This window comes from Pongo pygmaeus, chromosome 20 (assembly GCF_028885625.2).
Source record: "Pongo pygmaeus isolate AG05252 chromosome 20, NHGRI_mPonPyg2-v2.0_pri, whole genome shotgun sequence".
Taxonomy (NCBI): Eukaryota; Metazoa; Chordata; class Mammalia; order Primates; family Hominidae; genus Pongo; species Pongo pygmaeus.
This window is the reverse complement of record NC_072393.2, coordinates 50,163,463-50,235,551: the sequence shown is the minus strand read 5'-3', so window position 1 is coordinate 50,235,551 and position 72,089 is coordinate 50,163,463. Positions and strand designations below refer to the sequence as shown.

The 72,089-nt window shown below is 37.9% G+C and overlaps 1 protein-coding gene across 15 annotated transcripts; it reads right to left on the bottom strand.

Annotated features, from left to right (window-relative positions):
* Positions 1-21,575: 21,575 nt before the first annotated feature.
* Positions 21,576-45,888, bottom strand: ZNF227 (zinc finger protein 227). 15 transcript variants are annotated; one of them, XM_063658098.1, is made up of 7 exons: positions 45,559-45,887; positions 45,079-45,241; positions 43,789-43,886; positions 40,492-40,553; positions 30,803-30,929; positions 29,563-29,646; positions 21,576-24,146 (listed from the first exon to the last, which is right to left on the bottom strand). In XM_063658098.1, exons 4-7 carry the CDS (start codon positions 40,549-40,551, stop codon positions 22,018-22,020), a joined length of 2,400 nt encoding a protein of 799 aa, XP_063514168.1. In that variant the 5' UTR covers positions 40,552-40,553; positions 43,789-43,886; positions 45,079-45,241; positions 45,559-45,887; the 3' UTR covers positions 21,576-22,017. The 15 variants fall into 15 exon arrangements, with proteins under 15 accessions (XP_063514168.1, XP_063514170.1, XP_054319558.1 ...); XM_063658100.1 differs by lacking the exon at positions 43,789-43,886 and having other exon boundaries at positions 29,563-29,625; positions 45,555-45,888; XM_054463583.2 differs by lacking the exon at positions 43,789-43,886 and having other exon boundaries at positions 29,563-29,625; positions 45,559-45,888.
* Between the last annotated feature and the right edge of the window lie 26,201 nt (positions 45,889-72,089).

Genomic DNA, 72,089 nt, shown 5'->3' with positions numbered 1-72,089 from the left:
TTATGCATTCATGATATACCTAAATTTTTCTTAATTGTTTGATATTTCTAGGCTACATGGCTTATCTGTGATCTTTTTCAAATTGTTGCAAATTTCCAAAAAATTTGCAATATATTTGTTGAAAAAAATTTCACATAGAAGTGGACCCATGCAGTTTAAACCTGTGGTGTTCAAGAGCCAACTGTGTTGTAATTTGGAAAAAAAATCTAAATTATATCTTGAAAATGCTTCTTCCCTTATTTCAACTTAAATTTTTTTTTGTATCCACTCAGCTTGCTCTTGAGATGATAAATGCAATAGAATGATCATCAATCGATCAAGTCAATGTGGAATCCAAAACAAGGTAATATTTAGCAGCCTTGTAAAAGCACATATATCAGGACTTCTTGCAGAGGCTTTGTTTCCAATGTGATTTTCTCTAGAAAGGAGAAAGTTGTTTTGTTTAAGTTATAGGGGGTGGGTATTGTGTATAGGGTGGGTGGGGAACTGTCTTTGATATTTTCTACCACAAATTTTTTTAGCTCAGTCAGCAGAATTTTATTATTTTAGCACCAAAGGAATCCTGCATCATGTTTTGTTTTCATCTCAAAGTATTTTCGAATTTCCCTGTAACTTCTATCCCCATTGGTTTTTATGAGTGTGCTGTTTAATTTCCACACATTTGTGAATTTTCCAGTTTTCCTCTTGTTACTGGTTTGAGTTTCACTTTTTTGTGGCCCAAGAATACATTTCATGTGACTTTATCTTTCTGTTGATACGTGAGATTTTTTATTTTTATTGAGACCTGTTTTGTGGCCTAATGTATGATCTATCCCAGAAAATGTTTCATGACCACTTAAGAAAAATGTGTATTCTGCTGGTTTTAGGTGGGGTGCTTTGTATATATCTGGTAGAAGTTTGGTTTATGTTTCCAAGTCCTCTAATTCTTTATTGATCTTTTGTCTGGTTGTTGTATCCATTATTGAAAGTGAGATACTGAAGTCTGAAAACATTGTAGAAATATTTATTTCTCCCTTCAGTTCCATCAATTTTCACATCATATATTTGGGGACTAGCTGTGTAATGTCTGTATTGTTATATCTTCTTGATGGATTGACTCTTTTGTCAATATATTACGCCATTGTTTGTCTCTTGTCAAGTTTTTTACCTAAAGTCGATTTTGTCTAATATTAATACAGTTACCTCAGTTCTCTCTTTTTACATCCTGCATGGAATAATTTTCTTCCATTTTTTCACTCAACTTTTTTTTGTCTTTGGGTTGCAAATAAGTCTCTTATACACAGCATATAGTTAGATCATGCTGTTTTATCCATTCTGCCAATTTTTGCCTTTTAACTGGAGAGCTTAATCTATTTGCATTTAAATTAATTCCTGATTTTAAAACGGCCTTGCTTCTTTCACTTTGTGATCTGTTTTCTACATGGCTTATCTTTTTTGTTCCTAGGTCTCTTGACTAATGTCTTCTTTTCTGTTTGATGTTTTTGCAGCATACCTTTTTTTTTTTTTCCATTTTGAGACAGGGTCTCACTATGTCACCCAGGCTGGAGTGCAGTGGTGTGATCTCAGCTCACTGCAACCTCTGCCTCCTGGGTTCAAGTGATTCTCATGCCTCAGCCTCCCAAGTAGCTGGGACTACAGGCAGGCACCACAATGCCCAGCTAATTTTTGTATTTTTAGTAAAGACAGAGTTTCACCATGTTGGGCAGGCTGGTCTTGAACTCCTGACCTAAAATGATCCACCCACCTTGGCCTCCCAAAATGCTGGGATTACAAGCGTGAGTCACCATGCCCGACCTGTAGTGTACCATTTAATTTTTCTTATTATTCCCTTTTCTGTATATTTTATTTTCTTAGTGATTACCCTGTGGAATACAGTTAACATCTTTTTCTCTTTTTTGAAACAAGGTCTCACTCTGTCACCCTAGCTGGAGTGCAATGGTGTGATCTTGGCTCACTGCAGCCTCAAACTCCTGGGCTCAAGTGTTCCTCCAGCCTCAGACTCCTGCATAGTTAGGACTACAGAAATGTGCCATTACACCCAGCTAATTAAAAAAAAAAAAAATTGTAGAGACAGGGTCTCACTATGTTGCCCAGGCTGTTCTGAAACTCCTGGCCTCAAGCAATCCTCCTGCCTCACCCTCCCAAAGGGCTGGGATAACAGAGGTGAGCCACCACAGCTGGCCTATTTTTCCAAATTTTATTATGAAAAAATTTAAAGATGCAAAAGTATTGAATAGTATTAATTCAGACTATATTGTAATACATTAAAGAAGTTAATATAGTTTGAATTAATACTAACCTAGCTTCCACAATATAAAAAATCCTGCTCCCATATATCTGTCCTCCTCCCTTTAGGATTTGAAAAATTACATCTTTATACATTGTATGCCCCATTAACATAGATTTATAACTATTTTACTCATTTTTCTGTAAATCATATAGGAGTTATTAGCCAATAATACAATAATATTGGCTTTTGTGTTTACCTATGTAGTTACTTTACCAGTGTTCTTTATTAGTTTATATGGCTTCAAGATACTACTTAGTGTCTTTTTACTTCTGCCTGAAGTATTTTGTATTTCTTGTAGGGCAGGCCAACTAGCAATGAACTCCCTCAGTGTTTATCTAGGAATGTCTTAATTTCTCCTTCATTTTTGAAGGATAGTTTTGCCAGATATAGGATTCTTGGCTAATAAGTTATTTTTATTTCATTACCTTAAATATGTCATCATACTGGCTTCTGGAGATCATGGTTTCTGATGAGGAATGGGTTATTAATCTTATTATAGAGCCTTTGAACATGAGGAGTCACTTCCTCTTGTTGATTTTGAGTCTCTTTTTATGGTTTGATTATAATGTGTCTTGGTGTGGATCTCTATGCATTTATTCCTCTTGGAGTTAGTTCCTTGAGGTTCTCATATGTGTAGATTCATGTCTTTATAAGTTTGAGAAGTTTTTGAACATTATTTCTTCAAATATTCCTTATACTCCTTTCTCTCTCCTCTCTTATTGTGACTCCCATTGTGCATATGTTGATATGCTTGATGGCATCCCACAGGTAACTCAGTTCTACTTATTTTTCCTTCTGCTCCTCAGATGGAATAACTTCAATTTACTTACCTTTTAGTTCACTGATTTTTCTGCTTGCTTAAATATACTGTTGAAATCCTCCAGTGAATTTTCATTTCAGTTATTGTACTGTTCAGCTCCAAAATTCATGGTTTTTAAATAATTTCTACCTATTTGATATCTTTTTTCAGACATGATCCTCCTGGTTTGATTATTATTTTTGTTCATGGTTTCCTCTAGCTCTTTGAGAATATTTAAGACAGTTTATTTAAAGTCTTTGTCTGGTAAGTCCAATGTCTGTGTTTCCTTGGGGACAGTTTCTGTTCATTTATTCTGGGAATGGACCATAATTTTTTATTTGCATACTGTGTATTTTTTTTTTGTTTTATAATGTGATATCTCTTAAAGTCAGATTCTTCCTCCTGCTCAGTTTGTTTTTATCTTATTGTGGATTGTAATGGTTTGTTTAGTGGCTGTTACAGGTTTAATTTTGTCTCCCAAAAAGATATGTTGAAGTCCTAACCTGTGAACATGACCTTACTTTGAAATAGGGTTTTTGAAGATGCAATCAAGATGAGGGCATTAGGGTGTACCCTCATTCAATATGACAATGTCCTTATTAGAAAAGTAACATACCATATCAAGACAGAAACACATGGGGAGAATGCCATGTGACCACAGAGACACAGCTTGAAGTGATACAGCTAAAAGCCAAGGAATATCAAAGATCAATGGATACCAGCAGAAGCTACTAAGTGGTAATGAAAGAGAGCATGGCCCTTCTGACACTTTGATTTTGGAGGTCTAGCCTGCAGAAAACTGGGAGAGAATGAATTTTTATTGTTCAAGCCACCCAATTTTGTGCCATGTGGTAACAGCAGCTCTGGGAAATGAATAGTGAGTTTTCTAAACTACTCTTTTTGTAAAACTGGTATTCCCTGTATTGTGTGGTATCTAAGGCCTCTATTCTTTTCATTTATTTTTACCCAGTGTGTTAACAGGGATTTCCTTGAATGTCTGGATGAAAAACAAACAAAAAAGGAAAAATATTTGCCCACTCTTTGCGCAATGACTCTTTGTTGGAGCCCTCTTTCAATGCTTAGCCAGGTCATTTACAACTCTGCCAAAGCCTTCCCTTATTGCTTGCACTAAGTCAAAGATCAGTCAGAGGTGAAAGCTTGCAGTTTTTTCAGGTCATTTCTGAACATATGTTCTCCTCTGAGTACGTGCATGCCTTTCTAAATTTCCTGGTGTATGTGGGGAGCTTTTCAATACCCTACTTCCTCACAGAATCTCTCTCCCCAGATTTTCCTCCCAAGTTGTCATTCTGTATATTGTTCGCTTCAACAGTAATCTCTTACCTCAAGTGACAGTGGGTTGTTCATTTGCCTTTCAATGATTTAGAGGAATGTACTCTTCAATTAGCCACTTTTCCACCAAGATAGAATTCCAAGTTAGATAAGATAAAACCAAGTGACTTGCAACAGTCTTTCAAGTAGCCCTCAGACAGTTCAAAACAGACAAACACAATTGAGAACAAGTTCTGCTCCACTGCCTCTGGAGCAAGTGATCGGCGTCTTACACTGGGAATATAGGCTATCACCTTCAAGACCATCACCCAGCTGCAGAGAAAAGTAAATCAAGGGCAAATGAAAGCACCACAAAGCTCCCCTACTATTTTTAAGTTGCTGTTTTCTCTATTCTACATTCCCTGGGTTGTTGTAAACCTTGGACTACTTTTCAGAGTTCTGATGACATTGATTCTGACAGTTTTTGAAAAATCATTTTTGTTGTTTTCTTTCTGTGGAAGGATGGGTCCCTGAAGCTACCTACTCCATCATTTCTCTGACATTACTTTGCCATTCTTTTTTTTTTTTTAATACTTTTAAGTTCTGGGATACATGTGCAGAACGTGCAGGTTTGTTACATAGGTATACACATGCCATGGTGGTTTGCTGAACCCATCAACCCATCATCTACATTAGGTATTTCTTCTAATGCTATCCCTCCCCTAGCACCTCAACCCCTGAAAGGCCCCAGTGTGTGATGTTCCCCTCCCCGTGTCCATGTGTTCTCATTCTTCAACTCCCACTTATGAGTGTGAACATGTGGTGTTTGGTTTTCTGTTCCAGAGTTAGTTTGCTGAGAATGATGGTTTCCAGCTTCATCCATGTCCCTGCAAAGGACATGAATTAATCCTTTTTTATGGCTGCATAGTATTCCATGGTGTATATGTGCCATATGTTCTTTATTCAGTCTATCATTGATGGGCATTTGGGTTGGTTCCAAGTCTTCTCTATTGTGAATAGTACTGCAATAAACATACAGTGTGCATGTCTCTTTATAGTAGGATGATTTATAATCCTTTGGGTATATACCCAGTAATGGGATTGCTGGGTCAAATGGTATTTCTGGTTGGATCCTTGAGGAATCGCCACACGGTCTTCCACAATGGTGGAACTAATTTACACTCCCACCAACAGTGTAAAAGCATTCCTATTTCTCCACATTCTCTCCAGCATCTGTTGTTTCCTGACTTTTTAATGATCACCATTCTAACTGGCGTGAGATGGTATCTTATTGTGGTTTTGATTTGCATTTCTCTAATGACCAGTGATGATGAGCTTTTTCTCATATGTTTGTTGGCTGCATAAATGTCTTCTTTTGAGAAGTATCTGCTCATATCCTTCACCCACTTTTTGATGGGGTGTTTTTTTTTTTTTCCTAGTAAATTTGTTTAAGTTCCTTGTAGATTCTGGATATTAGCCCTTTGTCAGATGGATAGATTCCAAAAATTTTCTCCCATTCTGTAGGTTGCCTGTTGACTCTGATAATAGTTTCTTTTGCTGTGCAGAAGCACTTTAATTAGATCCCATTCATCAGTTTTTGTTTTTGTTGTCATTCCTTTTCGTGTTTTAGTCATGAGGTCTTTGTCCATGCCTATGTCCTGAATGGTATTGCCTAGGTTTTCTTCTAAGGTTTTTATGGTTTTAGGTCTTATGTTTAAGTGTTTAATCCATCTTGAGTTAATTTTTGTATAAGGTATAAGGAAGAGGTCCAGTTTCAGTTTTCTGCATATGGCTAGCCAGTTTTCCCAACACCATTTATTAAATAGGGAATCCCTTCCCTATTGCTTGTTTTTGTCAGGTTTGTCGAAGATCAGATGGTTGTAGATGTGTGGTGTTATTTCTGAAGCTTCTCTTCTGCTCGATTTGTCTGTATATCTGTTTTAGTACGAGTACCATGCTGTTTTGGCTACTGTAGCCTTGTAGTATAGTTTGAAGTCAGGTAGCGTGATGCCTCCAGCTTTGTTCTTTTTGCTTAGGATTGTCTTGGCTATAGGGCTCTTTTTTGGTTCCATATGAAATTTAAAGTAGTTTTTTCTAATTCTGTGAAGAAAGTCAATGGCAGTTTGATGGGAATAGCCTTGAATCTATACATTACTTTGGGAGGTATGGTGGCCATTTTCATGATATCGATTCTTCCTATCAATGAGCATGGAATGTTTTTCTATTTGTTTGTGTCCTCTCTTATTTCCTTGAGCAGTGGTTTGTAGTTCTCCTTGAAGAGGTCCTTCACATCCCTTTTAAGTTTTATTCCTAGGTATTCTCTTTATAGTAATTGTGAATGACAGTTCACTCATGATTTGGCTGTTTGTCTATTATTGGTCTATAGGAATGCTTGTGATTTTTTGCACACTGATTCTGTATCCTGAGACTTTGCTGAGGTTGCTTATCAGCTTAAGGAGACTTTAGGCTGAGATGATGGGGTTTTCTAAATACACAGTCATGTCATCTGCAAACAGAAACAATTTGACTTCCTCTCTTCCTTTTTGAATATGCTTTCTTTCTTTCTCTTGCCTGATTACCCTGGCTAGAAGTTCTAATACTATGTTGAATAGGAGTGGTAAGAGAGGTCTTCCTTGTCTTATGCCAGTTTTCAAAGGGAATGCTTCTAGCTTTTGCCCATGCAGTATAATATTGGCTATGGGCTTGTCATAAATAGCTCTTATTATTTTGAGATACATTCCATCAATACCTAGTTTATTGAGAGTTTTTAGCATGAAGGGGTATTGAATTTTATTGAAGGCCTTTTTCTGCATTTATTGAGGTAATCATGTGGTTTTTGTCATTGGTTCTGTTTATGTGATGGATTATGTTTATTGATTTGCATATGTTGAACCAGCCTTACATCCCAGGGATGAAGCCGACTTGATCATGGTGGACAAGTTTTTTGATGTGCTGCTGGATTCGGTTTGCCAGTATTTTATTGAGGATTTTTCACATCGATGTTGATCAAAGATATTGGCCTGAAATTTTCTTTTTTTGTTTTGTTTCTGCCAGGTTTTCATATCAGGATGATTCTGGCCTCATGAAATGAGTTATGGAGGAGTCCCTCTTTTTCTATTGTTTGCAATAGTTTCAGAAGGAATGGTACCAGCTCCTCTTTGTACCTCTGGTAGAATTTGGCTGTGACTCCATCTGGTCCTGGGCTTTTTTTTGGTTGGTAGGCTATTAATTACTGCCTCAATTTCAGAACTTGTTATTGGTCTATTCAGGGATACAACTTATCCTGGTTTAGTCTTGGGATGGTGTGTGTGTCCAGGAATGTATCCATTTCTTCTAAATTTTCTAGTTTATTTGCATAGAGGTGTTTATAGTACTCTCTGATGGTAGTCTGTATTTCTGTGGGATCAGTGGTGATATCCCCTTTATCATTTTTTATTGTGTCTATTTGATTCTTCTCTCTTCTCTTATTAGTCTGACTAGTGGTCTCTCTGTTTTGTTAGTCTTTCCAAAAAGCCAGCTCCTGGATTCACTGATTTTTTTTAAGGGTTTTTTGTGTCTCTGTCTCCTTCAGGTGTGCTCTGATCTTAGTTATTTCTTGTCTTCTGCTAGCTTTTGAATTTGTTTGCTCTTTCTTCTCTACTTCTTTTAATTGTGATGTTAGAATGTCAATTTTAGATCTTTCCCACTATCTCTTGTTGGCATTTAGTGCTATAAATTTCCCTCTAAACACTGCTTTCGCTGTGTCCCAGAGATTCTGGTACATTGTGTCTTTGTTCTCAATGATTTCAAATAACTTATTTATTTTTGCCCAAATTTCATTATTTACCCAGTAGTCATTCAGGAGCAGGTTGTTCAGTTTCCATGTAGTTGTGCAGTATTGAGTGCGTTTCTTAATCCTAAGTTCTAATTTGATTGCACTGTGGCCTGAGAGACTGTTATGATTTCTGTTCTTTTGCATTTGCTGGGGAGTGTTTTACTTCCAATTGTGTGGTCAATTCTAGACTACATGCAATGTGGCACTGAGAAGAATGTATATTCTGTTGATTTGGGATGGAGAGTTCTGCAGATGTCTGTTAGGTCCACTTGGTCCAGAGCTGAGTTTAAATCCTGAATGTCCTTGTTAATTTTCTGTCTCGTTGATCTGTCTAATACTGGCAGCTGGGTGTTAAAGTATCCCACTATTATTGTGTGGGAGTCTTGAGTCTCATTGTAGGTCTCTAAGAACTTGCCTTATGAATCTAGGTGCTCCTGTATTGGGTGCATATATATTTAGGATAGTTAGCTCTTCTTGTTGCATTGATCTCTTTACCATTATGTAATGCCCTTCTTTGTATTTTTTTATCTTTGTTAAAATCTGTTTTATCAGAGACTAGGATTGAAACCCCTGCTTTTTTTTTTTCTTTCCATTTGTTTGGTAAGTATTCCTCCATCCCTTTATTTTGAGCCTATACTTTGCCATTCTTAAAACAGTTTATCCTTAATGGATTTGAAATTGGAATATTGTCAGGTACAATTGGACTGGAATGGGGAGCAAAATGTAGCGATAACTCCTGTAGTTCAAACACCCGGTAATATGAGGTCTCTAACTCAAGGGGGTGGAGAGGAGGTGGAGACAACTGGGGGTAACAAAGGATTGGTTAAGTGAGCTAATGCTGGAGCTGGAGAGCAGAAAATGAACAAAAGTCCACAATATGAACTGCAAGGTAGTTCTAATTATGGGATTCAGGAAAAAGAAACTATATCTTCACTGTTCTCATTGTGAAGACTGGAGTTAATGATAGAAATAGGCTTTTAAGAACTTTTATTCTGGATGAAAGCAGGACTAGGGAAACAAGCTTTGCAGAAAAATAGTAAGATTGGAATGAGGCAAGAGAAAAACCATTGACAACAAAAAATAAAAAAGCATTGCAATCTCTCAGGGATGAAAATACCATCCTGAGCAGCAGCAAATAACATATATGGGGTCTGTGGACTGGGTCTGTTAGGTTTTAAAACTGCATTGTTAAACGTGTGTTTAATTTTTCTTTTCCAGTGGTGAGTCAAAACACAATGGCCAGTTAACAATACTTTTCCCATGGAGTGAGGCTGTAGGGAAATGTAATACTTTCTAAAATTGTGTAAATATGAAGACATGGATGTGTAACTGTCTATATGTATTATAAATGAGAGAATACTGAGACTCTAATCAAATAATTAAACTAGGCAAAGGAAAAAATAAGGCCCATTAATGCTTTTGGGGAAATTTGCTTTAAATTTTTTTCTATACTAGGTAATATATTTACATGGTACAAAATTAAAATAATATAAACAATATACCTTGAAAACTCATCCCATTCTGACCCAAGGTTGTTTGCCTATACCAAAAGCCCATGTACCGCATGTAATCTTTGTGTTAGTTTTTTTGTTGGTTTGTTTTTTTGAGATGGAGTCTTGCTCTTTCACCCAGGCTGGAGTGCAATGGCACAATCTTGGCTCATTGCAACCTCTGCCTCTTGGGTTCAAGCGATTCTCCTGCCTCAGCCTCCCGAGTAGCTGGGATTACATATGTGTACCGCCACGCCTGGCTGATTTTTGTATTTTTAGTAGAGACGGAGTTTCACCATGTTGCCCAGGCTGGTCTCGAACTCCTGACCTCAAGTGATCTGTCTGCCTCGTCCTCTCAAAGTGTTGGGATTACAGGCATAAGTCATCACACCCGACCAGTGTTAGTTTTTCGTGTATACTTTCATTGGGTCTTTGTGCACATGAAAAATTCAAGAAGTATATACAAATGAACTTTTACTAATGTATTAAAATATACACCCTTCCATCCTTTGGTTTATTACATGAAGAATGTAGTAAGAAACAAGAATTTCTAGGTGAATGAATATATTGCTGTGGATTTTCAATGGTAGTATCTATATTTTTAAAATAAAAACAATCACACCTTAGACGTAGACACATCATATTGAAACTGCAGTAAATTCAAAATAAAGAGAAAATTTTGAAGGCAGCCAAAGGCAGGAGATGGGTGGGGAGACACAATACATACAAAGAATCAAAGATGAGAATTACAGGACACTTTTCATTAAAAACTATGCAAACCAGAATACAAAGAGTATAGAAAGAAAAGAAACCAACACATAATTCCATACCCAGCAAATATATCCCTCAAAAATGAAGATATAATGAAAACTTTTTAAGACAAAAACTGAGAAAATTCAGTAGCAGCCAACCAGCAGTACAAGAAACATTAAAGAAAGTTCTTCAAACAGAAAGGATGCTATATAAAATTTGGTAAACATGCAAAGTAATGACGATTTCCAGAAGCAGTTAAGAATTTAACTTTTAATTGCTCTGAAGGACACTTGACTCCTAAAGCAAAAATAATAGCAATGTACTGTGGCTTTATAGCATATGCAAACGACAAATGCTTGACAACAATTGGACAAAAGTTTGAAGGAAGGAATTGGGAGTGTACAGTTGTATAAGTAAAGAGTATATATTCAAAATCTCAGTAAACAAACACCTGTTTCCCAAAAACCTAGTGAAATAAAATAAATAAAATAGTATATATTATTTAAAGAGAGGTTGTCATTAACTATAGATGAATATTGTCAATTTTACACTAACACTAAAACAATAATGAAAAGAGGTACAGGTTGAGTACCCCAATCTGAACATCCAAATGCTGTAAAATCTGAATTTTTTTGAGTGCTGACATGACAACTCAAAGGAAATGCTGATGGGAGTGTTCTGGATTTCAGATGTTCAGACTGCGAATACTCAACTGATAACTACAATACAAATATTCCACAATCTGAAAAAATCTGAAATCCGAACACTCCTAATCTCAAACATTTTGGGTAAGGGATATTCAACCTGTATAAATAAGCTAATTGTGGATACAATATGAAATCATTTTTTAAAATTAGCAAAAAATGTGTAACAAGAGGAAAAGAAACAAAGACAGAAGGTAACCAAAAATAGATTTATATCTGACCATATCAATTACTAAATGATATATAAATGACATAAACATACCAATTATAACAAATCATCAGATTGGAGAATAAAGCAACAATAATCAAATTAAATCTGGAGTGGCTATACTACTATTAGGCAAACACTAATAAAAGGCTATAGTGGGCCAGGTGCAGTGGCTCACGCCTGTAATCCCAGCACTTTGGGAGGCCGAGGTGGGCGGATCATGAGGTGAGGAGATTGAGACCATCCTAGCTAACATGGTGAAACCCCGTCTCTACTAAAAATAGAAAAAAATTAGCCAGGCGTGGTGGCAGGTGCCTGTAGTCCCAGATACTCAGGAGGCTGAGGCAGAAGAATGGCGTGAACCTGGGAGGCGGAGCTTGCAGTGAACAGAGATCGCTCCACTGCACTCCAGCCTGAGCAACAGAGCAAGACTCCTTCTCAAAAAAAAAAAAAAAAAAAAAAAAAAAAAGGCTATGGTGGTGATATTAAAAGCAAACAAAGTAGGCATCAAAACAAGGATTATTACCAGAAATAAGAGGGACATTAAATAATAATAAAGAGGTAATTTTGCCAAAAAGACATAAAATTAAATGTGTATGCACAAAACAACAGAGCTTCAAAATATACAAAGCCAAAACTGATAAAGACAAAGACTAAACAACCCACAATTACAGTTGGAGACTTCACTCTCATTAATCAATAAAACAAATAGAAAGAAAACCAGTAAGTCATGATGAAATCTTGCCACGATGGAAAAAAGAAAAGAAAACCAGTAAGGATATAGAAGACCTCAATAACATTATTAATCAACATCATTAAAACATACACCAAGATGGATCATACTCTGGACCATGTAATTCACTGCACCAATTTAAAGGAACTGAAACCACACAAAGTATATTCTCATATCACAACAAAATTAAATGAGAATCAATAACAAAACAATCTCAGGAAAATCCCCCACTACCCATAGAAATTAAATAACCCACGGGTCAAAAAAATAACCCATGAGTTAAAAGAGAAAAGGGAAAATAACTTAAATCAAATAAAAATAAAAAGATAACATATCAGAACTTGTAGAATGCCACTAAGGCAGCATTTAGAGAAAAATTTAGAGCATGAAATGCTTATATTGGAAGAGAAGGAACTTACGTCAATTATCTAAGCTTTTTTAAGCTTAATAAACTTTAAAAAAAAGCTGGGGGCAATGGCTCACACCTGTAATCCCAGGATTTGGGGGAGGCCAAGGCAGGAGAACTGCTTGAGCCCAGGAGTTTGAGACCCTGTCTATGAAAAAAGAAGAAAAAAAAAGAAAAACCCCTGAGCAAGAAAGAAGAAAACAACAAAAATGAAAGCAGAGATCAACCAAATGAAAAAGAGAATAGTGAAAAAAAAGCAATAAACTTTGAAAAGAACAAGAAAACAAAACAGAAATTACCAATTGTAGGACTGAAAGAAGGATATGATTACAGATCCTAATGACAGGCCATGTGCGGTGGCTCACGCCTGTAATCCCAGCACTTTGGGAGGCTGAGGCTGATGGATCACTTGAGGAGTCAGGAGTTCGAGACCAGCCTGGCCAACATGGCAAAACCCCCTCTCTATTAAAAATACAAAAATTAGCTGGGCATTGTGGCAGGCACCTGTAATCTCAGCTACCCAGGAGGCTGAGGCAGGAGAATTGCTTGAACCTGCCCGGGAGGCAAAGGTTGCTGTGAGTGCAAGATTGTGCCACTGCACGCCAGCCTGGGAGACACACACACACACACACAAGCCAGATCCTAATGACATTAAAATGATAATAAGGAAATATTATGAACAACTTTATGCCATACGTGACAACCTAGATGAAATAGACAATTTATTTAAAAAAGAAAAACTACCAAAATTCATTCAAGAAGAAATAGACATCCTGAATATTCCTATACCTATTAATGACATTGAATTCAAGTTAAAGCACCTCCAAAAACATCACCACCAGGCCTAGGCCTCTTATATGTACCAAACATTTAAGGAAAAAGAAACTACCAATTCTACACAAACATTTTGAGGAAAAAGAAAAAAATAAAGAGGACAAAAACACTTCCCAACTCATTTTATAAGGCTAGCATTATCTTGTTGCCAAAATTAGAAAAATGCATGAAGAAAGACAACAGATCAATATTCCTCATAAACATAGACACAAAATTCTTCAACAAATACCAGCAAGTAGAATATATGAAAAGAATACTACATCATGATTAAGTAGGTTTATCTCAGGAATGCGATGTTGTTCAAACATTTTAAAATGAATGTAATTCACTATATTAATAGACTAAAGAACAAAAACTCTTCAATCATCTTAGTAGATGCAGAAAAAGCTCTTAGGGAAACAAGCAAAGAAGCAAAAACCATATTGGAAAAGAAGAAATAACTATCTCCATTTGCATACAACATGATTATGTATAAAGAATGAAAAAGTTACCAGAACTAATAAATCAGTTTCAAAAGGTCCTGGGATGCAATGTTAATATACAATATTAATATAAATAACTTGCATTTCTATATACTATTATGAACAAATAGAAACTTACAACAGAACAAAATTTTCAGGAATTTTTTAAGTACAAGTCTAAGAAAACATAGGCAATATCTGTGTACTGAAAAATACAAATCACTGATGAAATAAAAGACCTTTATAAATAAGTGAAGAGACATGCCATTTTCACTGATTGGAAGACTAAAGAAGTCAGATCTTCCAACACACTTCCCATTAAAAGCCCTGCAAATATTCTTTAAAAGAATCAACAGGATGATTCTACAACTTACGTGAAAAAGCAAAAGAACTAGAATAGCTAAAGCAATTTTGAAAAAGCAAAGTTGGAAGACTCGTGCTACCAGATTTAGAGAGCGTTACTATAAAGCTATGTTAGTAATCAAGAACAACTGGCTGTGTATGGTGAAGAGACAAAAAGATCAACGAGCTGGAATGGAGAGTTCAGAAATAGGCCCACTCATATATGGTCAATTGATTTTTGACAAAGATACAAAGTCAATTCAATGGAGAAAAAATCATTTTTTCAACAAATGGTGTTGACATAACTGGACATCCATAGTTTTAAGATGAATAAACATGTTTTGTATTATATACAAGTATTAATTAAAAATGGATCATACATCTGTATGTAAAACCTAAACTTGGCCGGGCACAGTGGCTCACGCCTGTAATCCCAGCACTTTGGGAGGCCGAGGTGGGTGGATCACGAGGTCAGGAGATCAAGACCATCCTGGCTAAAACGGTGAAACCCCATCTCTACTAAAAATACAAAAAATTAGGTGGGCATGGTGGCGGGCACCTGTAGTCCCAGCTACTCGGGAGGCTGAGGCAGGAGAATGGCATGAACCCGGGAGGCAGAGCTTGCCATGAGCCGAGATCACGCCACTGCACTCCAGCCTGGGTGACAGAGCGAGACTCTGTCTCAAAAAAAAAAAAAAAACAAAACAAAAACCTATAAAATTAGAAAAAAACATAGGAGAAAGTCTTTGAGACCTTGGATTAGGCAAAGATTTCTTAGATATGACACCAAAAGCATGATACATCAATGAAAATTATGAAACTAGACTTCATAAAAATTTTAAACTTCTGCTTAACCACAGACTGAGTGAAAAAATTTTTGAAATCACATACCTGATAAAGCACTTGCATCAATAATATACAAAGAACCCACAAAACTCAATAAGAAAACAAGTTAACCCAATAAAAAAATGGGCAAAGTATTTAAGTAGACTTTACCAAAGATATGATAATGGAAAATCAGCACATGAAAAACATGTTTAGAAAAATGCAAATTAAAAACACAATGAGATACTACTAGGGTAGAATGGCTAAAATTAAGAGACTGACCGTTATACATTTTGATGAAAATGTGAAGAAAATATGCACACTGCTAGTGAAAACGTAAAACAGCACACGCACTTTGGAAAAGAGTGGAAATTCCTTAAAAAGTTAAATACGGGCAGGCACAGTGGCTCATGCCTGTAATCCCAGAACTTTGGGAGGCCGAGGCAGTGGATCACAAGATCTGGAGTTCGTGACCAACCTGGCCAGCACAGTGAAACCCCATCTCTACTAAAAATATAAAAAAATTAGCCAGGCATGGTGCCACATGCCTGTAGTCCCAGCTACTCAGGAGGTTGAGGCAGGAGAATTGGTTGAACCCAGCAGGCAGAGGTTGCAGTGAGCCAAGATCACACCACTGCACTCCAGCCTGGGTGACAGAGCAAGACTCCGTCTCAAAACAAAAAAAAAAAGTTAAACACAATGTTTGGGGTGATGGGCATCCCAACTACACTGATTTGATCATTACACATTGTACACATGTATTGAAATACCACACATACTCCTCCAAATTTCTATAACTATGAGAAATAAAAATACCAAATTAAAAATACAATAAAAGTTATACATATACTTACCATATGATCCAGTTATTCAATTCCTAGCTATTTATCCAGGATAAAATATATAGTCTAGAGTTATATATGGTGTATATATACATATTTCTAGACTATACATATTTCCATGCAAACACTTGTACACAAACAAGTGTTCATAGCATGTCATAGCATTTATAATAGCCAAAAGTTTTAAAACAACTCAAATCCCCATCAACAGATGGATTTTTTTAAAAAAGTATGGTATATCTACACAATTACAGTAATGCTCAGTAATAAAGAATTAATTCTATACAAACAACAAGGATGAATCTCTTTCTACAAGAAGTTAGGGAAAAAAAGAGTATATACTGTACAGTTTTCATTTGTTAGAATTGTAGAAAACGCAAACTATGCAGTGTCAGAAAGCAGATCAGTGGTTGCTTGGGGATTGGGGAGGGGCAGAATGGAGATTAAAAGGGAGATATGAGGTGACTTTGAAGAATGATGGATATTTTTGCTATCTTGATTGTGGTGATGGTTTCAAAGTACACATATTAAAACTTTAAAAATCGAACTCTTTAAATATATACAGCTTATTGTATGTTAATTATACCTCACAACTTCAAAGGGGGAGGGAAAAAGAGAAGAGAAATATGGGTATAAATTGTCAAAAGGCTCTCCAACTTAGAATTTTCAAGTGAATGGCTATCCTAAAACCTGCATTTTTAAGATTATTATTTCTGAGTCAGGGCCCCAGGCTGGAGTGCAGCGCAACATCACAACTGCAGCCTCAACCTCCTGGGCTCTAGCAATCCTCCCACTTCAGCCACTGAGCCTGTAGCTGGGACTATAGGCACGTGACACAATGCCCAGCTAATTTTTTGATTTTTTTGTAGAGATGGGGTCTCACTATGTTGCCCATGCTGGTCTTGAACTCCAGGGTTCAAGCCATTCTCCTGCCTCAGCCTCTGAAAGTGCTGAGATTACAGGCATAAGCCACCATGCCTGGCAAAAGCTGCATATTTTTAAATAAACCTGATTTTGTGGAGGCACTACCAAGTAAATAGTTTCAGGTAAGTCCTAAAAAGGATTCCTTCCTCAAGTGGACTGCAAAATTACAGTTGGAAGAGGTACATTCAGTTAGGTTACAACTGCTAGGTTAAAGCTTCAAACATGGCTGTTCTTTTTCAACATTTGAGTTAATTTTTCAGTATTGGATTTTTAATCATCAAACAAGAAGAAATATTTAAAAATTAATGGCATCAACGAGGTCAGAAATGTAATCAAGGAAATAGGAAATACAAAACATATCTCTTAGATCGAGGCGTCCAATCTTTTGGCTTCCCTGGGCCACACTAGAAGAATTGTCTTGGGTCACACATAAAATAGCTGATGAGCTTTAAAAATTTGCAAAAACAATCTCATGTTTTAGAAAGCTTATGAATTTGTGTTAGGCCACTTTCAAAGCTGTCCTGGGCTGCAAGTTGGACAAGCTTGCCTAGATTATTGACTTAGTATAGGAAAAACCTGAGTCGAAATGGAGCAAAAGATTTCCTAGGCAAATTTTGTTCTTTTTGAAGGATATTCCATTCTTATATTTGCACTTTATTCGTGTGAAATGGGATGCATGCTCTACAGAATGCAAACTTAGGGGTTCTGGCCTTGCAATGTAATTTATGCACATAGCATTTAAGAGTAGCTTTGAAGTCAGCAAGATAGACCTGAGTTCAAACTGTGGTTGTGACATTTACTACTGACTGACTTAGGGAAGGTACTTAAACCTATAAAACCTAAGTTTACTTACAAAAAAAAAAAAAAAACAGAATAACATTTATTCATAGAATTGCAGATTAACTACACATTGGACACACAGCACATGGCTTCATATATGGTCCCAATTTTCTGTAAAAAATGTGCTTGTGTTTTCTTATGTCAATTCAAGCATTTTTTTTAAACCTAAAAGATTTGAGAAGTACTGAATTGAGATAATACATATCTGTAGTATGTATGTATCTCAGAAGCAAATGCTTCTGAGAAACTAAAATTTGCTTAGATCAGGGAATGGCAAACTTCCTAAAAAGGGCCAGACAGTAATGTTTTAAGTCTTGCGGGCCACAGATGGTCTCTGTAGCATTTTTTTTTTTCTTATAACTCTTTAAACATTTAAAATCTCAGCTCTCGTGTTGTACAAAAAGAGGACACAGGCTAGATTTGGCCAGCAGGTTATAGTTTACTGATCCCTTGCTTAGAAATTTCAAATATAAATTAGCAGAAATCTAGTAATAGTGACATCTATGTTGAAAATAATAGTTAACACTATACAGGTCTTACTATATGCCAGGCATATAGTTTTAACCCTTACCACAGAACTAAAAGATATTATCCTCAAACATTGAAGACACAAGCAAACTGAAGAATAGAGAGGTTAACCATTTTGCCTGCAGTTACGCAACTAGCAAATGGTTACACTGAAAAAGAAAGTCTAATTCCAGGGTTCCAGGGTTGGCTTTTTCTGTTATTCTTTTTCTTTTTCTTTTTTTTTTTTTTTTCACTCTTGTCGCCCAGGCTGGAGTGCAATGACCACGATCTCAGCTCACTACAACATCCACCTCCTAGGTTCAAGTGATTCTCCTGCCTCAGCCGAATAGCTAGGATTACAGGGGCCAACAACCACGCCTGGCTAACTTTTTGTATTTTTGGTAAAGACAGGGTTTCACCATGTTGACTAGACTGGTCTGGAACTCCTAACCTCAAGTGATCCACCCACTTCAGCCAGCCAAAGTGCTGGGATTAAAGGCGGGAGCCACTGCACCCAGTTGGCTTTTTCAAGATGGGGTCTCACTGTCACCCAGGCTGGAATGCAGTGGTGCAATCACAGCTCACTGCAGCTTCAAACTCCTGGGCTCAAGTGATCCTCCCACCTCAGCCTCCTGAGTAGTTGAGACTATAGGTGTGAGCCACTGTGCCTGGCTGAGAGTCTGCTTTCTATTATACTATACTACTTTGTTACCAATATTCTGACTTGGTCTCTTCCTTTAACACTAGTTTCTCCTAAAATGCCTTGGTCCTCTCAAGAAGCAGTAGAGGGATGTGGTTTGAGAACTTTGTCAAAATACCTCTGAGAAGGTTAAGAGAATGAGAGGTAAATAAAGTGAAGCAATGCTAATCAATGGCATCAGTGACACTCACAGGCTAGGAGAGCTCCACAACACTTCACAAGAAACCATTCCTTAACATTATCTGCAAGGAAACATTGACTGGAAGGCTCTCATCTGAATATATCTATCTTTGGATATTTCTATCAGATACTTTTCTTCATGGCACTACGGGAACATTTTATTTGGTTTAAAAGGTCAATACCCTGAGAATAGGAAAAATTATAATGTTTGGGAGACTATGCCATTCAAAAATAATCTCTGGCATCAGTCATCCAATACTCCCATTCTCTCCGAAAGATAGAACCCCCAAGTTCTAGTTGGATGCATGTCCACATTCCCCAGTAAATATATGAATGATACTGGGAGACAAATTTCTGATTCTTGAAGAATGAAGATGCAACATAGAATGGGGATAAGGCTAGAAAAAAAACACCATGATATTAATTTAAGAACTAGAGATAAAAGCAGGAACTCATCATTAATTCTTTCTACCTTTCTACTTCTCTTCCTATCTATATAACTCTTTCCCCTCCTTCATCCCCTAGAGGAAAAAAAAAGGCACATCTATTACAGCTATTACCTTGATGTTTAACTACCATCCCCCAATCAGAAGAATCTGAGTTCTCAAAGAAACAGCAAATTCCATGGATGGTGCAGGAAGAGTACAAGATGAGCTTGGAACACTGTATTGTGTCAGAGTAAAGATGTGCTCAAATTTATTTAAAAATACATGATGGGCAAACAGGACAGAAGGGAAACTTCCTTAGAGTAGAACAACAATCTAACAAGTGTTGGAGGAATGATGAAAGTTGAATATATCACCCTTTTGCACCATCAGAGCAATTACTGATTTAGGCCAGACTTAGAGAATGCTTAAACTAGTGGAGGAAAATTTACTGAAAAACAAGCTATTTAGAGTCAGGAAGTGTCTCCCCACAAGTTGCCTTTGTAATTATTAATTACAAAGAAAAAAACAGTAATTTTGCAGTGGAAAAACCCAGCACCGCCCTCCCCAATCAAGTGTTCCAAATTAACGTCACCTATAAAGGTACAAACACACCTTGTTTCCTCACGTGCTGCACACCACTTACAGAGTCTTCATGGGAAAAAAACGTGTACTTTAAATCCAATTGTAAGGAAACCTCAGGCAAATCCAAATTAAGAGACATTCTACAAAATAATCTCAAAAATATCAAGGTCATTAAGAACAATGAAAGAGGTAGCAACTGAGATTAAAGGAGTCTAAATGCAATGTGTAATCTTTGGACTCTAGAGCAGAAAAACAATATATTATTGGGATAATTTTAAGATTTAAATAAGGTCTGTAGGTTACATAGTGTTATGTATCAATAATAAATTTTCTTTCTGGGTGCAGTGGCTCATGCCTGTAATCCTAGCATTTTGGAAGGCTGAGGTGGAAGGATCACTTAAGCCCAAGAGTTGGGTACCAGCTTAGACAACATAGCAAGAGCCCATCTCTACAAAAATCTTAAAAATTAGGTGGGCATGGTGGTCCACACCTGCAGTCCCAGCTACTTGAAAGGCTGAGTGGGGAGGATCGCTTGAGCCCAGGAGTTCAAGGCTGCGGTGAGCTACAATCACCACCCTGCACTCAGCCTGGGCAACAGAATGAGACCCTGTCTCTAAATAAGTAAATCACTGGAATGTTGTATTATAACTAAGTAGATATCCTTGTTCTTAGGAAAGCACACTTAAGTATTTAGTGTAGGGAGAAGGATGTCTGTAACATATTAATATGGCAAAACTTTATGTATAAACGCATTTAATATGTATAAGTATCGGTATATCCATGCTCATACTTATTGAGAGAATAATTCAAACGTGTTAACTGGTGAATCTGGGTAAAGAGTATATGGGAGCTTTTATATAATTTCTGTAATTTTTCTTAAAGTTTCAAATTATTTCAAAATGTTTAAAGAAATATAAAAATATACATAAAGTAAAATCCCATTATTTAGAGAGAACTATAAGTAAATACCCATTCATCTATGCGTTTTTACAAAATAGGATCACATAAAAATCTCACATTTTGTTTTTCAAGTTAATATATTCTGAACATCTTCCAACATCCACAGCTAAAAAATTTACCTTTTCCCATTTGATGTCTGCATAGTCTGCCACTGGATTGGTAAAGCACAAAATACTTTGGCAATCCAACTATTTCTATGTTTGCTATTAAAACAATGATGCACTGACTATCCTCTTTTCTCTTTCCCTTTCTCTCTCTCTTCTTTATTTGAGATGGAGTCTCACTCTGTCACCAGGCTGGAGTGCAGTGGCGCAATCTTGGCTCACTGTAACCTCCACCTCCTGGGTTCAAGCGATTCTCCTGCCTCAGCCTCCCGACTAGATAGGACTACAGGCACCTGCCACCACACCCGGCTAATTTTTTGTATTTTTAGTAGAGATGGGGTTTCACCATATTAGCCAGGATGTTCTCAATCTTCTGACCTTGTGATCCGCCCACCTCGGCCTCCCAAAGTGCTGGGATTATAGGCGTGAGCCACCATGCCCGGCCATACTACTGTCCTTTAATACACCTCTATGGCAGATATAAATTTACTTCTGAAGATCAAAGATTCATCTCTGGGGATATATTCCTTAATTTTAAACCTATATACCATATAAAAGAATCATATTATGAGTCCTTAGCTACAGAAAATTTTTAGTCAGTAATTTTATTCATTTTTCATAGCTTTACAGCTTTTATGAAAATAATGATCACTGTAAGTATAAAATGAAAACTAAAGAAAAGGGATAATAACCCAAAACTCTCCCTGGCCAAAAAACCAGTTAGCATATGGCAAATATCCTTCCACACATTAACTTCAGGCATATATTCACATTGAAAGGTGATCATTTATATTAACTAGATCTTACCAAGAGAGCCACAAGCCCTATTTCTCCCCTAAATAAGAGTTCTATTCCTGTTCATGGTTCTGTGTTATCATCTTGATGGATTTGTTAGAAAGATTCCAAGTGTGAACAAACCCCCTTCCACTCTCAGTAGTTTTATAGGGTTTACCACCAGCATGGACTCTCCAAAAACTTGAAGATGTGCATTCAGACAAAAGTTCGTAACCCATTTCTCATTTCTAAAGCTTTTTACCAGTATGGACTTTCTGATGATATGTAAGACGTGAACGGTGACGGAAGTCCTTATCACATATGTCACATTTGTATGGTTTTTCTCCAGTGTGGACTCTCTGATGGGCTTCAAGACGTGCACTCTGACTGAAGCCTTTACCACACTCTTCACATTTAAAGAGTTTTTCCCTGGTGTGAACACCCAGATGGACTCGAAGATTTGAGGGGAGACTGAAGGCCTTACCACACTCCTCACATATATGGGGTTTCTCTCCCGTGTGCACCCTCTGATGATGGCGAAGATTCAAGCTCCTACCAAAGCCTTTCCCACACTCTTCACATTTGTAAGGTTTTTCTCCAGTGTGGCCTCTCTGATGGTATATAAACTGCGAACTGTATCTAAAGCCCTTTCCACACACATCACATTTGTATGGCTTTTCCCCCGTGTGGACTCTCTGATGGGATTGAAGACCAGAGGACTGACTGAAGCCCTTACCACAGACACCACATTTGTATGGCTTCTCTCCAGTATGGACTCGCTGATGTACCCGAAAATCTATGGCCTGACTGAAGCTCTTATCACACTGCTCACATTTATAGGGTTTTTCTCCTGAGTGAACTCTCTGATGTGCATGAAGATTTGATCTCCAGCTGAAGCCCTTCCCGCATTCCTCACATTTGTATGGTTTTTCTCCAGTGTGAATTACTTGGTGTAGTTTAAGATTTGAACTATAACTGAAGTCCTTACCACACACATCACATCTATATGGTTTCTCTCCAGTGTGGACTCGCTTATGGGTTTGAAGCTTTGAGGACTGACTGAAGCCTTTCCCACACGTTTCACATTTAAATCGTTTCTCCCCAGTGTGGACATTCTGATGGACTTGAAGATTTGAAGCCTGACTGAAGCCCTTACCACACTCCTTACATTTATAGGGTTTCTCTCCCGTGTGAACTCTGAAATGAATATGCAGATCTGTATTACGGGTAAAGCCTTTCCCACACGCCTCACACTTGTATGGCTTCTCTCCGGTGTGGACTCTCCGATGGCATATTAATGGTGAATTGTGGCTGAAGCCCTTACCACACACATCACATTTGTAGGGTTTCTCTCCAGTGTGGACTCTCTGATGGATGTGAAAATGTGCAGCCTGAGTGAAGCCCTTACCACATTCCTCACATTTATAGGGTTTCTCACCCCTGTGGACCCTCTGGTGAACACGGAGATTAACACTCCAACCGAAGCCCTTACCACACTCTTCGCATTTGTATGGTTTTTCTTCAGTGTGGACTCTCTGATGGCACTGAAAATTTGAACTTTGACTAAAGCATTTACCACATTCCTCGCATTTATAGGGTTTCTCTCCAGTATGAGTTCTGTAATGAATGATAAGACCCGTGCTGCTACTGAATCCCTTGCCGCAACTGTCACATCTATAAGACTTCTCTCCTGTATGATTAGATTGATAAGAATGAAAAGAGCTCTTATTGAAGCAATCACCAGATTCATGACATCTATTGAGTTTCTCTCCTGGGTGAATTCTCTGATGGGTTTGCAGATGTGAGCTTTGACTGAGGCATTTTTCTCCTGTGTGAACATTCTGATGAAGGGGAAGCCTTGGGCTGTAACTGAAGCCCCTTCCACACTCACCACATGGATGGGGTTTCTCTCCTAAGGGTAATTTCTGATTGGAGCCATCACTAATGATTTTGCCATATTCATTACCTTTGCAGGGTTTTGGTTCTGTGTCAGTTTTAATATGCTCATGAAACGGTGATTTCTTCATGAAGTCTTCATGTATATGCAGGTTATTTTTCACATCAATTTGCTTACCTCTACTCTGAATCTGTGACTCACTCAGATATGTATTCCTGCAAGAATGCTGGGTTCTCCAAAATGGAAACTCTTGATTTTCAGTATAAATAGAGCTATCTCCTTTAGGGTTCACTATATTGTTCTCATTTTCAGAAACCTGAATAGAGTCACCTTGTAGTAACTGGGAATTCTTCCCCTGAAGACACCTGGTTAATTCACTTGCAACCTGTTTCCAGATTTCCCAGCAGGACAGCTCTTGATTTGAAAGGTATTTTAATGCAAATTTTTGGAGTGCCTCCATCTTATTTTGATGCTTGCTGCCTATTAAAAAAACAAAGGCAATATTTAGAGATGAGGGCAGTAAATGCTTTCTTCAGAAATATCAGAATTTCACACTTGGGCCATGGGAGAAAGCCTTGATAAACCAGGGAAAAGGTGACCTTGTCCTTACAGCATTGTGTACTCTTTTGACATGTTTTTCATACAGGTGTAAACAAAGAGTGGGGTCAACAGGCTCCCATTCACTAAGTATAAACACGATCCATATAGAACCATAAGTCTAACAGTTTAATACGAGAGCTAAAAGCTAAAATCAGGTAGCTGCAGGGCAACAAAAAGACAATGCATATTCCAACCTACAATAACATCAATCAACAGCCTACTCACCTCTTCCTCAGTAGGCTTATGACAAGCGGGATTCTAATAACTAGTTAGGTTAGAAAAGTTCAGACTATAGGCATGAAATACTATTGTAGATCCTGATAGAAATTATTCTCCAACAGATTTGGGAAAGCAGTTGGAATAATATGATTGTTCTAAAACCTGGTAGAAATCCAGGTCTCTGGACAAGAAGTGGAAAAGGGAAAGCTAATCTTGTATAACCAGGAGAGAACTTCGGAGAGGAAAGAAATAGAGCATAGTGCCAACTCTCAAAGCCAACACAGAAGACGAAGAGAGGGAGAGGTATGTTCAGCTTGGAAACTTCCTCCCAGAAAGCAGGGGGCCTTGCTTGTTCTCTCGCTCCCTTCAGGTCTCTGCTCACACGTTACATGTTACTCTATCCGTGATGCCTTCCATAACACACGATGTAAAAATAAATCAACGGTACCACCATACACCTTTTTTTTTTTTTTTAAACACTGTCTCACTCTGTCGCCCAGGCTGGAGTGCAGTGGTATGATTTCAGCTCACTGCAACCTCCACCTCCTGGGTTCAAGAGATTCTCCTCCTCAGCCTCCCGGGTAGCGGGGATTACTGGCGCGTGCCACTACACTCAGCCAATTTTTGTATTTTTAGTAGAGATGGGGTTTTGCCATGTTGGCCAGGCTGGTCTCGAACTCCTGACCTCAAGTAATCTGCCCACCTCGGCCTCCCGAAGTGCTGGGATTACAGGCTGAACCACCACGCCCGGCCTGCCATACACCTTCGACTCTTCCCAGTTCGATTACCCTGCTTGACTTTTCCCCACAGTACTTATTATTTGATTTACTATATACTTTCCTTTTTTTTTTCCTTTGTCTCTTTAGACCCAGTAGAATGTAACAGTCATGAAAAAAACACGCATTTTGTTTTCTTCATTGCTTCATCCCCACTGTAACAAGGGTTTTCAAATTGTTGCAATGCATTAGTCCACCATGAAACCAAGTATGTAACTTGTGACAAAAAAACAAAAAACAAAAAACACAAGTATGTAACTTGTGACAAAAAAAAAAGAATAAGACATGCTTAGTGTATTAAAAGCAATAAGAGTACCACTATAGAAAATACTTGTTTTAGTTTGTAAATATACACATAAATATAAACGTATTTATGCTTAGTCAAGATGTAAAATTATACTTATGTTGAGGGTCATGGTTAGAAACATATGAAAGACCTTGGCTTAAAATGTTTAGGGGGTGGTTTACCAAGTCCTAATCAAATAATTTGCCTAAATGAAATGTTACATTCTAATAATGCAAACTGAAAAAAAAAAACAGCAACAGGTATCTACACATTTCTGGATATGGCAGGCTGAGTAATGACACCCCACCCCCAAGAGATGAACACAGCCTGAACCCTCAAACCTGTGAATAGTTAATGTACATGGCAAAAAGGAATTTACAGGCCAGGCGCAGTGGCTCACACCTGTAATCCCAGCACTTTGTGAGGCCAAGGCAGGTGGATCACTTGAGGTCAGGAGTTCGAGACCAGCCTGGCCAACAACATGGTGAAACCCCGTCTCCGCTAAAAAGAAAATAAAAAAACAATTAGCCTGGCGTGGTGGCGGGCACCTGTAAGCTACTAGAGAAGCTGAGATATGAGAATCGCTTGATCCCAGAAGGCAGAGGTTGCAGTGAGCCAAGATTGCACCACTGCACTTCAGCCTGGACGATGAAGCATGACTCCGTTTACAAAAAAAAAAAAAAAAAAGAGCAATTTTTAGATATGATTAAATGAAAGCTCTTAAGATAAGGAGATTATCCTAGATTATCCAATGAGCCCAAAGTAATCACAAGTCCTTACAAAAGGGAAGAAAGAGGGAAGCCACCCAGATTTCACCCTATATATCTCTCCCTTTTGCTGCTTCCAACGTGTATCTTTTTTGCTATAATAAAACTGTAAGTCCAGCACCTTCCCAAGTTCTGTCAGTCATTCTAACAAATTATCACAGGAACTCCCAAATTTGTAGCTACTTGGTCAGAGGTGAGCAAAATTATCTGGGAATCCCTAAACTTAGAACTGATATAGAGAGCAGTCTTGTGGAAAACTATGCCCTTACTCTGAAAGTCCAGCCTAACTTCAGGTGTTTGGTGTCAGAAGTCACTGCAACATGTAAAGTGCTTCTCACATTGCTTGTGCTAGAAGCTAAGATTAATACATGTGGATGCAAATTACACTGGAAACCCAATTTAGAAACTTTGCCTAATCCGGACTCACCTCAACTCCACAGGTATGTCAGCGCCTTTGGACTTCTGGAAATGTCCAATTCAAAACTGCTGAAGAACTACTGTATGTAGGTTATATAACTGTTGGTATTAGAGGGAAGGGGAAATGGGAAAGTGGGAAGTCAGCTGTATGGATAAGGCAGTTTTCACCAATGAGTAAAGCCAACTTGAAATTGATACAGGGAAACTGATGAACTGTAATACCTGCCATATTGCCACTGATAATTTTTGATAGTGAAGTTCTACATTCCAACCAACTGTGAATAGCTTTTATCTTCTAAGGCTAGTAGGTTTGAATATTTACATGTCCAAAAATGTCTTAGAAATTACTAATTATGTTAGACATTCACTAGAACACAGTGTTCCCAAATAATTAATCACACTGGTGTGCTCTCAATCTATTGGAGCTAACTCTCAGAGTAAAAGGGATGTGATGTCTACTTGTCTCTATTCGCTGTAAGTTTTTTGTTAAGAATTCTTATAAAAATAAACCCTTTGGCTGGGCGTGGTGGTTCATGCCTGTAACCCCAGCATTTTGGGAGGCTGAGATGGGCAGACCACAATCTCAGGAGTTCGAGACCAGCCTGGCCAACATGGTGAAACCCCATCTCTACTAAAAATACAAAAATTAGCCGGGCATGGTGGCAGGCGCCTGTAATCCCAGCTACTTGGGAGGCTAAAGCAGAATTGCTTGAACCCAGGAGGCGAAAGTTGCAGTGAGCCAAGATCACACCACTGCACTCCAGCCTGGGTGACACAGCGAGACTACATCTTGGGGAGGCGGGGGAGGGGGCAGGGGAAGCCCTTTAATATGTGTTCCTCTGACTTATGAAGAATGTTTTAGAATATTACTTGTACATGGAGCATGGTTGCAAAATCCTCAAACATGCTGAAGGCATCAAAGAAAAACCTTTGAGATAGGGTGGCAGAAAATGCTACAAGATTTGTTAGAAGAAAGACTTTGTTTATTATGCAAAAATGAAAAGTAACAATACCTAGGATAATTCCCGAGGGTAAGTTTGCACATGAAAATGAGACCCAGTAAAGTGAAGCCAATATCTAACATTCCTAAACACATCAAACATGAAGCAGCATGTAGACCTAAAAAGGGAGATGAACCAAAGAAGATGAATTGTATCTATCAACTACTCACAGAATTCAGAGCCTAGTCTATCATGTTAATAGATAAGCTTCCTTGTTTTGTTTTTGGGGTGGGGAGAGCATATAAATTTACAACATTTGCAGTGTCTCACACCAGTAATCCCAGCACTTTGGGAAGCCAAAGTGGGTAAGATCAGAAGTTCAATACCAGCCTGGCCAACATGGTGAAACCCCATCTCTACTAAAAATACAAAAATTAGTTGGGCATGGTGGTGGTCACCTGTAATCCCAGCAACTTGGGAGGCTGAGGCAGGAGAATCACTTGAACCCGGGAGGCAGAGGTTGCAGTGAGCCAAAATGGCACCACTGCTCTCCAGCCTAGGTGACAGAGCAAGACTTGGTCTCAAAAAAAAAAAAAAAAATTCACATCATCTAGGAATATCTAATTTTTACTTTTAATTTTGTGTGTGTGTGAGACAAGGTCTCACTATGTTGTCCAGGTTGGTCTCAAATTCCTGTGCTCACCTGATGCTCCTGCCTCAGCCTCCCAAGTAGCTGGGACTACAGGTATATGCTAACATGCCTGGCTAATATATATATATATATATATATATTTTTTTTTTTTTTGTAGAGATGGAGTCTCACTATGTTGCCCAGGTTGGTCTGGAACTCTTCAGCTCAAGTGATCCTCCCACTTCAGCCTCCCATGTAGCCAGGATTACAGGTGTGCACGACCATACCCAGCTTACTTTTAAGTCAGTAGACCTGAGGAATATGCAAATTCAAGAGAAAGCAAAGAAGGAGAGAAAGGAAAGGTAAGGGGATGGAAAATGGAAGGAAGATGGTATTTTAAATTAAAATGGTAAATTTAAACATAGAAGACCTCTCTAATGATATAACATTTGAGGAATGACTTGAGTGCAGTAAGTAAGGTGCTGGGGAGCCTCTCCACCAAGGCAATGAGGAGAACTAATTATAAGCCATGGAAGAGAAGGGAACTTGGTATGCTTAAGAAATACTCCAAGGGCGGCCAGCATGGCTGAGATGATCTAAGCAAAGGGAAAGGAATGGGAGATCAAAGAGAATCTTCGTGAGATGAGACCAGGTAAGGTCTTGCAGTTCAGTACAAGGACTCTGAGTGAAATGGGAAGGTTGTGAAGGCTTCTGAGCAGAGGAATAACATAATCTAACGTGTTCTTTAAAGAACCATTCTGGGCCGGGTGCGGCAGCTCACATCTGTAATCCCAGCACTTTGGGAGGCTGAGGTGGGAAGACTGCTTGAGTCCAGGAGTTTGAGACCAGCCTGAGCAACACAGCAAGACCTCATCTCTACAAAAAATAAAAAATTAGCCAGGTATCATGATATACACCTGTAGTCCTAGCTACTTAGGAGGCTGAGGTGGGAGGACCACTTGAAATCAGGAGGTTGAGGCTGCAGTGAGCTACAATCACGCTGCTGCACTCCAGCCTGGGTGACAGGGTGAGACCCTGTCTCAAAAAAATAAAGATTAAAAAAAGAACCACTCTGGCTACCATTTAGAAAGCAGATTATAGGAGCACAAGGGAGGAGGTGGGGAGACCAGCATGGAAGCTGTTGTTATAATCCAGGTGAAGGATGACCGCACTCAGACCAGAGACGTCATGGACATGGTAAGATGCAGACTAACCAGTACCTGAAGGAACAGACACAGGGTTCTCACCAGAATACCTACTTCTTTGGGTTTCTGTTTCCATCATCCAAAGCTTTTCTTCTGCTTCCAATTGGGATACCATATCTGGTTGGAAGGGAAGATGCCCTATGAAAATGTAGATTTATATGTATTTAAGATGAACACACAACTAAAACACATTATTGTCTGAACCCTATAAGCCTCACAACCTCTAGAATGATATTTTATTATTTTATTTATTTATTTTGAGACAGAGTCTCGCTCTATCGCCCAGGCTGAAGTGCAACGGCACAATCTCGGCTCACTGCAACCTCTGCCTCCAGGGTTCAAACAATTCTCCTGCCTCAGCCTCCCGAGTAGTTGGGATTACAGGCGCCTGCCACCACACCCGGCTAATTTTTGCATTTTTAGTAGAGATGGGGTTTCACCATGTTGGCCAGGATGGTCTGGAACTCCTGACCTCAAGTGATCCACCCACCCTGGCCTCCCATATTGCTGCGATTAAAGGCGTAAGCCACCATGCCCAGCCTCTAGAGTGATTTATTTTTAAGATGTTTTTAGATCATGAACTATAATAAGAAATTTAGGTTGTGGCCTAGTTCATATATATGTCTCTCTCTCTCAAGTTATACTTAGCCAATGTCTGTTTTCATCACATTTGCAATGCTGTATCTCACACCATTCACTGAAAATTGTCAGTTTTTGTTGCAATGTGAGCAGTTCCTGATAAGAAGCTCTGATATTTTCTATCCTTATCTGTTTTATTTCATTGAAAAAAAAGCCAATACAGTGCACTAAGTTAATGCATTGATGGGTTTCATTTGAAAGACAAGGTATTTGAAAGATAAAGCATAGAAGCTAATGTGTCCATTTACGGTTCATTTAAAACAGGGTTTTGCAACTGCAGCACTACTGTTTTGGACTGGCCAATTCTCTGTTGGGGGCACTGTCCTGTGCACTGTAGGAGATTTAGCAGAATTCCTGGATACTACCCACAAAATGCCAATAGCACCCCTCTGTCAGGTGTGACAACCATTTCCAGACATTGCCAAGTATCTTCTGGGGATGAAATCACCCATGGTTGAGAACCAGCAATTTAAAAGGACAGAATTTTGCCTGAGCAGAAAGACCAGAAAAACCTATCCTGTTTTCCTAGGGATTAGAAAACCTTTCGTCTTCAAGAGCAAAGAACCATTTTAAAAGGTCCAAACTCTTAAACACCTGAGAGCAAAGAGATTTTCAAGAGAATTGAAGTTCAGAGTCAGAGAGTGCCTGTCCTCACCCACTGCAACCAGGTTCTTGAAGTTCTCCACCATGACATCTCGGTACAGCTTCCTCTGGGTAAGATCCAGCAGTCTCAGTTCCTCCCTGGAGAAGACCACAGCCACATCCTTGAATGTCACAGCCTCCTACAACATCAAACACATGTAACCTCAATCTTACACCCAACCTCCACTAGAAGAAGGGTGGCATCAAGAAGGAAAAGAGCACTACAAAAAAGTTGTTACAGATTCCAAGAGATCTCAGTCAATTTTCAGCTGTTACAGTTTTCCCTCTCTATCTCCTATGCTCATCCCCATAAAGGCTGTACTTTATCACTGTTTTTTTGTTTTTTTCTTTTTTGAGACGGAGTCTCACTCTGTCACCCGTGCTGGAGTGCAGTGGCGCAATCTCTGCTCACTGCAACTTCCGCCTCCTGGGTTCAAGAGATTCTCCTGCCTTAGCCTCCCAAGTAGCTAGGATTACAGGCGTCTACGACCATGCCCAGCTAATTTTTGTATTTATTTAGTAGAGACGGGGTTTCACCACGTTGGCCAGGCTGGTCTCAAACTCCTGACCTCCAATGATCTGCCCGCCTTGGCCTCCCAAAGTGCTGTGATTACAGCTGTGAGCCACTGAGCCTGGCCCTAACATTGTTTTTAATGTTTGCAAAGTTCACAGGCCTTCAGCAACCCCCTGGACAGGTATATAGCTCTTCTTGTGTTTTCAAGGCACATGTCACATCCACCTACTACAGGATGCACAGCTGCTTAATTTAAAGCACTGACTCTGGAGTCTGGCCAGGTTCAAATTTCAAGGTTTTGCTTTTGACTAGTTATAGGACCTTGGGCAAATTCCTTAATCTCTCAGTAATTCAATTTCCTCTTCTTTATCATTGTATCTAAATTATAAGGTGTATGAGCCTGACACAGAAGGATCACTTCAGCCCAGGAGTTTGAGGCTGCAGTGAGCCATGATTGTGCCACTGCACTTCAGCCTGGGCAACAGAGTGAGACCCCATCTCAATTTTTAAAAATAAATTTTCAGGCTAGGCACAGTGACTCACACCTGTAATGCCAGCACTTTGGGAGGCCAAGGTGGGCAAATCACTTGAGGCCAGGAGTTTGAGACTAGCCTGGCCAAGATGCTGAAACCCCGTCTCTACTAAAAATACAAAAAAATTAGCCAGGCATGGTGATGTGTGTCTGTAATCCCAGCTACTCAGGAGGCTGAGGCAGGAGAATCACTTGAACCTGGGAGGCGGAGGTTGCAGTGAGCCAAGGTGGCGCCACTGCACTCCAGCCTGGGTGACAGGGGTGAGACACTGTCTTAAAATAAATAGATCATAAAGTGTTTGAAAGGATCAGATGAATGAATATATGTCAAGCACTTAGAAGTGCCTAGCACACCATACGTGCTCAATAAACTCGAACAACGAATATCTTTATGATCTCTTTTGTCCTATTTTGTGACTACATACAACAGTATTCCTTGGAACTGATGATTAACCAATCCAAATAATGTACAATTAATTACAGATGTTTACTTATAACCAATACTGCAAAGATCCTTTTATAGAGCTCATGGCCAAGAAGTAACAACTGCAAAGTCATAGAATATTTACTTTAAAAGTTTTGAGGGGTGGAGCCAAGATGGCCGAATAGGAACAGCTCCGGTCTACAGCTCCCAGCGTGAGCGACGCAGAAGACGGGTGATTTCTGCATTTCCATCTGAGGTACAGGGTTCATCTCACTAGGGAGTGCCAGACAGTGGGTGCAGGACAGTGGGTGCAGTGCACCAGGTGTGAGCCAAAGCAGGGTGAGGCATTGCCTCACTCGGGAAGCACAAGGGGTCAGGGAGTCCCCTTTCGTAGTCAAAGAAAGGGGTGACAGATGGCACCTGGAAAATCGGGTCACTCCCACCCTAATACTGCACTTTTCCAACGGGCTTAAAAAACGGCACACCAGGAGATTATATCCCGCACCTGGCTTGGAGGGTCCTACGCCCACGGAGTCTCACTGATTGCTAGCACAGCAGTCTGAGATCAAACTGCAAGGCAGCAGCAAGGCTAGGGCAGGGGCGCCTGCCATTGCCCAGGCTTGATTAGGTAAACAAAGCAGCAGGGAAGCTCGACCTGGGTAGAGCCCACCACAGCTCAAGGAGGCCTGCCTGCCTCTGTAGGCTTCACCTCTGGGGGCAGGGCACAGACAAACAAAAAGACAGCAGTAACCTCTGCAGACTTAAATGTCCCTGTCTGACAGCTTTGAAGAGAGTAGTGGTTCTCCCAGCACACAGCTGGAGATCTGAGATTGGGCAGACTGCCTCCTCAAGTGGGTCCTTGACCCCCGAGCAGCCTAACTGTGAGGCACCCCCCAGTAGGGGCAGACTGACACCTCATATGGCCGGGTACTCCTCTGAGACAAAACTTCCAGAGGAACGATCAGGCAGCAGCATTTGCAGATCACCAATATCCGCTGTTCTACAGCCACCACTGTTCTGCAGCCACCACTGCTGATACCCAGGCAAACAGGGTCTGGAGTGGACCTCTAGCAAACTCCAACAGACCTGCAGCTGAGGGTCCTGTTTGTTGGAAGGAACACTAACAAACAGAAAGGACATCCACACCAAAAACTCATCTGTACATCACCATCATCAAAGACCAAAAGTAGATAAAACCACAAAGATGGGGAAAAAACTGAGCAGAAAAACTGGATACTCCAAAAAGCAGAGCGCCTCTCCTCCTCCAAAGGAATGCAGCTCCTCACCAGCAACGGAACAAAGCTGGACAGAGAATGACTTTGACGAGTTGAGAGAAGAAGGCTTCAGACGATCAAACTACTCCGAGCTACAGGAGGAAATTCAAACCAATAGCAAAGAAGTTAAAAACTTTGAAAAAAAATTAGACGAATGGATAACTAGAATAACCAATGCAGAGAAGTCCTTAAAGGAGCTGATGGAGCTGAAAGCCAAGGCTCGAGAACTACATGAAGAATGCAGAAGCCTCAGGAGCCGATGCGATCAACTGGAAGGGTATCAGTGATGGAAGATGAAATGAATGAAATGAAGTGAGAAGGGAAGTTTAGAGAAAAAAGAATAAAAAGAAACGAACAAAGTCTCCAAGAAATATGGGACTATGTGAAAAGACCAAATCTACGTCTGATTGGTGTACCTGAAAGTGACGGGGAGAACGGAACCAAGTTGGAAAACACTCTGCAGGATATTATCCAGGAGAACTTCCCCAATCTAGCAAGGCAAGCCAACATTCAGCTTCAGGAAATACAGAGAACGCCACAAAGATACTCCTCGAGAAGAGCAACTCCAAGACACATAATTGTCAGATTCACCAAAGCTGAAATGAAGGAAAAAATGTTAAGGGCAGCCAGAGAGAAAGGTCAGGTTACCCACAAAGGGAAGCCCATCAGACTAACAGCTGATCTCTTGGCAGAAACTCTGCAAGCCAGAAGAGACTGGGGGCCAATATTCAACATTCTTAAAGAAAAGAATTTTCAACCCAGAATTTCATATCCAGCCAAACTAAGCTTCATAAGTGAAGGAGAAATAAAATACTTTACAGACAAACAAATGCTGAGAGATTTTGTCACCATCAGGCCTGCCCTAAAAGAGCTCCTGAAGGAAGCACTAAACATGGAAAGGAACAACCAGTACCAGCCACTGCAAAAACATGCCAAAATGTAAAGACCATCAAGGCTAGGAAGAAACTGCATCAACTAACGAGCAAAATAACCAGCTAACATCATAATGACAGGACCAAATTCACACATAACAGTATCAACTTTAAATGTAAATGGGCTAAATGCTCCAATTAAAAGACACAGACTGGCAAATTGGATAAAGAGTCAAGACCCATCAGTGTGCTGTATTCAGGAAACCCATCTCACATGCAGAGACACACATAGGTTCAAAATAAAGGGATGGAGGAATATCTATCAAGCAAATGGAAAACAAAAAAAGGCAGGGGTTGCAATCCTAGTCTCTGATAAAACAGACTTTAAACCAACAAAGATCAAAAGAGACAAAGAAGGCCATTACATTATGGTAAAGGGATCAATTCAACAAGAAGAGCTAACTATCCTAAATATACATGCACCCAATACAGGAGCACCCAGATTCATAAAGCAAGTCCTTAGTGACCTACAAAGAGACTTAGACTCCCACACAATAATAATGGGAGACTTTAACACCCCACTGTCAACATTAGACAGATCAACGAGACAGAAAGTTAACAAGGATACCCAGGAATTGAACTCAGCTCTGCACCAAGCAGACTTAATAGACATCTACAGAACTCTCCACCCCAAATCAACAGAATATACATTTTTTTCCAGCACCACACCACACCTATTCCAAAATTGACCATATAGTTGGAAGTAAAGCACTCCTCAGCAAATGTAAAAGAACAGAAATTATAACAAACTGTCTCTCAGACCACAGTGCAATCAAACTGGAACTCAGGATTAAGAAACTCACTCAAAACCGCTCAACTACATGGAAACTGAACAACCTGCTCCTGAATGACTACTGGGTACATAATGAAATGAAGGCAGAAATAAAGATGTTCTTTGAAACCAATGAGAACAAAGATACAACATACCAGAATCTCTGGGACACATTCAAAGCAGTGTGTAGAGGGAAATTTATGGCACTAAATGCCCACAAGAGAAAGCAGGAAAGATCCAAAATTGACACCCTAACATCACAATTAAAAGAACTAGAAAAGCAAGAGCAAACACATTCAAAAGCTAGCAGAAGGCAAGAAATAACTAAAATCAGAGCAGAACTGCAGGAAATAGAGACACAAAAAACCCTTCAAAAAATTAATGAATCCAGGAGCTGGTTTTTTGAAAAGATCAACAAAATTGATAGACCACTAGCAAGACTAATAAGAAAAGAGAGAAGAATCAAATAGACGCAATAAAAAATGATAAAGGGGATATCACCACCGATCCCACAGAAATACAAACTACCATCAGAGAATACTACAAACACCTCTACACAAATAAACTAGAAAATCTAGAAGAAATGGATAAATTCCTCGACACATACACCCTCCCAAGACTAAACCAGGAAGAAGCTGAATCTCTGAATAGACCAATAACAGGCTCTGAAATTGTGGCAATAATCAATAGCTTACCAACCAAAAAAAGTCCAGGACCAGATGGATTCACAGCCGAATTCTACCAGAGGTACAAGGAGGAGCTGGTACCATTCCTTCTGAAACTATTCCAATCAATAGAAAAAGAGGGAATCCTCCCTAACTCATTTTATGAGGCCAGCATCATCCTGATACCAAAGCCTGGCAGAGACACAACCAAAAAAGAGAATTTTAGACCAATATCTTTGATGAACATTGATGCAAAAATCCTCAATAAAATACTGGCAAACAGAATCCAGCAGCACATCAAAAAGCTTATCCACCATGATCAAGTGGGCTTCATCCCTGGGATGCAAGGCTGGTTCAACATATGCAAATCAATAAATGTAATCCAACATATAAACGGAACCAAGACAAAAACCACATGATTATCTCAATAGATGCAGAAAAGGCCTTTGACAAAATTCAACCACTCTTCATGCTAAAAACTCTCAATAAATTAGGTATTGATGGGACGTATCTCAAAATAATAAGAGCTATCTATGACAAACCCACAGCCAATATCATACTGAATGGGCAAAAACTGGAAGCATTCCCTTTGAAAACTGGCACAAGACAGGGATGCCCTCTCTCACCACTCCTATTCAACATAGTGTTGGAAGTTCTGGCCAGGGCAATCAGGCAGGAGAAGGGAATAAAGGGTATTCAATTAGGAAAAGAGGAGGTCAAATTGTCCCTGTTTGCAGATGACATGATTGTATATCTAGAAAACCCCACTGTCTCAGCCCAAAGTCTCCTTAAGCTGATAAGCAACTTCAGCAAAGTCTCAGGGTACAAAATCAATGTACAAAAATCACAAGCATTCTTATACACCAATAACAAACAGAGAGCCAAATCATGAGTGAACTCCCATTCACAATTGCTTCAAAGAGAATAAAATACCTAGGAATCCAACTTATAAGGGATGTGAAGGACCTCTTCAAGGAGAACTACAAACCACTGCTCAATGAAATAAAAGAGGATACAAACAAATGGAAGAACATTCCATGCTCATGGGTAGGAAGAATCAATATCGTGAAAATGGCCATACTGCCCAAGGTAATTTGTAGATTCAATGCCATCCCCATCAAGCTACCAATGACTTTCTTCACAGAATTGGAAAAAACTACTTTAAAGTTCATATGGAACCAAAAAAGAGCTCGCATTGCCAGGTCAATCCTAGGCCAAAAGAACAAAGCCAGAGGCATCACACTACTTGACTTCAAACTATACTACAAGGCTATAGTAACCAAAACAGCATGGTACTGGTACCAAAACAGAGACATAGATCAATGGAACAGAACAGAGCCCTCAGAAATAATGCCGCATATCTACAACCATCTGATCTTTGACAAACCTGACAAAAACAAGCAATGGGGAAAGGATTCCCTATTTAATAAATGGTGCTGGGAAAACTGGCTAGCCATATGTAGAAAGCTGAAACTGGATCCCTTCCTTACACCTTATACAAAAATTAATTCAAGATGGATTAAAGACTTACATGTTAGACCTAAAACCATAAAAACCCTAGAAGAAAACCTAGGAAATACCATTCAGGACATAGGCATGGGCAAGGACTTCATGTCTAAAACACCAAAAGCAATGGCAACAAAAACCAAAATTGACAAATGGGATCTAATTAAACTAAAGAGCTTCTGCACAGCAAAAGAAACTACCATCAGAGTGAACAGGCAGCCTACAAAATGGGAGAAAATTTTCGCAACCTACTCATCTGACAAAGGGCTAATATCCAGAATCTACAATGAACTCAAACAAATTTACAAGAAAAAAACAAACAACCCCATCAAAAAGTGGGTGAAGGATATGAACAGACACTTCTCAAAAGAAGACATTTATGCAGCCAAAAAACACATGAAAAAATGCTCATCATCACTGGCCATCAGAGAAATGCAAATCAAAACCACAATGAGATACCATCTCACACCAGTTAGAATGGCAATCATTAAAAAGTCAAGAAACAACAGGTGCTGGAGAGGATGTGGAGAAATAGGAACACTTTTACACTGTTGGTGGGACTGTAAACTAGTTCAACCATTCTGGAAGTCAGTGTGGCGATTCCTCAGGGATCTAGAACTAGAAATACCATTTGATCCAGCCATTCCATTACTGGGTATATACACAAAGGACTATAAATCATGCTGCTATAAAGACACATGCACACATACATTTATTTTGGCACTATTCACAATAGCAAAGACTCGGAACCAAGCCAAATGTCCAACAACGATAGACTGGATTAAGAAAATGTGGCACATATACACCATGGAATACTATGCAGCCATAAAAAATGATGAGTTCATGTCCTTTGTAGGGACATGGATGAAACTGGAAACCATCATTCTCAGCAAACTATCGCAAGGACAAAAAACCAAACACTGCATGTTCTCACTCATAGGTGGGAATTGAACAATGAGAACACATGGACACAGGAAGGGGAACATCACACTCTGGGGACTGTTGTGGGGTGGGGGGAGTGGGGAGGGATAGCATTATGAGATATACCTAATGCTAAATGACGAGTTAATGGGTGCAGCACACCAACATGGCACATGTATACATATGTAACAAACCTGCACATTGTGCACATGCACTCTAAAACTTAAAGTATAATAAAATAAATAAATAAATAAATAAGAAAATCAACATCCAAAATAAAAAAAAGTTTTGAAAGTGTAATGGCAGATTTTCCTCGCCAAAGGTTTTCCCAGTTCACTTTTCATGCAACAGTACAAGCATTCCTGAATCTCTAGACCCTGGCTAAACAGGACTCAGTTCCTTTTTCTAAAAAAGTCATTGACAATGTAAGTAAAACCAATATACAAATAGAAAGCTATTTTATTAACATTTTCACACATTTAAATTATTAGTGAAGATTTTTTTCATAAATTTGTTTCTTTTCTTTATGACACTCCTATTCATTTCTTTTGCTCATATTCCAGTTGGAATTTTCTCTATATTACTAATCTTAACAGGAATTTAAGCTATTAGACCTTTACCTAATGTTAAGCCACCGGTTTGGTGCTGCCTCTTACCATCATACCTGATAGCTTTTGCTGTAGGGAAATTTAAAATACTTATATAAAAACTGTGCTTGAGCATCTACGTTCATGGAATGACTAAGAGACAAAACTAGAGAAGAGACAGGAAGTGAGATGGAAACTGAATGAGGGGCATTGTTGGGGTCTATCCTCCAAAAGGTAATATCAGGGCCAGGTGCACTGGTTCACGCCTATAATCCCAGCACTTTGGGAGGCCGAAGTGGGTAGATCATCTGAGGTCAGGAGTTCAAGACCAGCCTGGCCAACATGGTGAAACCCCATCTCTAATAAAAATACAAAATTAGCCAGGCGTGGTGGTACATGCCTGTAATCCCAGCTACTTGGGAGGCTAAGGCAGGAGAATCGCTTGAACCTGGGAGGCAGAGGTTGCAGTGAGCTAAGAACATGCCGTTGCACTCTGGCCTGGGTGACAAGAATGAAACTCCGTCTCAAAAGAATAAAAAGGTAACATCAGGTACTTCTATCATATGTGCTCATCTCTGTGAATGGAAAACTCTTGTTCTGTCTGCCTTTACATGAAAATAGAATGCCAGATATTCCTAATAGTTGGAAGCTTTAGTGTCCAATGAGTCAGCTACCTGGGAAATTTGGGGCAGCTATAAAATGTTCCCATAACCTGTTTCTTCTTATTTAAAATGCAAATAAATCATCTCCATCCTCACATCTGAAAAATGCAATGACAGATGAAAAGGGCTGGCAAGACATCTAAGTACTACTAGACCTTATGTACATGTAGTTACTTTGACGAAATAAATTCATACAAGAAATAAATGAGTGATAAAAACATAAACAGGAAAAAATATATAGCTCTTCTTCTCTGAAAGCATCTAATAAAATTACACCATGTCGTTCTTTAGATGTTCTGTTTACAAAACACCTGAGGGAACTGACATGAAACTGAGACATAAACCTCTTCAATGCAGAGTTCCTAAAACTTTAAGGACAAATAATATTGAATTCCACCAGAATTTCTTTTGAAGGAATTGTTTTTATATGTAGGAAAAAAAGTCCCTGGATTTACTTTAAAGTAGTAAAATTCTTAAAATTTCTGGATTTCTGAAAGGCTAAATAAGGAACAGTTTTTGTTGTTTTTTAAGGGCACTGCAATTCAATGGCATATGATGTATAATCACTTACAATGCAGGTGATGCAATTAAGTGGAGAATGCACAATTGAAAATTTCATCTACTCAAGTACTGCAAAATGTGTATGAAAAAGGAACATGGGAAAATGAAAAAAGCTAGTTCGTAAGCAGGATAGTAGCATAGATTATTTTTGATTAAAGCTTCTATTATTTTTTCAAACATTGTTTTGTAAAATAGTAAAGGTGATAAACTAAAACAAACACATACATGTTAGCATACAACATGCCCTGAATATCTGTTTTCCACTAACCTTTCCAAGAAAGAGAAAAAATAAATCTCTAATCTTTGAGAAATAAATCACATTTTAAAAGACAGCAAGGAATCCTTTACTTACCTGAAACTTGGTCATTTTCTCCTGCTCCTTCTGGGGAAGGTCATAGTTCTGAGATGGCATAACTGGGGGAGACCAAAGACGCCATGAGACACAAGCCTGCTGTTAGCCCATGTGTACATATGAGGAAATTACAGAAATAGCCCTACATTCAGACAGGTATAGCCACATACAGCTTGGTAAGCAGAACATAGACTGTATTCCAGCTACTAAATGGCATGATAGTTCAGTGCCATTGGGCAGTGAACAGTCTGCACAAGTGCAGCATCCTTGCTACAAGGATTTCTGATGGCAGAGACAGGAAACAAGAGGCAATGTAACAACATATGAGGGGCTCTCAAGTCAAGTATCTGGGTTTAATTCCTAGAAATGATACTTACCAGCTGTGTAACCTTGGGGATATTAAAAACCCTCTCTGTGCCTCACTTCTGTTATGTGTACAATGAGGATATGGTAAGAATCATAAATCGTACCTCCCTCATAGGGTTTTTCCAAGGATTAAATAAGTAGATGGAGAGTTCTAAGAACCAGAAGTCCCTTTCTCTTATAGTTACAAAAAAGCTTCTTCATGGCTTCTTGCTGTTTAGCCAGGCCTGGCACAGTGGCTCATGCTTGTAATCCCAGCACTTTAGGAGGCCAAGGAGGGAGGATCACATAAGGTCAGAAGTTTGAGACCAGCCTGGCCAACACAGCAAAACCTCATCTCTACCAAAAATAAAAAAATTAGCCAGGTGTGGTGGTGCGGGTCTGTAATCCCAGCTACTTGGGAGGCTGAGGCATGAGAATTGCTAGAACCTGGAAGGTGGAGGTTATAGTGAGCCAAGATCACGCCAATGAACTCCAACCTGGATGATACAGTGAGACTCTGTCTCAAAAAAAAAAAAAAAGCAGATGATACTTTGCATCATACACTTGCCTTGCAAATACTGCTCTCCTATGAAAGCCACCTTTAATTTCTGAAAAGCCGAAATCTGACTTAAGGTTTCTTTTTAGTAATTTGTTGCCCAGCTAGTAATATTTTACTGACACTGTTATCAGTTTTCTAAAACGTATCATTCTGGGTCAATTTACTTCATGAAGCCTGGAAACGATCATTGGTACATCTCTCTTATGTGCACAGAGAAAAACACACAGCAAAGAGAAAGATAAAGACACAAACGAAAAATCAAGAAACATGAAAGATAAATTGAGAGGCTTCTGTATTTGTCTAACAGGAATGGGAGAAAAGAATGCAGGATGGAGGGAATGACTGAGAGGTTTTAATTTCAAGATACAATTGCTGAGAATTTCACACAATTGATAAAAGATACAAGTTTGCATACAGAAATTCTGAACAGTATAAATAAAAATAAACATACTCCTAAACAAATCACAGTAAAACTCAGAAATGCAAAAGACTAAACAAACATAAAGAACTGGAAACAACAATAACCTTAAAGCTCCTAGAAAGAAAATATAGTTAACCTAAAAGAAATAACAATCAGATTGACAGAAATAGGGTAACAGAATGGAGATTTAAAACAAATGAATATTACCTCCAAAATAAAGGAATTGTCAACCTGAATTCTATGTTGAACTAAATGATTATTTACATGAGAAAGAAACAATATTTTAGCTGAAAAAAAAATGAAGAGAATTTATAACCATGTGAACCCTAAAAGATGGACTGCAAAAAGCAATGGTAAGAAAACATTTGTGACTATATTGGTAATATAATAATCTTTGTTTAAAAAAAGCCAAAGAACTATAATGACAAATTTTGAGGGTGGTTATAATAAAAAGTAGACCTATAAAAACATAGCCTTCTTTTTTTTTTTTTGAGACAGAGTTTCGCTCTTGTCACCCAGGCTGGAGTGCAATGGCATAATCTCAGCTCACTGCAACCTCTGCCTCCCAGGTTCAAGTGATTCTCCCACCTCAGCCTCCCGAGTAGCTGGGATTACAGGTACGCGCCACCACGCCCGGCTAATTTTTGTGTTTTTAGTAGAGGCGGGGTTTCATCATGCTGGCCAGGCTGGTCTCAAACTCCTGACTTCAGGTGATCTATCCGCCTAGGCCTCCTAAAGTGCTGGGATTACAGGCATGAGCCACCGCACCTGGCCCCATCTTCTTTCAGATTTTTTTTAGTCTCAATATTCTTCAGAATAAGAACACATGCTGATTAAGTTTAGTATTTGCTAAGAAAGAGAATATTTTTGAAGTTAGAAGAATGATACAAAATCATATAAACTCCAGACCAGTTGAACACAAATAAAAGGGAATAAACTGAACAAAAAAAGACAAGAAAAGAGAACAAAATATACACACAGATAGTAAAAGCAAATTATCCCAGACTGCACTAAAAAAAAAAAAAAATACGTATATATTCTAAAAGACACTACGAAAACATAATGACAAGTTTGAAAGAACAAAACTTTTTTTGAAAGAACAAAAAAAGATGTACCGTGCTGAGCAAATGGCAAATTATAGCTTCAGTTTCAGAGGTCATGGTAGAAAATAAAAAAACTGACCTCAGCTACTCGGGAGGCTGAGGCAGGAGAATCGCTTGAACCCGGGAGGCAGAGGCTGCAGTGAACCGAGATAGCGCCACTGCACTCCAGTCTGGGCGACAGGGCAAGACTCCGTTTCAAAAAAAAAAAAAAAAAAAAACTGACCTGATGTCTGGCATATGCTTTAAGACAACCATCTGCAGCCTTTTTGACACCAGGGACCAGTTTCGAGGAAGATAATTTTTCCACGGATGGGGGGCGGGGGAGATGGTTTGGGGATGATAGGTTCCACCTCAAATCATGAGGCATTAGTTACATTCTCATAAGGAGCACACTACCTAGATCCTTCGCATGTGCAGTCCCTTCTATGAGAATCTAATGCCCCTGCTGATCTGGCAGGAGGCAGAGCTCAGGCGGTACCACTCCAATCACCTCCTTCTGTGCCGTCAGGTTCCTAAGAGGCCACAGACTAGTACCAGGTCCGCTGCCCAGGAGTTGGGGACTCCTGCTTTAAGACACTCTAATTAAAAAAAAAAAAAAAAAATGGGGTGGAAGGAGGAGGAGATGGTCTGCAGCAAATGTTGCATCTAAGTGTTGGTTACGTGGAATTCACTGCACCACTCTTTTGACAGTTGAATATGCTTGAAATTTTTCGGCCGGGCGCAGTGGCTCACACAGGTAATCCCAGCACTTTGGGAGGCCGAGGTGGGCAGATCACCTGAGGTCAATAGTTCAAGATTAGCCTGGGTAACATGGTGAAACCCCGTCTCTACTAAAAATACAAAAATTAGCTGGGAGTGATGGTGCACACCTGTAATCCCAGTTACTCAGGAGGTTGATGCAGGAGAATCACTTGAACCTGGGAGGTGGAGGTTGCAGTGAGCTTAGATCATGCCATTGCACTCCAGCCTGGGCAACAAGAGTGAATCTGTCTCACACACACACACACACAAAAGAAAATTTTCATAATATATTAAGAAAAAAACTACTACACAGAATACCAAACCTATTTTGAGAAACATCGATAGCATATACTAAAGGGAAACACATTAAAGTGTTAGCAGTTTTATTATAAGTAATTTATTTTTAAGTTTTCTGAATACAACATCACTGTCCAATAGAAATATACTGAGACACATAAGTAATTTTAAATTTTCTAGCAGTGACATATAAAAAAGGCAAAAAAACAAAAACAAAAACAAAAATAGGTGAAGTTAATTTCAACAACATAATTTATTTAAGCCAATGTATCCAAAATATTACCATTTTGACATATAATACAAAAAATTATCAATGAGCCATCTTACATTTTTTGTACAAAGTTTTTGAAATCTTTGTACAAAGATTTAACACTTATAGCACATCTCAATTTGGACTAGACACATTTCAAGTGCTCCTAGGGCGCATATGGCTTATAGCTACTGGATTGGATAGTGCATCTCTATAATGAGCATTCATTACTTCTATAACCAGAATATGACATATTTTGACATGGAATGAAATTAAGTAAGTGAGATGTTGTAGGATTTTTCTAATTCAAAATTCATCAGTGCAGTTTTTGAGGTCTTCCACAGTAAAATCCATACCTACATTCCCAAGGCTGATTTCCAACGACTCACCAGTAGCCATATGGATTACTATTTAAGATAACTGAAGATTACTGTATCATTGAGATTAAGACCACAGACTCAGAAAAAGGAATAGAAAATAAACAACACAAAAACCAAAGAAACAAAAACAAACAAACAAAAAAGATCACACAGTCTGAAAAGGAATGCTTGGGTTCAATCCCAAATCCACCTCTTACTATCAGTTGAATAACTTCTGGAAAGTATTTAATAACATAAGCTCTGCCTAATTTCCTCATAACATAATAACAAGACCTACTTCATCAATAGCTATGGTCCACAGACGAATGCCTTAAAATCAAAGTGGTAAGATGTTATTGGTAATACTCATTTCCAAGTAGCTTTTCTACCCACTCTCACATTTATTCAACAAATATTTCATCATTTTTCAGTAGTAACTTACTGAGTGACGGAAACTTGACTAACTGAAAGGACAGAAAACGGAACAACAAAGTGCGTTCAAGAGCAGGTACCTGGGGCTATGCTGGGAGAAGCCAAGAAGTCCCTCCTTCCTCCTCTTTGCAAATTCGGAGGCGGTGAATAAAAGGATGCTGTCAGTTAGCACGATGGAGTCTCTATCCTGGATAAACGGCAGTAAACATCCCCACGCATTGGAGCCCGATGACTCAATCCTTCCTAAAAAAAAATCAGTAAAAGTTCGGGAAGAGCTCGGTCTCCTGAAGGATACGACAGAAAGGCCATGGCATAAAGCCCTGACCTTTCTTCTCTCTTCACTGGAGCTTCCAGTAAAAAGGGCGCTTGTGAGGGAATTACTGTATCAACAGCAGGAGCCAACCCAGTACCAGGTGCCACCACTGTTCTAAGGTTTGACCCGTATTATCTTGTTTAATTCTAACTACAACCCCACCCAGTAACTACTATCTTTATTGCTATTTTAAAGATGAGGAAACAGGAGCGCGGATCATAGGTAACTCGCTGTTTATTATACCTACAGAAGTAGCGGCGCTGCTTGCCAAGTGCGGGAGGAGAGCAAACTTCCCGCCCTCGGCCTCTCGGCCTCCGCCGCGGCCGCGACCTCTTCATCCCAAGACTGATGGCTGGGGAGCGCCTATTCCCAAGCACAGGCTGAAAAGATTCAAGAGGCGTCGTGGGGGTGCAGGGTTGACTCACCTACCTCCCGGACCCAAAAAATGGTGGCGGCCTCGTTTTCCGGGGCGGAAGTGGCGCTGCTTGCCCAGAGCTCCTGAACTACCCTTCCCAGAAGGCCCGCGCTCCTGCGGCCCAATTGTTTCCGGACAGAGTTCTGGAATACGTTTCCCAGAACTCCCAGAAGGAAACACCATCCAGGTGCTGCCCTCTTCGCGCTAAAAAAAAAAAAAAAAAAAAAAAAAAAAGGAGCGAGCGAGTGAGAGAGGGTTACCGAGAGTGTGACAAAAGAATCTCCAAATTCTCGGAGCTCCCGGACTACAACATCCAGAATCCCCTTCAGGGCTTATTGCTGTTTAGCCAGGCTGAAGCAGTTCTCTGATGTCAGTGGAATTTAGGTTTTTCTTATTAACAAAAAGTAACAGCAAATATATGAAGAATTGGAGCCCTAAAATAAAAAAAGACTATAGGCCAGGCGCCGTGACTCACGCCTGTAATCCCAGCACTTTGGGAGGCCGAGGAGGGCGGATCACGAGGTCAGGAGTTCGACACCAGCTTGGCCAATATGATGAAGCCCCGTCTCTACTAAAATTATAAAAATTAGCCGGGCGTGGTGGCGCGCGCCTGTAGTCCCAGCTACTTGGGAAGCTGAGGCACAAGAATCGCTTGAACCCTGGAGGTTGCAGTGAGCCAAGATCGTGCCACTGCACTCCAGCTTGGGCGACAGAGCGAGACTCTGTCTCAAAAAAAACGATTATAAGAAACAGATCATGTGATCCTGTACTAATAGAATTATACCCACCACTTCCAAAAAAAAAAAAAAGGCAGAGGAAACCCTTTAAGTTTTTACATTTAACAGGATCAACTAATAGAAAAACTACTCTTTAGATACTAAAAGAATGAAAGAGCAATCAAAAAATGCAACGAAGGCAGAATATATTGTGGATTTCCACTTTTGTTAATAGCACAGTCGTATAATTCAGAACAACTTGCTTACTGAGGATAGCTAGACATAGAAAACTCAAGCTTTGGCATATGGTAGATCAACTCCTCAAAGCAACTGGGGCCTCTGTAATCATTCCTCAAGGAGTTTCTGAATTTGAAAGATGAACAAATTTATTACTTCAGTGTTTAAACCATGATCTTTATTTGCTTAAATGTACAATGGAATTGATGTTTCCAAGAATTGAGGGTTGAAAGAAGAGAGCAATACCTAAAAATATCCACATATCCACTACAGTACATGTTTGCAGTTCTCATTTACTAAATATATATTCTTTATTCTGTTATATACAACTCTTATAAAGAACCAAGTATATGCCAGGAACTAGTTCAAACTATTCAGACTATGGGACCCTCACTACATTTTCACAATTTTTTTCTTTTTTTTTTTGTTTTGTGTTGTTGTTGTTGCTGTTGTTGTTAGACGGAGTTTGGCTCTTTTGCCCAGGCTGGAGTGAAGTGGCATGATCTCGGCTCACTGCAACCTCTGCCCTCACTCAGGGTTCAAGCAAGCCTCAGCCTCCCAAGTCGCTGGGGTTATAGGCACCCCCCCTCCCCACCACGCCCAGCTAATTTTTGTATTTTTAGTAGAGACGGGGTTTTGCCATCTTGGCCAGGCTAGTCTTGAATTCCTGACCTCAGGTGATCCACCTGCCCCGGCCTCCCAAAGTGCTAGGATTACAGGTGTGAGCCACCACACTTAGCCCATTTTCACAACTTTTTTAAGACAAATAATGTAATGTCCTCTAGTTTACTCTTTGGGATCCAGAGGCAGAGAGAGATTAAGTATATCTCCTAAGATGGAAATTTGATTATTTTCAACTGCATGTCTATCCAGTGCCCTTAAGAGAAGGTTCAAATGCTTTAACAAGTTACACAAACAGGAATTTTTCAGATGCGGTTTCTCTCTTTGAATCCACTTTCCACTCTACACATCCAGCCATAGTGGATTACTTGTACTCCTACAAAAAGCCTCTAATTCTTTGTATTTGCTGTCCCTTCTGTCATAACCTGCTACTCTTTTCCCTCCTGGGTGACAGTCTTCATCCATAGCTTAAATATTCCCTGCTCTAATAAGACTTACTGTGGGTTCTTGCCTTGTAGACTAATAAAAGTAGTCTGTAGTAGCTAATATTACAGCCTTAGTATAAAGCTACCTAGATTAAAATACTAGTGCTTCCATTTCTTCTGTCCCCTTTTTCTTCATTTGTAAAATGGAGACTATAATAGGGTTGATATCAAGTACAAATGAATAAATACACGTAAAACACTGGAAATTCTGCCTGGTTCATGACTACCCTATAAAAAGTTAGCGAATGTTAACCTCAGGTGATAAACACAGGACACATAAATTATGGATGGAAGGTTTCTATAAAAATTTGCTTTGATCATTAAAATATTATCAATAACAACACATCAACTTTTGATTACTGGGAAAAAAACTAGAAGAATATGCAAATCCATCCCACCAAAAGTGAGAGAAAGAGTCACTAATATTGACATTATTTCCTTTTATTTTTCCTAAATCCATTTTGGGAATTCTGAATACAATCTAAATGATCTGCAGGTTTCTGTTTCAAGATACTGGGCAGCTCCACAAACCACAAACACTAAACCCCTCCTTGCCAGTCTTGTGCTGGGTGCTAAGCACATGGTAAAGAATGGGACATAGTCCTTGCAACAAAGTAACATGCAGCCTAAGGGAGAAACAGATCAGATCTAAAAGACCCTGAGTAGGCCAGGCTCTGTGGCTCACGCCTGTAATCCCAGCACTTTGGGAGGCCAAGGCGGGCAGATCACGAGATCAGGAGATCGAGACCATCCTGGCTAACACAGTGAAACCCCGTCTCTACTAAAAATACAAAAAATTAGCCAGGCGTGGTGGTGGACACCTGTAGTCCCAGCTACTCAGGAGGCTGAGGCAGGAGAATGACGTGAATCCGGGAGGTGGAGCTTGCAGTGAGCAGAGATCACGCCACTGCACTCCAGCCTGGGTGACAGAGCATGACTCATCTCAAAAATAAATAAATAAATAAATAAAAGACCCTGAGTAAAACATTCCAAATAAAGAAGCCAAATTCATAACTATTCCTTTCCAAATCTCAATGATTCCCTCTCCCTTAGGTTTTTCACATAACTACCTTCCTCCTAGTTGCCAGGAAAGAAAACCCTGAAGTTATTTGCTTTCCTTTGCTCTTCATTCATAATTACTTTATGTTAATTACTTTTAATTTCTACCGACTGACTAGGATTTGGTTTTGATTTCAAATAGTCAAATTCCTCCTCTTCCCACCAAAAACATACGTGGGAGAAGAGTAATAGATGCAATAAGATAGACAAAATGTTTACAAGAGTTAAAGACAAATGATGGTGGGGTGGGGGTCATTAACACTATTTTCTGTATGTGCATGTTTGGGAATTTCTATAAGAAAAATTAGAGAAATACCATGTGGGTGGTATGGCACCAATGCATAAATGCATTTAAAATGTTGGCAGTGGTTATCTGTAAATCCTGAGATTATGGGTTAAAGGGACGGGGTCTCACTGTCATCCAAGCTGGAGTGCAGTGCCGTGGTCATAGCTCACTGCAGCTTGAAACTCCTGAGCTCAAGCGATCCTCCCACCTCAGCCTCCCAAGTAGCTGGGACTATCGGTATGCACCACCACACCCAGCTAATTGTTTAAATATACAGCAGTGAATATGGGTAACTTTCATTTCCTTTTATACATTTCTGTATTTTCTAATCTCTCTATAATGGTCATGCATTATTTCTATAAGGAGAATATAGACTCTAAAGCCCCAGATCACCTTCCAAACCTGATAGAAAAAGACTTCCACAAACCATATATACGATTATTTCATATGGTTCTAAGAAAAATGTACAGCGTAGAGAATATGAACACAGACTTGAGGCTGCAACTTCTTGGGTTCATATGGACGTTCTGCCTCTTACTAACTGTACGTTTTAGGGTTCGTCTTCCCTCTTCTTTTTCTTAGAGCATTTCCATAAGAAACCTAGTGCTTCTGAATCCTTTCTCTAACCTTTTGATATGCATGTAAATTTCGTTAGAGGCTATGTAAGCCTCTAGCCAGGTTTACAACCTAGAAGTATTTGTGAAAGTTCTGAGATTTGTCCCTTTTGAATATAAACATCTGAGAAAATAACAACCCACTGTCCCTATCACTGTAAGAGTTTAACCAAGGTACCTCTCTTTAAACTGTAAATCGGCTAGCAGATGAGGTAAGAGAAGTTTTATTACTTTGGATAAAGTTAGTTAACTAAGACTGGATTCTCAAGTAAATTTAGAATAAATTTATAAAAGAATTTGCAGTAAATGATGAGACCAAGTCCTCTTATTGAAAAATCATTAATCTTGAGAACTGATGTACATAGTGTTCAAAAGTAGAATTGTATAAAAAGTTTAAAACTGCTTGACTGTACACATAGGGCGGAATTTTTTAATAATATTTTTCTTTAGATTGCCTACAATACTATACAGTGGTTGTCCTTATTCAGTAATAAGACAGCTTTCTTTTCTACATTGTGTGGAGAGGTCTATTATCTTCGTCTCTGTTGAACATAGTGGTACCTACCACATAATGGTATTTTGAACATTTAATGAATAATTCGTATAAAAGTACAAGGACCTCCTACTAATGACTCTACTTCAGAAATAAGGAGAATGGGATAGAGAAAGATTAACTCACAAAACGTTATAACACTAGTAAGTGGCAGAGCTGGCAAGTAGGTGGGAGAGGCTGGCTGGGGAATGCCAGGAGACCCTCTAACCAAGCGACAACCGATCCAAGACGCTCCCAACCCAGGGACGCAAGAACTGCTCCAAACGTGAGGCTCAGCCGAGAGGAAAGAACACAAACTGCTCCCAACTCCAGCCTCCCAGCTGGCCACAGCCTCTCTAGCCCTCCTCCAGACGAGGGCCAGGGCCGCGCTTGCTCCCTGACGAGGCTGAGAAAACTTGGAGGGTCCCAGCGGATCCAAACACTTGTCTCCTTGAGCCCTCCTAGAGCAAAAGTGCCTTCCCAGCAACTAAAGAGAAACCCTGGATCACTTCCCACAATTCCCTAGCTCGGCCATCCAAAAGCGGAAGTGCCCCAGGCTACGCGGACCCCTGACTACACTTCCCAGAATGCCCCAGGGGGAAAACGGCCATAGTTCCGCCCCTTGGAGCGGAAATACTTCCGAGTAACCTGAGCTTCCAGGTATCCTAGAAAGCCAGAGCGAATCTTAGCCGAGATTTGCAATTTTAGAGTGGAAGTGTCTGTCTTGGTGGTACCTACCGATTCTGTTGTTCAAGGGCCTCGGGGAAGAAGTTGGGGATCGGGAGAAGGGTACCTAGTAAAACCCAAAGAGCTGCACTACAGGAGTAAAGATAAACGGCAAATAGATCGTCTTCACTAGGCGACTGAAGCAAAACTTGAAATCACATTCGTACCTGAAAATAGATTAAAGTAAACCTTTTCTGTTAGTGTTTGCAGGTACCTGACATAAACAAAAATATTCTAATAGAGAAAGAGACTGTCGTCCTAGGCCTCATATTCTTTCTCTAATTTTAAAATATATTAATATTGGACAAAGTACAATAGTCCTTGAAGAACATTTTAAGATATACAAAGAAACACTTCATAGTAATGAAAATTTTCTATCAACTATAACAGCCTTACAGAATATAAAGAAAACTTTATAAAGAAAAATTGATTGACAGACTCATAAGGAGAAAAACACTGATAAACAGGAGAGCTTTTAATACATAATTAGAAGCAAACACAGAAAGCCTTGAAATCATATACAGGTCCTGGAGTTAACAATGGTTCACTTAAGATTTTTCGACTTCATGATGGTGTGAAAGCAATACACATTCAGTACAGTACCTATACAACCCTTCTGTTTTTCCCTTTCAATACCTATTCAATAAATTATATGATATTCAACACTTTATTATGAAATAAGCTTCTTTTTGCTAGATAACATTGCCCTTGGATCACCTGAGGTCAGGAGTTTGAGACCACCCTGGACAATATGGCGAAACCCTGTCTCTACTAAAACTATGAAAATTAGTCGGGCGTGGTGGCCTGCACCTGTAGTCCCAGCTACTCCGGAGGCTGAGGCAAGAGAATCACCTGAACCTGGGAGGTGGCGGTTGCAGTGAGCCAAGATCGAGCCATTGCACTCCAACCCGGGTGAGAGAGCGAGACTCCCTCTCAAAACAAAACAAAACAAAACAAACAAAACAAAAAACCTTGCCCAACTCGGGGCTAATATAAACGTCATGAGCACCTTTAAGGCAGGCTAGCCTAAGCTATGATGTTTGGTAGATTGGGTGTATTAAATGCATTTTCGACTTAGGATACTTTCAACTTACGGTAGGTAAGTTCATCAGAATGTGAGCCCACTGCAAGTTGAGGAGCATCTGTCCTAAAACAGGAGAAAAGCTGAACAAAAAAATTAAAACATTTATCTCAGGAATTCAATAAACAAATACCAAAACCACAGTGGGTAGATGGAAAGAAATGATCAAGATAATAGGAAATGCATGAAATAGAAAATGAAATGGAGTGGATCTTAAAAAGCAAAAAGATCATTCTATAAATAGAACAATAAAATTGACAAACTCCAGTGACAGCAAACAAAAAAGACAGAAATGACATATTACCAATTTCAGAAGTAAAAGGGAACATCACTAAATATATTAAGAGAATATTATGAGGAATATTATGATGATACATTTAAGAAATATAAATTCCCACTTAAAACTAAAATAAACATACACAACAATTAACAAAATGTTAAAAATTTATCTCTGAGAATGAGAATGGGAAGAAAATGCTGAATATCACCACTTCTAATCAAATTGTACTGAAGCTTATATCTAGTAACTTGGTCAAAATAATTTTATTATTTATTTATTCCTTTCTTTTCCCTATGGAACACTTTCATTTCCTCCCCCAGCCCCATATTTTGTTGGTTGTTTCTCTTTGTGTGTGTTTTGTGCAAAGTGCATGTGATGTGGTTGTGTGTGCATGTTTTTAGTTTATATAAGTGGTATTATGTCATAAAAATTTTGAAACTCAGCAGTATGCTTTAAAGATTCATCCATGTTTCTAGCATACATTAACCTATTTTATAGAACTAATTGTCTACACGCAAAATATTTTACTATTCCATGACAGAAACCTGGATTGCCATTGGCAATAACAATGCTAGGAACATCACTATACATCTTCATAGAAATATGTGACAATTTATTTAGGACACATATCCATAAGTGTAGTTGTTGGTTCATAGCAGAGTCATATACTTACACATTTACAAATAATATTAATAGCTATATTGCTCTCCTGAATGGTTAAACCATTCCACATTCTCATGAGCACTGAACACAGTTTGTTGTATAACCACCAATTTCCATACCATCATTTGCCATGAACCATCATCCTATGTCTTGCCACTCCATTAAACACATACTGGTATTTCACTGTTTTAATTACATTTCTCTGATTTTTAATAAGTTTGAGCATTTCTTCAAAATACTTTACAGCCTATTCTGTAAACTGTATATTTATGCCCTTTTCTTCTGTTACGGGTGCTATATTTTCCTTGTTCACTTGGATTATATACCACGAATATTAATACCTTATGCATTTGAGACATAGCAATACGTACTACTTGGTATTTTTTGATATTTCTTATAGAAACTTTATTGAGATATAATTGAAATACTATACAGTTTACCCATTTAAAGAGCACAATTAAATGAATTTTATTATATCCACAGAGTTGTGCAACTATCACTGCAATCAATTTTTAAGACATTTACATAATCTCAAAAAGACACCTGATACCCATTAACAGTCACTTCCAATTTTTCCCAAACTCCTCAGCCCTAGGCAATCACTAACCTACTTTCTGTAGATGTACATATTTTGAACATTTTCTGTCAGTGTACTCACACAATATGTGATCTTTTGAAACAAACTTTCTTTACTTAGCATAACATGTTGAAGGGTCATCCATGTTGGTGCATGAACCAGTTATTCATTTCTTTTCATGGCTACATAATGTGCCATTGGATGAATACACCACATCTTATTTATTCATTAATGGCTATTTTGGATTGTTTCCACTTTTGGCTATTATGAATAATGTTGTTTTGAACATTTATGTACAAGCTTATGTGTAGGCATAAGTTTTAATTTCTCTTGGTTGTATATCTAGGAGTGGAATGCTGAATCATATAATAACTCTATGTTTAAACCCTTGGGACACTGCCAGACTGTTTGACAAATAAATTGCACCATTTTACATTCCCACCAACAATGTATGAGGGTTCCAATTTCTCCACTCCCTTGGCAACCCTTTTATTATCTGTCTTTTTTACTGTAGCCAATCTGGTGGCTAAGCAATATCTCATTGTTGTTTTGATTTCCATTTCCCTAATGACTTACGACATTGACCATCTTTTCATGTGCCTATTGGGCATTTGTATGTCTTCTTTTGAAAAATGTCTATTCAGATACTTTGGCCCATTGTTTAATTGGGTTATTTGTCTTTCTAAAGTGTTGAATTGTAAGAGTTATTTATGTATTCTAGCTACAAGTCTCTTATCAGATATATGATTTACAAATACGTTCACCCATTATGTTGGTGTCTTCACTTTCTCGATGGTATCCATTGATGCACAAAAGTTTTTCATTTTGATGAGTTCCAATTCATTATTTATTTTTTGTTGTTCCTTGAGCTTTTGATGTCATATCTAAGAAACCATTGCCTATTTCAAGGTCATGAAGATTTATATCTATGATTTCATCTAGTTGTTTATAGTTTTAGCTCTTACATTTAGGCCTTTTACGCACTATAAGTTAATTTTTGTATATGGTGTAACGTACGGGGTCCAACTTCATTCTTTTTCATGTGCACATCCAGTTTTCTTAGCACCATTCACTATTTGTTGAACAGACTGTTCTTTTTTCATTGAATTGTCTTGGCACCTGTACTTGATTTTAATATTCATATACTGTGTCTCACATTGAATAAGCATCCTTAATTTTGAGGAGAGAAATTTAATAAGCATTTTCCTTAATTTCTGTGCTTTTGAAAGTCCTAGGTTTCAAGAATATTGTCCTACATTAAAAAAATTAACTTTCTAAATTTACCTTCCCCATTTAGGCCCTTTAATCCTTTTGAAATCTATGTAAATATTATTAGGTAAAGATCTGCTTTTATTTTCCTGCATATACAAAAAACCTTTAAAATAATTATAATAAATAATATTTATGGATAGACAATTTAATATTTTAAACATCTCAATATTCTTCACCAAAGTAATCCATCATATCAATGCAAACCCAATAAAAATACTAGAATTTTTTCTGGAAATTGATACAAATATTATAAAAATTTGGAGTAAAATCTGAGAGCTAAGAATAGTCAAGATAATGTGAAAGAATAACAAAATGGAAGACTTACTTTATGAGATATCTAATCATATTATAAAGCTACAATATCAGTGTGGCATTTGCTTGAAGATATATAGATAAAGGAAGAGAATAGAGTGTAGATCAAAGTAAATACTGTCATTTCATTTATGAAAAGAATATGCTGCTGTACAGATTATAAAAGTTCTTTTTAATATGTGCTTCTTCATCAATTAGATATCCACATGGGAAAATATATATTTGTCTGTACTTCACAGAATTCACAAATATAACTTTCAGAAAAACTGCAGCTCTAATTTTGGAAAGTAAAGCAATGACACTTAGGGAAACAAAAGAACCTGTTTGTTGCCTTGAAGTGGAAAAAAAATTATATGAGACCAAAATAATCCACAATTTTTTAAAAATTAGGTGACTTAGATTATTTTAAAAATGAATAACTTCTCTTAATTAAGGCACCAATAAGAAAATGAAAGGGTAATTCTCAAATTAGAAAATTTGTAAACCATATATGTGACAAAAGATTCATATCCTGAGCATATAAGAATACGTAAATCCTAAAATCTATAAGAAAAAAGTCAGGCAAACAAATAAGAAAAATGTAAAAATAACTGAACAGATAGTTCAGAAAAGATGACATAAATACTCAATAATCAAATAAAAAGACATTCAAGTTCTTGAGTCATCAAAGAAACTCAAAATATTATGAGAACTCCACTACATTCCAACCAGAAAGGTTAAAATTAAGAATTAGTCAAAGAAAGGTTGACAAAAATGCAAATACTTGCATCGTGTAGGAATGTAGTTTTATACAACCACTTTGCAATAAAGTTTTGCAGTAATTACCGAAGCTGAGTAGTTTTAGTGCTACCACTAAAACTTTCAGTGCTATTACTAAAACTGTCGTATAACCCTTAGATCCATGCTTATATATATATTATCAATACGAGATTCATATGTTCAGCAAAAGACATGTCTTTTTATGTTTATACAAACACTAATTTTATTTTATTTTATTCATTATTTATTTATTTATTTTATTTATTTATTTTTTTTTTGAGATGAAATCTTGCCCTGTCGCCCAGGCTAGAGTGCAGTGCTGCGATCTCAGCTCACTGCAACTTCTGTCTCCCGGGTTCAAGCAATTCTCCTGCCTCAGCCTCCTGAGTAGCTGGGATTATAGGCACATGCCACCAAGTCAAGCTAATTTTTGTATTTTTAGTAGAGACGGGGTTTCACCATGTTGGCCAGGATGATCCAGAACTCCTGAACTTGTGATCCGCCCACCTCAGCCTCCCAAAGCTCCGGAATTACAGGCGTGAGCCACCATGCCCAGCCTACAAGCACTTATTTTAATAACCAAAGACAAGAAACTACACAAAATCTATCAACAATTAAATGAATTAATAAGTTATGTGATATTTATACATTAAAATAACACATATTAATGAGAGTAAACCAGTTATATTCACTTCCAACGGCATGGATAAATGTCATGGACATAATGTAGACAAATAAAGAAAACACAAAAGTGTACGTATTTTATTATTCTATTTATATGAAGTATAAAAAATAGCAAAGCAAATCTATGCTATTATAAATCAGAATAGTGCCTAACTTGAGAGAAAAGTAGGGATTTGAACTGGGCATGAACGTTTTTAGGGTGATGTGCTAATGCAGGTCCTCTTAGAAATAAAAATGCAGCCAGGCGAAGTGGCTCATGCCTGTAATCCGAGCACTTTGGGAGGCCAAGGTGGGCAGGATCACCTGAGGTCGGGAGCTTGAAACCAGCCTGACCAACATGGAGAAACCCATCTCTACAAAAAATACAAAATTAGCCGGGCGTGGTGGCACATGCCTGTAATCCCAGATACTCAGGAGGCAGAGGCAGGAAAATCGCTTGAACACAGGAGACGGAGTTTGCGGTGAGCCGAGATCTCGCCATTGCACTCCAGCCTGGGCAACAAGAGTGAAACTCCATCTCAAAATAAATAAATAAATAAATAAGAAAAATAAAAAGGAAAGAAAGGAAAAAAAATGCAAAGGCAGAATTACTTGTGTAAGAATTTTATTAGGGGAAATCATTGTGAGAGAAAACAGGAGAGAAGCTGCACCACGATATAAATCTAACACTGAGTAAAGAACAAAAGGCAGCCTAGGGAACAAAGTGAGACTCTGTCTCTACAAAAAAATACAAAAACTAACTGGGTGTGGTGGCACATGCCTGTAGTCCCTGCTACTTGGGAGGCAGAGGCTGGAGGATCACTTGAGCTGGGGAGGCAGAGGTTGCAGTGAGCCAAGATTGTGCCACTGCACTTCAGCCTGGGTGACAGAGTGAGACCCTGTCTCAACAACAACAACATCAACAAAGGAAGATTGGATAAAATCATTCTGGACTTCCATACAGCTTAAGAAAAGTTACATTAGGCCAGGTGCAGTGGCTTACACCTGTAACCCCAGTACTTTGGGAGGCCAAGGCGGGCGGATCACCTGAAGTCAGGAGTTCAAGACCCACCTGGCCAACATGGTGAAACCCCGTCTCTACTAGAAATACAAAGATTAGCTGGATGTGGTGGCATGTCTGTAATCCCAGCTATTTGGGAGGCTGAGGCAGGAGAATCCTTTGAACCCTGGAGGTGGAGGTTGCAGTGAGCCGAGATCGCGCCACTGCACTCCAGCCTGTGTGACAGAGTGAGACTAAATCTCAAAAAAAAGAAAGAAAGAAAAGTTATATTAAAGAAAAAGCCATTAAAGTCAGGTATGCACAATCTTATCTACCCAACAGAGAAGATCCACGTCTCCCTGAACAGGTCTACCTTAGAATCCTTACTGCTCTCAGATATTGACTGGGAGCAGCAGCCCTCAGAAAATCTGGCCTTGATGCAAACACAGGATTGACCTTAAAACACAACAATAGGGGTCTTTGGTTACTTGCATTAAAATATTTGTGAAGTACATTTTCATGGCTACCACATGCTGGTTATGTGCAGTTTCTTGATACAGATGCTGGTATTTCGAGTGTGTTGAAAATTAAACAATCATGACACATATGACATATACATTTTTCTACATATATTTATACTTCAATGAAAATTTAAAATATGTGGTGCTATTCATATATTGGACAATTCAATGTTGTAAAGCTATCAGTGCTCCTTTGAATAATCTATATATTTAATAAAATTCTCAGCAGTTTTTTGGTGAAAACTAGCAAGCTGAGTCTAAAATCTGTAAAGAAAAGCAACAGTCAAGAATAACCAAAACATCAAAAGAAAATAGAAAGAGGTGGGTTTATGCGATAAGACATCAAGACATTTTATATATTTGCAGTAATTAAAACAGTGTGCTATATATGCAAATATGAATAGACTAATGGAAGATAATAGAAAGTTCAGAAACAGATTTACATGTATCTAGTCATTTGATATTTGACAAAGATAATAACTAAAATGGAGAAATCTCTTAAGAAGTGAGAATATTGTATATTCTTCACATAGAAAAATAATTAATCTTGACCTTTAGCACATCCCATATATAAATATCAATATGATATGGAATATGGATCTTAACATTAAAAGATTTTTTTAAACAGCTACTAAAATATCTTTGTGACCTTCTCTAATGTTGGCAATGATTTTTTAAAGTACCAACTGAAAAGTAAAATTAAAAAACTTAAAATGAGAATGGTTGTTTATTGAATGTACCGTAAGGAAAGTGAAAATGCTGGCCACAGTTGAAAAGATAATCACAATACACACATATGTCAAAACGCTTGTAAGCAGAATATAAAGAAATCCTATAAATACAAGAATAAGACTGACAACCAAATAGACAAATCAACAAATCACTTGAGTAAGCACTATATGAAGAAGAATATACAAATGTACAAGGCTTCAGATACATGCTCTGTTTGCTCAACTTCATTAGTCATTACAGCAGTATAAATTAAACCCTCAATGAGACAACCCTATCGCCATACCAGAATGACTGATTTTTAAAAAATTACTCGTGTATAACTGACATGTTATATCTTTCGACCAATATGTCCCAACCCCTCCACTCCAACCCCTGGTAACCAGCATTATACTCTACTTCTTTTAAAAAATTAGAATGGTGAATTTAAAAAATAATTTAAAAATAATTTAAGTCTGACAACACCAAGCATTGGCAAGCACATGGAGCAGATGGAACTCTACCACAGTCCTTGTAAGAGCGTAAATTGATACAATCACTTTGGAAAATGTTTCACAGTATCTGCTAGAGTTAAATTTATGTATTCTCCATGACACACAAATTCCACTTTTAGCAAGCAGAAACACACACACATGCGCACCCCGAAATATATACAAGATTTCACCCGTGGGATGTAGTGTGCCTACACTTGCTCTACAGTAACAAAATAAGTACACAATTGCTATAAAACAGCAGCATAGTTCAATCTCACAAACATAATGTTGAGAAAAACAGAGACACAAAAGGATATATACAATATGATTTCACATATATAAAGATATACAAAAGGAAAAGTAGTCAATGGTGATAGAAGTTAGGAAAGTGATTATAGTTGAGAGAGACGAGTAGTGTCTGAAAAGGAGCAGAAATGGTTCAATATCAGTCAGGGTTCAATCAGAAAAGCAGAATCACTAGGATTTTGGGGACAAGGACATTTTAAAGTAGGAATTAGGTAAACAAACATGGGAAGACAAATCAGAGATGGTAGGACTTCTGAGAATTGAGGCATGTCCCACTACTGAAATGGAACTGTTAACAGGAATCATGGTTAAGTTTAGTGAATTCTATGAACATGAGCCCAATGGACACAATTCATCTTTTGAAAAATGACTGCCCTGGTCACAAGAAATGCTGGGTGGAATTCCATGGCAGAGAATAAAACATTTTGTAAAGTCCACATGTGATGCTTTTATCAGAAACATTGGAATAGGAAAGGCAAATTCATATCTAGAGTAATTGTCTTTTCCATTGAAAACAAAGTGCTGTCTCCTCCATGATGAAAGTGGTCCGGTGTAATCAAATTCCAGCAGGAGGTTGGTAGTCCCCTTTGAAGAACAGTGCCTATCTGAGGTCCAGTGTTAGTCTATACTTTTGATAGCTTGGCCATATAAATGTGGTTGTAGCCAGATTGGATTTAGTAAATGGAATTTCATAGTACTGAACTAATAAGCTCCATTTCTTCCACCACGGCTACACTGGTCATGCACCCACTGGGAATGGACATGGTTAGCTAGAGAAAAATCTTGAAGAATATTCACAGAATGTACCATCTTGATCACCTGATTATTAAGCTCATCTTCTGGTGAGGTTGCTCATTATTGACCATTAAATAGGCCGCAAGTAATTTTATATTCTGCTCATTAAAAGCAGTCCACTCACATACCTCATTGTCAATTTGCCTTGTCAACCAATTATCAATCATGCTTCTTTGAAGTCCATGACCATCCAGCAAAACTATTCGTCCCCCTGGCATCATTCTCTCTGGGGGAAAAAAAAAAACTATGAAGCACACTACTCAAAATTCTAACAAATGAGAATATTTTCTTTTACCACTCTCCTTTGGGGCCACCACAGCATGAGGCTGTAGTGTGCCAGCTGTCCAGTTTTAGGTGATGCTAGAACATTATGCAGAATTACCTATAAACCAGGTCCACATGTTTCTTCTTCATTCAACTGATTATAGCAAACTCCTCATGAAGTCAAATGTATGGACTAAAAGACTGGTGTCACCGTAGCAGGACAAATGGAGCCAGGGAAGGTCATGAAAAGAAGGTTCTCATGCACATATACCTGATAAGAGGAACAATCACAAAAGACTGCAAAAATCACAACCTTGCACAAAGGCCACCACAACCTTACACATACAAAAATACTTTGGTTAAGACAGCTGCCCAGCAACTGGCTGTCCAACCTTGAACTACTACCACCTTTGTTAGTGACCCTTGTAGCCAAAGATAATTGTTTAAACAACTCATGTAACCCTCCTCACTTCTCCTTTAAAAGCCCTTGTCTTTCTTTACCTCCCTGAATACACCCACTATATTCCCATTGCAATACTCATTCCTGAATAAATACAATTTTCTTTTAGACATCTTCTCTCTGTGTCTGCTATTTAGGTTGACATAAAGTTTGTGTCAAGAAGTGAGACTGAAGTCAGCTGACCTCAAACAGGCCAGCATCCCCTGGAGTCTAGTGAGGTACCAACATTGACCCCTTTTGTGCCCTCTGCTTCTATGGCCTTCCTTCTCTGCTCTGGTGAATCTTCGCTTAGATTCTCAGACATCCTTCGTTTGGTAAGTTCTTTTGACTTTATTCAGGATCTGGATTTGGCTATAAGGCTACCTTAAATTAAGGACTTTGCAACCCTTGTGGGACTACAAAAGACTTTTTGTCTTTTCTGGAAAGCCTCTTCTGGTATAAGGCCAAGTGTTCTTTTGGAGAGTACTCTGGTTCCTACAGAACTTATGTTCTGTGAGGCATGTATTTTCCAGTGGATTTGCTTTGGTTTTTCTGCAAACATGGTTTTATATTTTGTTTGCTCTGCAAGCCTGGCTTAAAATTTTTGTGAGCACGCTTCATTTGGTTTCATGTCAGTTTGGTTGCATGCAACTGTAAATAATTTGGCTCTTTTATTTGTTTTCCCTGCTTGTTTCTGAACATTTTCCAAGAACAAAAATTAACACTCTAAATGGCACAGTATATTACTGTTTTAATGTATCATGACTAAAATTTTAAAGGGAAAAGGGAAAATATCTTTTTGTGTTGTCTGTATGTTCTTGTGTCTATATGTTATATGTATGTAATATTTTCTACCAAAATATATGAAAGAGCTCTATTTAATTGACTTAAAGAAAAAAATTAAGCACCTAAGTAGTTCATCAGAAAAATAGTAGTTAACTCACATTTTTTTAAGTTCACATGACTTGGGTAAATCTTTGGTAAATAAACTGATGTTAGTGGACAATTAAAGCCACTAGGACCAGGCATGGTGGCTTGTGCGCTTGTGCCTGTAATCCCAGCCAGCTGGGAGGCTGAGATGAGAGAAATACATGAAACCAGGACTTCCATACCAGCCTGGGCAACATAACAAGACCCTGTCTCTAAAAATATTTCTTTAGAAATTAGCCAGGTGTGGTGATGCACGCGTGTCTCCCCAGCAACTCAGGAGGCTGCGATAACAGGATCACCTTGCCTAGGAGTTCAAGGCTGTAGTGAGCTATGATTGCACCACTGCACTCCAGCCTGGGCAACCGAGTGAGACCTTGTATCTAAACAATAACAATAACAACAAAATAAGAATAATAATAAATGCCACTAGGAACATCACTGCCATCTATGAGGGACTCCAGTCTCCAAAGAAAACATCTCCCATGTAAGGATAAAATGGTCACAGACAAGGAAGATTACCACTGAGGCCCCTGCCAGTCTCGAGAAAATTTCTACGCAACCAGGGAAAACTTGGTCATAGGTTAGACAACTAGGACAAAGGCCATTTGCCAAGTATAAAAAGATGAATTCTGTCTCAGGTACACTAGTTAAAACAAAACAGCTTGGTCAACGCTTTTGACAAAATTTATGGGCTTTTCTTTGCTCTTGAGAGATTGATAAGAAATGCAATGGGATCTTCAACTTCTAAAGAATGCCAAGCCCTCTGGCACTTGAGGCAGCTATACATTTGAAATTTATGGTCCTTTCTCATGCACATTTAAAAAATAATTGGCAAATTACACTAAGGATAATGTACGGCCATTATGGGAATTATTTAAACTCTCTAAGCTTGTTTCTTTAGAGCTGAATTAAGAGACTGGAACTGTAGGATTAACATGTAGGGGCTTCTAAGCTAGCTCTTTTTTCCTCTGCTTGCCCTGAATCTGCTGACTTGTTTGCTTGTATTAAATTTGTCAATAAATTCAAGGATTCTTGGAAGTTTATTTTTCTAGCCAATCCTAACTGAAATGTAAATATCCAGAAGTTAATTAAAACAACTCATTTAAAATTGAAGACGGAAAAAGGGTAAGAGATTTTTCAAAAACTAAAACGCTAAAAAACAGCTTTACCCAAAATTTGGTCCACTTCCCTCATAAGATTACCTATCAAAGGCAAAAGAAAAAAAAAAAAGATTAGCAATATGAACAACTGATCTTAACTTGTCCCATTTTTTCAAAAATATAATGTGGATCCAACTGTCTTTTTTTATACACTAGTGATTTTATATTACTATATTTTACAGTTTCTTGACTACAATTTTACAGTGATAAGCTATAAGATCTTTTTGTGTTTCTGTATGTTTCTGGGTCTGTGTTATACATACATAATATTTTTCTACAGAAATATATAACTCTATGAAACTGATGTAAAGAAAAAATTAAGCAATTTATCAGAAAAATAGTAAATAACTATTTACTAAAAATAGTAATAAACCCAACTTTTAAAAATTTGTGTGACTTAGGTAAATCTTTGGTAAATAAACTGATTTTAAAATTGTTGGTAAAATAGTGAGGTCTTCAGAATTGCAAGCATACATTTTGCCTGGATATATTTGTCAGACAATTTTTCTTTTATGTAAGATGAATCTTATGGAAAAAAAATTGTGTTTAATCAAGTTGCCTATAGTTAAAAGGGAATTATTCACAAGTTTTATCAGAAATTGAGTATTAATACAGTGATACAAAACCAGAATCCATTCACCTATGTTTAAAGCAACAAGGTTTTCTTGAAGTATTTATCTGATTTTAGTTAAAAAAAATCTGCAAGAGGTTTTGATATTCTGAAATCCGTTTAAATTTTCAACCGTCTTCTGAACTGCAGCTTTTTCCTGTTTTACACTTTCCACTTAATTTCCCTTATTCCAGCTTTAAAATACTATCTCCTTCATTTAAAAATAGTAATTTAGTTTCCCAAAAGAACTTTCCTTTTGAAGCTTTTCAAATTCATATCTCAGTTCGACTTTGCTGTACTTCATTGCACATGATAACATGCTTCATGTTGTCTTTATTAGGTTTTTGATTACTTAGGTGCTTTGAAAGAATTAAGGTTTGTTTTTTTTACATCTATGTAAAGTTCTGCATTTGTTTTTGGAAGCTTTTTTCACTCTGATTAAGTGAACAACTAAAATCATGCATCATTGCCTTAAGCTCTTCCTTGTCTCCTTAGGGATGATAACCCTCTCCCTCAACTTTGGTGTCAGCTCCTGTAACTCTCTCTCTCTCTCTCTCCTCTCACTCCTCTTGCTCCTCTCGCTCTCTCGCTCGCTCTCTCTCTGGCTCTCTCTCCAGTTCTGACTCTGCTATTGTGGCCTAACAGTAAAAATGTTTGTCTTTAAGGCCTAGGAGAATCTAGGGGAATAATATTTTCTTCCAGTATAACTTGATTCTGTAGTTTTGTCTTTTCTTGATGTGTCTGAATTGCTCTGTTTAACCAATAAATTCCACATTCTTTTACTTTTTCTAAGAGCCACATATCCCCCTGCTCAAGGTACTTGTTTTCTTGTTTATCTTTTCTATAATATGGTACACTCATAACATTGGATACACACTCTTCCAGTGTTTAGTTGAATTCAAGTACCTTTTCATCAGGCTCAACTTCCAGGTTATTGAAATGGGTTTCCCACAGGGAGAAGCAATCACAACGGGTTTTTAAATATGTAGAAGGTTTTTATCTTTTGATAGCTGGCCTAGGAAACAAAGATTTTTGTTTTATCAAAATAATTTCTCATGCTTCATGTTGTCTTTATTAGGTTTTTTATTCCTTAGGAGCTTTGAAAGAATTAAGGTTTTTTTTTTTTAATCCATGTAATGTTCTGTGTTTGCTTTTGGAATCTCTTTTCACTCTGATTAAGTGAATGACTATTATTCCACAATAATCTGTGATTCTGTTTTAATTAAATGTTTTAACCATTTTGACATTTTTGGCAGGTCTCTCCAGGATCAAAGTTCTAAATTAAGTCTTTTTGACCTATAATTAACTGAGAGATTTTCCAGTTGGGCCCCTGGAGAACCTTAAAGGAGGTATCATCTTGTAGAGATGTTAAACTAATTTGGCTTATTTGATTAATTGTATGGGAATCAATGTCAAATAATAAAGTGATGCTATATTTTCTTTGAGTTACATGGATACGTTATTGATGCATATTAAATATTATGTGAAATTTAAAAAGGTCTGATGGTCCTGATGTAATGCTGTCAACCACGATTCTGGGTGTTACCTTAAAATGCTAAATACAATAGAAATAATTGAATTTCCTTCTCAATTGCTGAACTCCCATCAGATTTTTAATGATGGTTAGTCTAAGTCTTTGACATCTACAGTTTTGATTTTTCTCTAAAGGTATCTGCAATCAGATTCATGGAAAAGACTCTAATAAGTACTCTTAAATACAAGTTTCTAATAACTTAAAGATTAATGAACTAAATAAAACTTTTCACAACTGCAATGAAGAAACTGATGAATTTGTGAAACTGCTAATCAAGATCAAGCATAACAAAAACTAATTACATGAAATTGAATAACTGATAATGTTTTTATAACTTTTAATTTAAACATTGTTGGTTTTTTACTGAAATGTTTTGTCTTCCAAGTTTAAGGAAACATTTTCTCTTAAGCTATCTATAGTTTACAACAATTTGGTAAAATACACTTTTGTGAACAAAGGTGGAAATATTTATTTTTTTCTATTTGGTCCCTTCAAAATTTGGAAACGATTTGCGAGTGTTTCTTAAATGACAATATAATTATTTGCATACATTCAGTATGAATCTGTACCTCCTTGTAACATGATACAGTTAAAAACATTGGTTGTATTACCAAGGTTTTAACTGGAATGCCATATTTAAATTTTTATTGGTACTGAAAACAAAGTCTGAAGTCTGCCTTTGTTTGGCTTTCTAGACTCAAGGAGTTTTAAAATCTGAGATTCTTGGCCAGGCACGGTGGCTCACACCTGTAATCCCAGCACTTTGGGAGGCCGAGGCAGGCAGATCAAGAGGTCAGGAGATCGAGACCATCCTGGCCAACATGGTGAAACCCCATCTCTACTAAAAATACAAAGAAAATTAGCCAGGCGTGGTGGCGGGCGCCTGTAGTCCCAGCTACTCGGGAGGCTGAGGCAAGAGAATGGCAGGAACCCAGGAGGTGGAGCTTGCAGTGAGCTGAGATCGCGCCACTGCACTCCAGCCTGGGCGACAGAGTGAGACTCTGTCTCAAAAAAAAAAAAATAAAATCTGAGATTCTTATGTGGTCAATTTACCAGTCTTGCTGCTCTTATGTAAATTATTAAGTTAAGTAATAAATAAACTTAAAAAAACTAAAATAATAAAACTAATAAAATAATACAAGAACCTAAAATAATAATAAAACTAAACTTATTTACAAACAAATCAGTCTTACTGTAATTATCTTTGGTAGAAACTAGGATAACTATATGAGACAAAATTATGTTTCTAGAAAAGGACTATAATACATCTGTTATTAGATTGTAGTTCTGTGCATTGTCTTTGAGTTTTTATTATCTACTGTTGACCAGACTGGATCCTAAGTTATTCTAGGTTCCCTAATCCAATTTTCTCCCATGTTATTACTAAGAATGGGAACTACTCTTTCCTAAAGCCCTGTAAGCTGAAGCTAGAAAACTTGATGTAAATTTTAAGAGACAAGCCTCATGCCTGATTTGTGGGTCATGAAGAAAGTTCACCAAACCACCCAATGCTATAACTACAGACATTCAAACTACAAACCAGGATGAGAAGTTGATGTCTTTATGCTGTGGACAGCTTTCTGAAGATGCCAGAATAATCTTCATCATAATGAGACTGTTGCCCCTCTTAGTTTGTCCTTGACTATGCCTAACTTTTTCACTGGGCAGGATAATGGTGTAGTTAAAATTTTACAATTAGTAGCTTATGTGGATAACTTGACAAAATGTTAGATCTGTTATGCCAACTGTAGATCTTTACATGACCAAAGAATCCTTTAGTCCAACTTTAAAAATATTCCTAATACAACTGTCACTCACTCTATGCTTTTAATTCAACCCAGTCATGAGATATCAGATGACAAAATTTTTCTATATTATCTATTGGTTAAATAAGGTAGTGTCTATGCTCTTGCTAGGACTACATGCATACCTGGATAAAGTACTCTGGGGAAGTTGAGACCCAAATACACAAAATAAGAAAACAGGCACATAGTTACATTAGGTCTCACCTAATTCCCAATGATCATTTGATTGATTCAGTTGCTTGCCTTTAAGCCCAGGTTCATGGCTCAAAACCATTATGCAAACTGGGATGATCATATTAGTATAAATTTTACTTCGTATCTTTCTTTTTAAACTTTGTACCTGTTGCCTGTCAAATTTCTGTGGAAGTACAACTCCTAACACAATAATGCTGGCCTACAGCTTTGAAATAATAGCCCACACCTACAGAACAAACAAAATTAAACTTAACAACGGACTCCAGGTAGACCTAGCCTAAGAGCCACTCCCTCCAAACCTCCATTGTTGCTCAAATGTCATGACCTTACACAAACAAAACTACTTCCATGAAGACATCTACCCAGCAACTGGCTGTCCAACCTTGGACTGATACCACTGTTGTTATTGAACCCTGTGGTCAAGAAAAATTGTTTCAAAACAACTTCTGTGGCCCTTTTCATTTTTCCTTATAAAACTCTTGTCTTCATTTACCTCCCTGAATATACCCACTGTATTCCCATTGAAATGCTCATTCCTGAATAAATGTAATTTTATTTTAGAGAGACTTTCTCTTCTACTTAGATTGACATTTATATCAGACAAAATAGACTTAAGACAAAAACTGTCACAAGAGACAAAGAAGAATATCATACAATGATTAAAAGTTCAACTCACTAGGAAGATACAACAATGACAGTTGTTCCTCAGTATTCACAGGGGATTAGTTCCAGGACACTCTGTGGATACCAAAATCCATGGATACTCAAGTCCCTTACATAAAATGGCACAATATTTGCATACAACCTATGCACATCCTCTCATATACTTTAAATCATCTCTGGGCTATTTATAATTCCTAACAAAATGTCAATACCATGCAAATAGTCATTATATTCTATTGTTTAGGGAATAATCACCCAAAAAAGTTAGTACATATTCAGTACAAATGCAACAGTCCATTTTTTTCAAATATTTTTGATCCAAGATTAGCTGAATCTGTGGATGCAGAACCTGCGGATACAGAGAGCTACGTAAATATATATGCACCTAACATTAGAGTGCCCATATATATAAAACAAACATTGACAGAACTGAATGGGGAATAAACAGCAACACAATAATAGTAGGATACTTTAATATCCCACTTTCAATTATGGATAGAACCAGACAGAAGATCAATGAGGAAACGGAGGACTTGAACAACACTACAGACCAATTGGATCTAACAGATATATACAGAACACTTCACCTAACAACAGCAAAATGCACATTCTTCGCAAGTGCGCATGAAACATTCTCCAAGATAGACCATGTTAGGCTACATTACAAGTCTTAATAAATTTAGGAAGACTGAAATTATACAAAGTATCTTCTCTGACCATACTGGAATAAAACTACAAATTAATAGTAGAAGGAAAACAAGAAATTCCACAAATATGTGGAAATTAAACAATGCATGCTTAAACAACCAATGGGCCAAAGAATAAATCATAAAGGAATTTAGAAAACATCAGGAGACAAATAAAAACAGAGATACAACATTTCAAAACTTATGAGATGCAGTGAAAGCAATCCAAATAGGGAAGTTTATATTGGTAAACACTTACCTTTAAAAACAAGAAATATCTCAAATCAACAACCTAACCTTATACTTCAAGGAAATAGGAAAAGAAGAACAAGCAAACCAAAAGTCAGCAGAAGGAATAAAATAGTAAAGATTAGAGTAGAAAATAGAGAAAAGAAAATAACTTTTAAAAAGGAAATTAAGAGTCTGTTTTGAAAAGATTAACACAACTGACAAATTAATTAGTAAAAAAATTAAAATTAATTTCTTAGCTAGATTAAGAAAAAGAGAAGACTCAAATATTTAAAATTAGAAATGAGGGAGGAAACGTTATGATTGATGTCACAGAAATAAAAAAAATTATAAGAGATTACTATGAAGAAGAATACACCAACAGATTGGATAACCTAGAAGAAATGGATAAACTAGGAATATGCAACCTATGAAGACTTAATCATGAAGAAATTTTAAGAAAACAACTGAACAGGTGTATAACTAGTGAGGCGTTAGACACAGTCATCAAAAGCCTCCCAAGAAAGAAAACTCTAGGACCTGATGGATTCACTGCAGAATTCTACCAAATATTTAAAGAAGAATTAACATGCAAATTCTTCTTAAACTCTTCCAAAGAATTGAAAAGGAAGGAACACTCTCAAACTCATTCTATGAGTCAGCATTAACCTGATACCAAAAGCAAAGACACCCAAGAAAATAAACTGTAGACCAATATCTCTGATAAATATTGATGCAAAAATCCTAAACAAAACACTAGCAAACTAAATTTAACAGCACACTAAAAGAATCACAGGTCATGATCAGTTAAGATTTATACCTGGTGTAATTCAACATATAAAAATCAATCAATGTAATACACCACATAACAAAATAAAAGGCCTTTCATGATTTAAAAAAAAAACCACTTAACTAGAAATGAAAGGAAAGTACCTAAATATAATGAAAGCCATATATGAAAAGCCCACAGTTAATATCATATTCAATGGAGAAATACTGAAAGCTTTTACTCTAAGATCAGGAACAAGGCAAGGATGCCCAACTTACCACTACTATTTAACATAGTACTGGATATTCTAGCCAGGTCAATCAGAAAGTTTTTAAAAAGGCATCCAAATTGGAAAAGAAGAATTAAAATTTTCTCTGTTTGCAGATGACTTGGTCTTATATGTAGAAAGATCCCACGTACACAAAAAAGCTACAACTAATAACTCAGCAAAGTTGCAAGATACAAAGTTAGCACTAAAAAATCAGTTGCATCTCTATATACTAGCAATCACCAACGTGAAAAGAAAATTTCATTTACTATAGCATCAAAAAGCATAAAATACTGAGGAAAGAACTTAATCAAATAACTGAAATATTTTTACACTGAAAACTACAATATTGTTATTAATAAAAGAAGAACTCTAAGAAGATACAAATAAATGGGAACTCATGCCATACTCAGGGCTTTGAAGACTTAATAATGTTAAAATTTCCATGCTACCCCAAGTGATTTACAGATTCAATGCAATCACTATCAAAATCCCAATGACTTTTTTTCAGAAATAGGAAAAAAAATCCTAAAATTTGTATGCAATCTCAGAGGCCTCACAATCCCTAACTTCAAAACATACTTCAAAGCAGCAGTAATTAACATGACGTGGTACTGGCATATAGACATATAACCAATATAACACAGAACCCAGAAATAAACCCCTGCATATATAACCAAATGATTTTGACAAGAGTGCCAAGATTACACAATGAGGAAAGGACAGTCTCTTCAAAAAATGGTATTGGGAAAACTGGATATCCATATGCAAAAGAATAAAGTTAGACCCTTACCTTACGTCGTATACAAAAATTAAATAAAAATGGATTAAAGGCCTAAATGTAAGACCTAAAACTGTTAAAATTCTAGAAAAAAATATAAAGGAAAACCTTCAGAACATTAGATTTGGCAATGATTTCTTGGCTATCACAACAAAAGCACAGATAATGGAATGAAAAATAGACAAATGGGATTATATCAAACTCAAAAACTTCTGTGCATCAAAAGAAACAATCAACAGAGTGAAAAGGTAGCCTACAGAATGGAGAAAAATTGCAAGTTATATGTCTGATAAAGGGTTAATATCCAGATTATATAAGAAACTTCTACAACTCTGTAACAAAAAAAAAAAAAAAACCCAAATAATCCAATGAAAAAAAGGGGCAAAGTTCTTAAATAAATATGTCCAGAGAAGATATATAAATTGTCAACAAGTACATGAAAAGATGTTCAATATCACGAATCTTTTAGAAAATGCAAATCAAAACTATAATGAGATATCACCTCACACCCATTGTTGTGGTCACTGGTAAAGGAAGAGAAAAATAACAAGTGTTGTCAAGGATGTAACGTTGGAAGACCTGTGCACTGTTGGTAGAAATGTAAAATGGTATAGCCATTATGGAAAATAATATGGAGGCTCCTCAAAAAATTAAAAATAGAATTACTGGATAATCCAGCAATCCCACTTCTGGGTATATATCCAAAAGAACTCAAAGCAGGATCTCAAAGGAATAGATATTCATCACAGCATTATAGCCAAGATGCAGAAGCAATCCAACTGTCCATTGACAGAAGAATGGATAAAGAAAATGTGCTATACACATACAATGCAATATTATGCAGCCTTTAAAAAGAAGGAAATCCTGTCACATGGCACGACATTAATCAACCTCGAGAACATTATGCTAAGTGAAATAAGCAAATCACAAAAGGGCAAATACTGTAAGATTCTACTCATATGAAGTATCTAAAGTAGTCAAAATCATAGGAACAAAATTTAGAAAGGTAGTTACCAGGGGCTGGGAGGAGGGGGGAGGAAATAGTATCTAATTGGTATAGATTTTCAGTGTTGTAAGATTAAAAGTTCTATAGCTCTGTTGCATAATGTGAATACAATTTACACTAATGAATTGTACACTTAAAAATGTTAAGATAAAAAAATGGTTAAGATGGTAAATTTAGTGTTGTGTGTTTTTGTACCATAATAAATTTTTAAAGTCAAGCATACACATACAAAACTCACTAAGAATCCTACTAGTCATTGTGTCTCTTCCCTGTTGGTTTTAGAAAGGTCACATGCTGCTATTTGCTCTTCACTTTGGA

Bases quoted from the DNA above. Each gene is read 5' to 3' on its own strand.
- ZNF227 (XM_054463582.2), bottom strand. From the start codon at position 40,551: ATGCCATCTCAGAACTATGACCTTCCCCAGAAGGAGCAGGAGAAAATG. The intron at 30,930-40,491 runs GTAAGTAAAGGA...TTGATGTTGTAG, and splicing joins AGAAAATGACCAAGTTTCAG to GAGGCTGTGACATTCAAGGA. The intron at 24,147-29,562 runs GTAGGTATTCTG...TTTTTTTAATAG, and splicing joins GGAAACAGAAACCCAAAGAA to GCAGCAAGCATCAAAATAAG.